We start from the raw sequence: 69,672 nt of genomic DNA on the forward strand, positions 1-69,672 counted from the left end.
AATAAATTTGTAGAATTAATGGTGAACTTTGGAGGTTCTTGAACTAGGAACTTGGAATCTTGAATAAATTTGTAGAATTAATGGTGAACTTTGGAGGTTCTTAAAGTTGGATGTAGGAGGTTAGGGTTTTATTTTTGAGGAAATTTGATGAAATATAACATATAATTCTTCTAATAGGCTTTAATATAGGGTTTTGACGGATTTTGGGTGAGGCGGAATGACCAAAACGCCCCTAAAAATCAAATAATTCTTGAATCTGTCCTTTGGTGGACTGTTTTGATAGTCTGAAGTAGATCAACCATAACGTTTTACTCCGATATCCAAATTGGATGAAACCAATTTCATTAGAAAGAGGACTCTCATATATTTCTGTTTATATATAGTATATCACCCAGATCATTGTGTACGAGGAGTAATGCTCATTTGAAGTTGACCCAAAAATTTGCTTTGATAAGCTAAAGTAGATCGACCATAACTTTTTGCTCCGATAGATAAATTTGATGAAACCAATTTCATTGGAAAGAGGACTCGCAGATCTTTTTGTTGATATATAGTATATCATCCAGATCATTGTGTATAAGGAGTTATGATCATTTAAATTTGGAGCAAAAATACGTTAGGCCTCAGTACTTTTTCCTGCATGTTTTACTGTTCACTACTATTCACGGTTCGATCGGAATGTTCATAACTCGTCGCTCAGGTGTCCGTTTTGGATGATCCACATATCTATGGAAATATTATTCGATACTCTACACAATGGTGGGTCATAATCTAAGACATTCCGCACTGAAAATTTATAATTCATTCTAGAAGATAGAACCCAACACGTTTACGCACAAAATTTCAACGAAAAATTTCCTAGGATATTACATTATCATAGTTTTGTTCATGAATAAGAATGCAAACACTCATAGCATAATTCCATACTTTAACATAATGAGCATTCTATCAACATATGCATGGCACAACAATAACATGGGAACCATTAAGCATGAGAGAGTAGTATGCATTTATCATGTAGGTCATACTTTAGCTGTTATGCATAAATTCTAGGCTCTTAGACCTTTTATCAACTACCTTGCAAGCACCAATTAGGGCATAGGCATAATTCCTCAATTAACACATCATAATCAACTCAATTCATGGATTTCCTCTCATATGCAAACATAGTTTCATAGATTCACATAAAGATTCCAACTTGGGAATCATACAACATCAACAACATGATTATAAACAACCCACATCATAAACATCATAATTTCATAATTAGAAAAAGGGTTCTTGAGCTTCCTGGATGAAAGGAATCCAAGAATCAATACTTAACATACCTTAGTTCATGAATCTACGAAGATTGATGGAGAGAATTTCTTGAACTTGAATCTTCTATGAAAAATCCTAATGTGTTCTTGAGAGGATTTTGAGAAGAATGGGTATATTTTGGTGTAAAAATGGGTTAAATCCGGTGTTTTTGAGTATATATATAAGGGTAGAAAAGGACCAATGTGCCCCTTGACCCTTAGGAAGATGAAACTGTGCGTAAATGACCCTCGCGTTATGACCCCTAGTCAGTTTAAGTATCCCTCGTGACGTGACCCCTAGTTAGGTTAAGTAGGCCCCGTGTCGTGGGGCTATCACGACCCCTTACTTTCTCACATGGCATAACTTTTGACTCGGTTATCGAAATTTAGCGAAATTGGTATCTTTGGAAAGCTATATCAAAGAGATTTCATTTGATATATAGTAGGCCCTCTAATTTCTTATATAAAAGGAGTTATGGCCGATTTATGCATCTAATGTGATTTTCCAGATTTTTTCAATTAAGTTTAAGCATGATATTGAGATTCTTGATCTTATTATTTTAATGGTATTGAAGTATTTTCATGAAGCATGTTAAGCATGATGTTTTTCTATGAATTTGAGTGCTTATACATGAACTCTAAATTGGAATTCATACCCATTACTACTATTTACAAGATTATGAGTTTTGAGATATTTTAAAGATAAATTTCATGTCTATTCTCATATTTTCATACCTATCGTAGAAATTTTCAGATTTTGAGTTAAATTATTATCGAGTTCATTGATAAGAATGATTATTATAATGTTTTGACATGAGTTTGAAGCATGGACTTTAAGTCCTAAGATTGAGTTTTGATATTTCAAGAAGCTTATATTTTTAGCAAGATTTGATCTTTTGATCCTAAGCTAAGATAAGGAATCCACATTATTCATATAGTTCATGATTTAAAGCAAAAAGAAGCATAATTGGTTTTAACTATAAGCCCTTATACTATTTTATGGTGGATTTACCAAAAGTTCTGAGAAATAAGTATGGGAGTAGTATTTAGCACCGAGTTGGGTATGATTTCAAGGTCTCATGCCCCATAACTATGTACCACCATAGGATTAAGATTATTCCCACTTCTATGTGGATGACTAAGATAGTGATCACTTAAGCTAAGGTTCTATTCCGATGTAAAGGGTAGAATAGCTCTTCCCAACATGGGTAAGATGTTGGACTCCATGAAGAATGATCACATGGTTTATGTCGGTTAGAAGAACCTCTCAAAAGATGTCCTCCACTCTTGAAATAGTTTAATTGTTTAAAGTTTTGAGATAAAGTATTTTCTATACGGAATGAGTCCAGATTTCATCTAGCTTACAAGATTTGAGAACACGAAGAGAATACAGATTTTAGAAATAAGTTTCATGACATAAGATTTATTATACATGCTTTACTATTCATGTTTTCTGAGTTTTAGATTTCAGATTACTCAAGCTATGTGATTCATTTACATTTATCATGCATGATTTTATAAATGATGATTATGAGATATTGTTTTACTCATTGCATTTCACCCCCATATACTCAGTACATACTCAAAGTATTGATCCACATATATGTCCATGTGATACATTGCCTCATAATGTAGGTACAAGATTTAGTAGGCATATTCAGACTCGGACAGTTGCAGATTCCAGACAGCAAGGTGATGAGTCCTCCTACTTCGGGGACTTCAGTAAAATTTATTTATGTTGTGTCTTTTCTTATTCATATGTATTGATTAACGATAGTTGGATTAGCTTCCCAACTATTTATAGTCAGTATAGTAGAGGCTTCACAGATGTCAGTTAGAGTCAGTATTGTAATTTCAGTCAATTTTTTTAGACTTTATTAGAATGTAAAAGTTGTATCTGTATTCTGTATTATAGATTTCAGCATTTCTCTATGTTTTCGCATAGTAAACTCAGTTATTTATTCATATTTAATCAGTTTCTTAATAGTATGCCATTATAAGGGTTATCTTGAGATCACTTATGGTCCTAAGCACCGTATGATGTCTCGGGATAGATTTTTGGGGCATTACACATGTTTAAGCCTCCAAATTGTGGATTTGGTATTTGAAATTGTGTTGCTCACATGTTATTTAGTATTATGTGCATATATTATGCCCTCCAAGTGTTTGGTGAATTGTTCATGTGAGTTGAATAGTGAAATCATATCCTGTTAGGATGTATACAAGTTTATGTTATGCAAGTGTTTACTAAAATATCCCAATGAATGAATGATGACCAAGTAGCTAGTTATCATATTTTAAGTTTGTGCCATGTCTTATAATTAATGCTATCGAGTCCTGAGGGTATTAATACCCGACAATTTAGTTGTTTACCTAGAGCCATGGTCAGTCTCAGAATAGCATCAGTCATGTCACAATCAATAGAATTCAGTCAGTTATAGAACTCAAGAAAACTTAGTAAACTCAGTATCAGTCCAGCCCAGTAAAATCAGATCAATTCAGTTATACAATTCAATTTAATCTAGTACAGTTTAGAATTTAGTTCAATGTCTATTCAGTTGAGAGTAGAATTTAGCATCAAGTGAACCCAAGGATAGGGACTCACCTGCCAGTAGAGGGTGTGATCCTTAGAAGCAGTCCTTGTGTTCTAGAACTATTTAGCTAGGTAGGTTAAGACATCAACCTTCTAGCTTAGGGTTGACGATGTATTTTAACCTACCAGTTGAGGGTACCACCATTCTCATTCAGAGCACCTGCCAAATTAAGGGTGACTCTTCAGCTTGTCTTTACCCGTGGCACGATACTGACACCCTTCCATATGGGGTTACAGGTTGGACACCAATCAGTTCAGAGAGGGGCATGTAGATTAGATGATTACCTCACACAGTCTCAGTTTCAGTTCTAGTCTCAGTATAGAACTCAATTCAGTTCTACAGATATCAAGATTATCAGACACAGTCACTCAACTCAATATGGAACTCAGCATAGTTCTACAGAATCAAGACTGTCAGATACAGCCACTTAGTTATCAGTAATACAGTATTAGTAGACTCATATATCAATTAATCAGTAGTCAGACTCAGTATCTAGTGTTATCATGATCTCAGTTACAGTTTATGTATCCATGCATGTACTCGCATTCATTCATACTCATGTCACTCAGTCAGTATTGTTCATGCATATGAACCCATGTATATCAGCCTACCTCACTTAGCATACCATTTTATTTAAAGTACTGACACATACTTTTCTTTTATGCTATGGTGTTTTACATCATAAGTTTAGACGCAAGGCTCCCGACCATACTTAGCAGTTTAGATTCTCAGCAGGCAGAGTAGTGGTGAGTCCTCATAGTTCAAGAAAATGATTATTACTTCATTATTTCAATAGTTGGAGTTAGTTGGGGACTTGTCCCATCAACTCCACTTTCAGACAGTAGAGGCTTTTAAGGCTAGAGTATTTTTAGACCGATATTCATTTTTAGTAATGATATATTGTATTCAGTATTTATTTATAGGTTTGAACCTTATGGCTAGTTTTTTCCTAGTTTTCGTAGATTTATAGTATTATTATTCAATTATTGTAGCAGGTACCAGTCATGGGTTAACTTGTGGTCCTTCAGGATTATGAGCATCGTGTAGCATCCGGGGTACAAACTCAGGGTGTTGCAGCGATGGAACCATAGATTTAATGGGTGATTTCATGGTTAAGTCAGCTATGAGAAAATCTTTCGACGCCTTTAGAAAAATACTTCGAGAATAAAAATTGGATGTTTATTTCAGGGAAAGCTACTTTGGGCAATATCTTAATTTGCTGGAGGACAACAATGCTCGTTTCCAAATATAAATGATATATGATCTTCTCAAGCGTAGATTTATGTATGAAAACAAAAATAAGATGGATGAGGTATGGATGAATTATTGTGGCATGTTTGTTTCTTTTGGTTAGAAGGATTTTTCCATAGTTATTGGACTAAATTGTTATTCTTCTTCTCCTTCTCAAGTTATACCTATTATAACCCAAAAAATCATACCGTAACTCAAAAAGGCAAATAAAAGTCAAGTGATCGTGAAGACTTGGTGTCCCTTATTGGTCCATGCTTCAAAAATAAAAATTTGATAAAAGCGTTGAAAGATAAAGACTTTCAAAGAAGCACAAGAAATCATTATGCTTGGTTTAGTTAGTATATAATATTGTTTGGGCGAGAGACATTAAAAATAACATACCACTTAATTTAATAAAGCTCTCCAAGGATCTTGAGGCATTTAACAACTATCCTTAGGGTTATCAAAGCTTCAAAATGGCTGTCGAATATTTTTTGACTCCATTAACACCAAAGATAGTCAACTTATATGCCTTTTCATGGGCTTTTATGGTAAATAGTTCTTTTATTATGATATAATTTATTTTTTATTCAATAATGCTTTTGATTTATTGGCATTATTTTATAGTATTGGGCGTTTGAAGTCATTCCTTATTTGAGACAACAAGTGAGCTATCGGGAAGAAGTTTCCTGTCCAAGAATCTTGAGATGGTTGTCGGCCAAAACTAATAAAAATTCAAAATTTCCTGATCTCTTCAATCCGTTGAAGGATGAAGTACGTATAATTCTAATTATTTTTTTTAATTACTGATTTTTTTGAATGATTTAATCATCATTCTAATATATGTACCGATTTATGTTAGATTGTGCATCCGTCGGTTGTTCCGACCAATCAAGAGTTGAAGATGTTATTTTTTCTTACTTTACGGTCTGTGCAAACTTTATCAGATCCTAAGGTCATTGACAGAATAAAAATAAAATTGTTTGGAGCAACAACCATCACAAGAAAAATAATTTTGGAGGGTGGGCTTGTTATTATTGATAGTGTTAGGGGTGATAGAGTTGGTGGTGGTAGTGGTACTGCTGTTGGGGATAATGATGCTCCTCTTACAGTTTTTAAAACAAACCATTATAAGTATGATCATACAGTTTATACAAATTTTTCCCCTCCTGGAGAATGTTCTACATGCAAATGTCAAGTTTGCAAGGCCAAACATATAGTGATTAATGTTATTAATGCATTAACTATTCTGCAAGAGAATTGACATCTAATAGAGGTGTCATTCTATCAAAGAGGATTTTATATCCATCTACTCTATTAGAGATTAAGTCTAATAGGAGAAGAAAATTAATTTTCAAGGCATTATCAAACATCCAAAAAAGCAAAATTACAACTCTTTTGTCTGTGTGTTGCACTATTGAGCAATATACAAGGGCCACAAAAGAGAAACATGAGCTGAAGAAGGTCAATATACATCATTTGTTCCAACTAACAAGAAAACACATATTTGTTTCAACAGATGAAACATCTGCTACAAATTATCAAACAAATATATACATTTGTTGCAACAATTCACTTACCAATTGCATTAGATACAATATCTGTTGCAACATATGTCTCATCTATTTTAGCAAATCAAATAGCTCTACGTACCATTTTTATTTGTACCAACAGATGACTTATCTGCTGCAACAAATGGTTATCTGTTGGGACATATTAAATCAAGACTTTTTACTATTTCAATTTTTCCAGACAAATGAGTCATATGTTGTAATAGATGGGTCATCCGTTGAAAATTAGCATACAGGTCTTCCTCATGTTTTAATTTATCCCAACAGATGATCCATCTATTATAACAGAAAGATAATTTATTTGGGATAATTTAAAACAGGAGGAAGACCTATTTGATTTGCTAAAACAGATGAGTTATCCTTTTCTATTTTTTTGTATCTCTGTGATTAGCATTGACAATTCTGGCTTTCTAGGTGGATATCACAGTAGAATCTACTGCTGAACAACATTGATAATATTCTCCTCTTTTCATGGAAATATGGAGAATCGAAAGCGCAGAAATCGTATGCAAGAGACATTAAAGATCCATAACGACCAAAGCTGAATATCATAGCACCGGATGAACAACTTGTCCATATTGAGTAGATCCTTATATCTTGAGTCAGTCAAAGTAATAACCTCACCTCTCCTTAGGAATTATTAGAATTAAAACTTAAATTGTTGATTTACTTATTGAGATCTGTACCCATAACAATTTTTTTTTACATCTCATTTATTTATTGGTTTATTTTATATAATTTCCGAAGGCTTTGATTTATTTTATTTTGTCTATGAATTTTATTTTATCCTTAGATTTGAACATATTAATTGAAATGGAATACTAGATTCAAATATTGCAACAGATAAGGTATCTATTGCAACAGACGACATTTCTATTGGTAAATATCAAACAAATTTAGACATATGCTGCAACATGTAGGTCATTTGTTGAAAATTATCAAACAAGTCTTCCCACTGTTGCAGCAAATAGACTTAAATAGAAACATTAGCATAATGCAACAGATGATTAACCTATTGCAACAGATAAACTATTTGTCATAATATATAGAAGTTAAAATATATAGACAGTCTATTGCATTATAAAAAATTCAACTTTCATTAGACAAAAAAAAAATACCACTACAGGTAAAGTGAAGTGACTTGAAATAAAAAATTGTTATGGTGTTTGTGTTTCTACATCTTCTTATTTATACATAGGCTCTAAGCGTCCATTTAGTAACCCATAAGCCCAGATCTCTTGCATGTTTGTCACAGCGTTGTCGTACAGAAAGGTCATTGGCTCGGCTATTTTTGTGTCGATAAGTCAATATTCGATGTGTGCAAGAACGCACGACTCAGACGCGGCAAAGGTTTCATTTTTTGGAAGGTCCATATCCTTGTTTCGACCTTCAAAATCCCATGTTTGCTTCATCAATAATTCTTCTAGAAAATGATCCACCAATTTACTCTGCCTTAATAAGTTGGGGAACAACTTCAACAGTGGCTGCATCAGTTAAGTTTTTGTCATAAACCTTGATATTTTCCTTCTCGAGTAGTATCTCAACAACAAGAAATTATATGATGTCCACGTTTATGACTGAAAGAATTCTCTTTATCTTGGTCCAGCTCTTGTCGTGTGGATATAGCCTCTCTCCTCTAATATACTTAATCATTTCTTCATTTCATTGGAACCCAGAAACTAACGAATTAAATCCCGAGACATTGGGAGTTTACGCTTACTTAATGAGCTCATCGTATCTATCCTTGAAATTTTTGTAGAAGTTGAGGTCCATTATTCTATCGGCAACATCATAAGCTTTTAGGTACGCTAATTGCCTTCCCCTCTGAGGCAGAGAATTTCTTCAACATACTGTGATAAAAGAAGATAATTTTTAAATAGTTTAGTAATTGTAAACAAGGAAAACATAGTGGAAAGATACAATGGATGGTCCATTTGTTGCAGAGGGTTATCTAAATCTATTCACAAATTACCCATCTAACGCAACTTATGCAACAGATGAGTAATATGTTGCAACAGAACCACCACCAGTTGCACCAGAATACCCAGTTGTTGTAATATATGACACACTTGTTACGTAGCTTCTTCTTCATGGAGTAAATTAGAAGGCTAGATTAGAAAAAGTAAACTTACCTTGTCCATGTACCACATATACATATCTGTCATATTCTTGCAGTCTTGGGCGGAAAAGTATGCATGGTGTAATCTTGTGTGCATTGATTGGCATTATTGGCCCATCGCAGATCACTCTTCTTTTTTACGCCATGTTCTGCGTATATGTCCACCTTCTTTAATGGCCCCTGAACTTCAACAAATTTTGGAGAGGGAGGAGTTGCACTTTTTTTTTGTTTTTAATTGGAGAGTATTTGTCTAATAGCTCTTTTCTTCTCCTAACGGCCACTGTAGGAATGTATGGCTCCCTCATCTTCTTGGATGGTATGACACCCCTCTTGAATTTTAGTTCCTTGACAAATTTAGTGATACAATCTACTTTTTCAAAGAGTTTATCCTATTTGTCCTTGCACTCTTCATATTTGTAATGAGAACATAAGGTAAAGAGGGGTGAAAGAGACCACTATAACGGTAGGAGGGACCGGTGTAAGAGTGAGAGGGACCTATGAAAGGGATGTTTTTAAACATATTTATTTTTTCTTGACCATCAAGATGCTCATCATCACAACTGGCATCAGTATCAGCATGGCTGCCACTAACATCAACAACTCCACCAGCAACACCTCCAGAAGCAGCACCCGGATCTATTGCAGCAGGTTGGTCATAAAGAGCCTCAACATTAGGTTGATCTTGCCTAACTGCTCTTCTTATGATTGTTGCTCCATTCAATTCCTTCTTTATTAACTCCACCGCTGGGTCTGTAATTGTATCAACAAGACCTAGAGTAATAAAAAAAAGTCATCCCCAACTCCTGCTTAGTAGGTATGATCCATGGATGTACAACCTATAAAAAAGAATGATACATTTAAACCATATAATAATTTGCAGTCAGTTGGTTACATGATAACACAGATAACTTATACAACAAATGATCTTCCTGTCACAACAGATGATTCATATGTGGCAAACAACTAAATATATGTTGCATCAGATTACCCATCTGTTGTATAATTTATAGTAGATGGGTAATATATTGAGTCAGGTTCATAGAATCAAAGAAATAGATGGGTAATCTATTGTAAAATATGAATCGTCTATTGCAACAAATTATCTATCTGTTGCACCAGTTACAGTAGATGGGTAATCTGTTGCAACAAATGACCCATCTATCACAACAGATGTCATATCTGTTTCAATATATTTGTTTGAGTCAAATTATTTTACTTGAAGAAAGACTTAATGCATCATCCAAGGGATTAAAGAGATTAGCCTCTTTAATTCTTGTGTTGATCTTTGTAGCCAACTACCTAAAGATCCTTGGATGAGAAACCTCATCCAGATAATCCTTAACCTAATTTTGAAGGGAAGGAATGACTTCAAATTCCCAAGCCTACAAAAATATAAATAGGAAGCAATCAAAAAAATTCATAATAATTATTCAATATAACTTAATGGAAGAGTAAACAAATAGTGAATAACTTTACCATAAAAGCCAAAGAAAGTTGTATAATGTGATCGTCTTTGGGGATATCTTTGACAATAGGTATTTGACAGTCAACTTGTAGCAATCATATCCCCAGGGATAATTGTTTAATTTCTCAAACTCCTCAACAAGCTTCAACAAACCATCTTTTATGACTTTGTTGACATCTTTTGCCAATATAAAAGAATGGACAAACCAAACTAAGAACAATTGCTCCTTGTACTTCTTTGATATGGTTTTATCCTTGAGATGCTTTAACAACATATTGCCTTTGTACCCACATCCATCAATGTCCAATAACCCATCTATTTTTTCCTTTTGTTTGTTGGTTTTGGTGGGTGGTCGCTTGGACAATGTCTTCCCTCTATTTGATGGTGGTAGTTTGGCTATCCTACTTACCTTGGACCTTGTATGGGGTGTTTCCGTAATGAGAGGTTCTTCTGAACGATCGCATCTTAAACCTGTAACAATGGAAAACTCTTTCAAGCAAAAAAACCGGCATGCCACAGTAGTTGATCCGAATTTCATTCATCTATTTTCTTCTCTCCTTCGAATCATCCCCCACGTACTTGATCCTGCACTTGAGAATACTATATACCATGCTCATTTAGAAAAGATCAGTGTGGTCCTTAGGCAGCTCAAGAAAGTATCCAAAGCAGCTCTTCTTAAAAAGTTTGTGTATGTTTTCATTCTTCATAGTATTCCTAAATTATCAAAAGGTTTCTCCAACTGGCATTTAAGTACAAGATCACTAGTTAGTTCTGCAGGGTCATCTATCAGCATCGCAACTTGAAACCTATCAATACTAATAGTTTTGACAGCCTCATGTTGGGATTTCGATATTAATTCACGCCCCATTAATGATAAATTATCATCATGTTGATCATCATCCTCTTTCTCACTTTCTTCTTTCTCCTCACTTTTATTTCCCTCATCACCATTTATAGACCCTTGTCCACCTTCCTCAATGTTATTTTCATATCTTTCATCAATGTCACTTTTCCCGACTAAGATTATTCTAAAAGCTCCTCCGAATCCATCTGTACTCTAGCCTTTTTTTGTTAGGTGGTCAAAAGTTGATCCACATTCACTTTTTTTTTCTCTTGGGAGACATGTTTTATCTACAAACAACAAAAAAAATAAAAGATAGATTACAATTAATGTATGCATAAATTTAAGAAATACATTACAAACACCACCAATATTGACACCACCAACATCCACCACAAACACTACCAATACTGACACCATCAACACCACCGCCACCAATACATCCATCATAAATACCACCAATACCACCATGACTACTACCACTACCACCACTAGTGCCACAAATACCACCACTAATACCAACACCACCTCCAATGCCACCTATACCAACACTACCATCAACAACCACCACCAATACCACAAACACCATCTAACAATAACACTGCAGTCAACGGAACACTGCGATAAAAACTAGGATTTTCTTGGGTTCTTCCTACGATTTTAGCATCAAAACTCAAAATTGTTAACCCATTCTTAAAGATAATATAACTAAAAGTCGACTTTTCATCATTAACTAAAAATCCCTAATTTTTAGAAAAAAATAAATGTAGAACTCTTTTCAAACTCTATTACCTATGAAGATAGAGAAAATGATGGATACAAGCAAGAATGAAGTTGAAAATAGCAATTATGTAGTCAAAAATGGAAAGAAAATCAATTTGTAGTGAGGGATTGAGAAATATGTTGAGTAGTCGTTGTCTGTATGAGAGAGAAAGAAAAAAATGAGAACTCGAGATTTGAAATAATAAAATATTTTTTTCCACAAATGGATGATTTGTATGAGTTGATTTGTATTTTGAAAAAGAATGACAAATTTTGGAAATATTAATTTGGTCCAACTAATTTGCTCATCCCTAGTTATAGCTAAATCAATTTAGGTATTTCAAATAATACACTAATATGAATTATTTCAACTCAGACTGGTTCATTGACAACTCGGATCAGGAGGAACGAAATACCTATATCACGCAATATATTTGACCCTATCAACTCATCCCTTGTTGTAGTTGAATCAATTTTGGTATTTCAAATAATAAGCTAATATGAACGTTTCAACTCAGATTGATCAATTGACGACTTAGGTTAGGAGGAATGCAATACCAACATCATGCAATATAGTAGACCCTATCAACTGATCCCTAGTTGTAGATAAATCAATTCAAGTATTTCAAATAATAAGCTAATATGAATCATTTTAACTCAGATTGATCGATTAATGACTTGGGTCAGGAAGAATGCAATACCAACATCAGGCAATATAGTTGACCCTATCAACTCATCCATAGTTATAGCTAAATCAATTTAGGTATTTTAAATAAGAATCTAATAAAAATTATTTCAACTCAGAATGATCGATTGACAGCTAGGGTCAGGAAGAGCGCAATACCAACATCATACAATATAGTTGACCCTATCAAATCATCCCTAGTTGTAGCTAAATTATTTAGGTATTTCAAATAATAAGCTAATATAAATTATTTCAACTCAGATTGATTGACTGATGACTCGGGTCAGGAGGAATACAATACCAATAATAGTGCCCAAGCACACACACACACACAAAAGTGTACGTGGTCTACCAAGTAGTAAAGTGGCCTTAAAGAAAGCCAAGCATCGATCCCACAGGGACTTGATTCAACAATGATATTATTCTAGTTAATAATTAAGATTCAATTGATACAAACATGACCAAATATAGGTTTGAATATTGTAAATTGCAAGTAAAGTAAAAAATGCGTAAAGTAAAGATCTTGAGACAATCAATAGGAGAAAAATCCAGGGTTAAAACACTTTGAACAATCATATTACATTATTGAACTTCATTCATTAACTTGCTTATCTTGGTTGTTGATTCGTAGCGTTAATTGCATGATCATGGTCTTCTGACCTCTAACTGTTTACCCAATTTGAACATTACAACTACATTGTTGAGTGGGGATGTAATAATTCAATTAAGATTTTTAAGCTATCATCTTACGTATTAACCAAGTAAGGCTTCTAAGTACATCCTTGTCCTAGTGTAATGCCCCAAAAAGGGGTTCGAACACGTCACATGGTCCTCCGAACTACAAGTAGTCCCGAGCTGACCCTGTAAGCTTGTTACTCATTTTGAAACTCAAAATAAAGGAAATCTAAGCATGCAAAACCCTGAAATACTGAATCTAGCACTTGAACTGGACTGAACTTAAATGAACATGATTTCTAAAAGTATTGAACTAGGAATATGAACAACCAACATTGTAAGTATGAAATGTATCTAATAGTCGGACAAGCCTCTAACACTACTAACTAGAGAGTCACTGGTACAGACCCCAGCTAGCTCAAACTGACTGAAAGCAACTGAATAAGCTAGTCTATAGATCTAGAAATATGAATAACTGGATCCCCAAACTATGAGGACTCACCACCTGTCAGAATGTAGATAGGAATGTCGTGGTCAACCACGTGTTAGAACTGAGCACCTGAACCTACATTATTAAAAAATGCAGCACAAAGACATATATGTGTATTAGTACTTTTGGAATATACTAAGCATATGGGGGTGAATGCATTTGTAAGACAGTATCTGAAAGTACATGTAACTTGTAAATTATGCATGATGAGCGTAAATGAATCATATTGGCTTGAATAATGTAAAAGCTGCAAAATATAAATATATTGTAATAAAGGATAAAGGCAGTCTTTGTGAGCCATTACACTTAGTTCTAAAAGTTGTGCTATTACTCTTTCTGTTTGTAGGATAAATAGGACTAAAGTTAAGTATACTATCAAATCATACAAGCTAAGTGTAGAAAGGACTCACCTTTATCATATGAAAACTAAAAGCTAAAATCCTATAACTGAGGTCTTAAGCAAGACAATATCTGAGTAAGTTTGTGAGCCTTTACACTTAGTTTCTAAAAGTGGTTCTGTTATTCTGCTTTAAGACTTAGGGATGTTCTTCTAATCGACATACACCATATGAGCTATCATGGTGTCCAACATCTAGTTTACCTAAGAGGAACCTCACATTGAGGAGAGGTGTCATACTCTTGCCAAGAAGTATAATCTAAGTTGAGTGATCATAATCTGTATCTGCATCTATATAAATGGGAATAATCTAAATCTGTACCTACATTGACTCGTAGTTCTGGGGCATGTTCACTAGGACACATACTCAACTTGATGCTAAATACTACTCCCTTTAATCTGTATGCTCATTCTGTAGGAAATCCACCGTAAAATAGCACAAGGGTTTATAATGAAAACTAGTTATGCTTCAATCTATTTTAAACTGTAATCAAAACTAATCTGTGTAGATTTCATATCTTAGTTGAGGATCAAAAGACTTCATGGTCGGTAGAAGTTAGAACTCCAAAATCCTCTCTTATTCCCTCAATCACTCATTAAAAAATTAGAAAGTATTTTCTCTGTTTCTAAATAAATGCTTTTTTTTTGCTTAATTTTGCTATAAATAAGTGTTTGTTTAAGTTTTTAAGAATAGATTGATCATGTTCTTTCAAATTTACCCGTATTTACATAAATATAATCATTGTCAACTTGAAAAGAGATAAATTTAATAATTAAAGATAAATTGATTAAATTACCTTTCATTTTCTAAAAATAGTAATTTATTAAAGAATGTGCTCAACCTAAAAAGAGCACTTATTTAGGAATAGAGAAAGTATGTTCTAAAAAATATGTGTAGTGTTTATACGTAGTAGGTGGGCTTGGATGAGAAGGAGAAGGGGCGGTTTTGGGAGGCTTTGGGCGAGGTGGTGAGAGGCGTGCCTAGTACTGAGAAGATTGTTGTAGTAGGAGATTTCAATGGGAACATCAGGGTGTTATCGAAAGGCTATGACGATATGCATGGTTGTTTCGGTTTTGGGGAGAGGAATGAAGAGGGAGCAACTCTGTTGGATTTTGCGAGTGCCTTTGTGATGGTGGTGGTGAATTTGAGTTTTATGAAGAAGGAGGATCACTTGATTACCTTTCAAAATGCGGCAGCTATGTTGCAAATTGACTTTTTACTACTTAGGAAGGGGGATAGGGCACTGTGTAAGGATAGCAAGGTTATTTCGAGTGAGAATCTTTCAACCCAACATAGGCTTCTGGTGATGGATTTGGGCATAAAGAAGGATAAGAAGAGAAAAGGCAGAGAAGGTCGGCCCAAAATAAAGTGGGGTGGTTTGATGTTGGTGAATGCACTGGAGATAAGAGAGAAGGTAGTGAGAATGAGGGTGTTGGAGTGTAGGGAGAAGTAGATGGTATGTGAGATAGGGCTACTAGATGCATCAAGGAGACTGCTAGAGAGGTGTTGGGTGTCTCAAAGGGTTGGGCTGGAAAACATCGGGAGGACTGGTGGTGGAATGAAGAAGTTAAGAAAAAATAAAGACTAAGAAGAGGGCGTATGCTAAGTTGGTTGAGAGTAAGGATGAAGAAGAGAAATGGGTAAATAGAAAGGAGTCTAAATTAGGTAGAAAGAAGGCTAAGTTAGTAGTTACAACTACTAAGACGACAATATTTGAGAGCTTGTATGCGAGGTTATAGGAGAAAGATGAAAAAAGGTTATATAGGCTTACTAAGGCTAGAGAGAGGAAGTTTCATGACCTCAATCAAGGGAGTGGATTAAGGAGGGGATGGTAGAGTGCTGGTGAAGGATGTTCACATTTAGAGAAGATGACAGTCGTATTTTCATTGAATCTTGAATGATAAAGGTGACAGATACATTATGTTAGAGAGCTAGAGCACTCAGAGGATCGAGTGTAATGACTTCAATTACTATAGACGTTTTAAGGTGGAGAAGGTCATAGAGGTTATTCACAGAATGTGAAGGGATACGGTGACGGAGCATAACGAGATTTCATTGGATTTTTGGAAATTTACTGGCAGGGCTAGTTTAAGTTGGTTGACTGAATTATTTAACAATATTTTCAAGACTGCAAAAATTTTTTAGGCTTGGATATGGAGTACTATGATTCCTTTATATAAGAACAAGGGTGACATCCAGAGTTGCAACAACTATAGGGGTATTAAGTTATTAAGTCACACAATGAATATTTAGAAAGAGTGTTCGAGCGGAGGTTGAGGAGGATAGTGTCTATTTCAGAGAATCAGTTTGAATTTATGCCCGATCGCTTGATGACAGAGGCAATTTACCCGGTACAGATGCTAGTGAAGCAGTATAGGAAAATGAATAAGGACTTATATATAGTGTTAATCGACCTGGAGAAGACATACGACAAAGTTCCTAGAGAGGTTCTTTGGAGATGCTTGGAGGTGAGTGGGGTCCCGTTGGCATACATCAGATCGATTAAGGAAATGTATGATGGAGCAAAGACTCAATTGAGGATGGCAGAAAGAGATTCAGAGAATTTTCCTATCTTGACAGAGTTGCATCAAGGATCGACTTTTATCTTTTTTTGTTTGCGTTGGTAATGGATATGTTGATGCGGCGTATTCAAAGAAAGATGTCTTGGTGTATGATTTTTGCGGATAATGTAGTTTTGTTGATGAGACATGGGAGGGGGTGAATGATAAATTGGAGGTTTGAAGCCAAACCCTTGAGTCTAAAGGGTCAGGTTTAGTAGGGGCAAGACAGAGTATATGGAATGCAAGCTTAATGACTTGAGGTAGGAGAACGAAGTGGTAGTAAGGTTAGATTCCTAGGTTGTTTGTAAAAGGGATAGTTTTAAGTATCTTGGGTCCATGATTTAGGGAAATGGAGAAATTGATGAGGATGTCTGCCATCGTATTGGGCAGGATGGTTGAAGTGGAGGCTTGCTTCGGGAGTGTTGTGTGATAAGAAGGTGTCGCCTAAGCTTAAAAGTGCAAATTCTACAGAGTGGTTGTATGTCCGGTCATGCTGTATGGAGCAGAGTGTTAACCAGTCAAGAACTCCCACATTCAAAAATTAAAGGTGGCGAAAATGAAGATGTTGTGTTGGATGTGTGGGCTTACTAGGGATGATAACATTTGGAATGAGACTATCCGGAGAAGGTGGGAGTGGCTTCTGTGGAGGACAAGATGCGAGAAGTTCTGTTGAGATAGTTTGGGCATGTGATGAGGAGGGGCACAGATGTCCCAGTTCGTAGATATGAGAGGCTAGCTTTCGATGGTTTTAGGAGGGGTAGGGGTAGGACAAAAAAATACTAGAGAGAGGTGATTAGATGTGACATAGAGCAGTTACAGCTTACTAAGGACATGACCCTATATAGGAAGGTATGGAGGACGCGAATTAGGTTAGGAGGCTAGTGCGTGTAGGTGGGTCGTAGTCAATAGTTAGGAGAGCTGTGGGGTTGCCGGGCTAGTAGGCTTAGAGCTATGTCCATAGGTTGGAGCTCCTAGTAGGAGGGTATGAGGGTGGGGGACCTTTGGTTCGTTAGTGTAGGGTATTACTTTGTGGGTGGCTTATTATGTTATTCCATTTTGTTTCATGTTTTATTACGAATTTGTTGCTATTCTTTGTCGTGAGCCAGGGGTCTATCGGAAACAGTCTTTCTATTTCTTGGGAGGTAGTTGTATGAACTGCGTATATTTTATCCTTCTAAACCCCACTTTATGGGAATACACTGGGTTTCTTGTTGTTGTATGATCTAAAAAAAAAGTTTCCATTTTTAAAGGAGTAAAAGGAGAATAAGCAATCTATTTGTATTAGAGTGAGTGGCTACTATGTACACTTAATAAACTAGCCACACATTTATTTTTGTTGTTTTGTGTGGTGAGTATAAGCTATTTAATGCTTAATAGATTATAATTATTTTTCTGATTTCGTTAACCAAATTTGATTTTAATTCACCCAGAAGTTGGGTTATCTTCTCCCCTTTCATATTTTTTATAGAAAGGAGAGAAACGGAAAAAAAAAATGAATAATCGAACTTCTTCTCTTGTTATTTTGTTTTTCTTGTTAATCTTTATTTGTTTATATGATATAACGGCAAAAGCAGATGATGCCGATACCAAGGTATATTTTGAATATTCTTGAATTCAACATTCTTTTATTTTGTTGATTTATTATTACTTTTAAAAAAGATAGTCCGATGACTAAAGCTTTCACTATACGTAAGGTCGGAAAAAGAATCAAACCACCAGAGTTCATTATCTGTAGCTTTGCCTCATCATATTATCTCTCAATATTTATTAAAGCAAGCTAAAATAAATGAAAAAAGTAATCATTTTTTCTTAATTTTCTAAAATAATAAATATATTTAAATAATCATTTTTAATAAGCGCAATAAGTAAAGTGGAAAAAGAGGAATTAGTATTTTTTGTGATGTGAATGAGTGATTTAAAAGTTAGCTTTCTTTTGATTTATAGAATATCCATTCGTTTGTTTAACGATTATAGCGAATATTAATATAATCTCTCTCATTGAAATTCTTTTTCCTTTTTCGATTATATATATTCTTTTATGATCTGTAGCTTTACGTCGTCTATTTGGGACACAAACCTCACAATGATCACGAACTTATCACCGATTCACATCATGAACTTTTAGCTCAAGTGATTGGGAGGTATGTATATTCTTTATATAATAATTAATGTAATTTAATTAATGAAATTCAGTAGATTACTATATTAACTAATACTTATTAGAGAAATATTTACTTCTAATTACCCTATAAATGTGTGTGCGCGCGTGTGTGTTCGTGTGCGTGTGCGGGGTGTGCATGTGTAATATTTGGCTACATAAATGTTAAACTCGTCATGCAGCAAGGAAGAAGCTAAAAAACGGATGGTGTATAGTTATAAACATGGTTTTTCTGGGTTCGCTGCTAAGCTCACCGATTTTGAAGCCAAACACTTTGAAGGTATTTGAATTCTCTGTTATCACACATGTTTTTCTTAAAACATTAGTAGAGAAAATTATTGAAAATACAAAAGAAAATAAAGTAATTTTATTAATAATTAAAGATTTTATGCATTATACTATTAGTTTATATACGTGTTATAATTGTATTTCAGAATTATCTGGTGTGGTTCGAGTTATACAAAATTGTCCTTACAAGACTCATATGTCAAGGAGTTGGAATTTTTTGGGTCTTTCTAAACATGATTCCAATGGCCTTATGAATAAAACAAATCAAGGTGATGGAATAATTATTGGCATAATAGATACAGGTTAAGTATCTTCCATTTTCTTTTCACTTTGTCTTTTTTTTTTTCCTTAAACCAAGAAATTTATCTACAACTAATGATCAATCTTGTTAAAAAAGGATTTAAATAATATGGTAAACATATTTTAAATTATCAATGTACTTTATAATCCTATTATGACCAGTGAATTAATAATATTTCTCCAGGCTACTATCATATAGGAAATTATTCTCAAAGCATTCAGATAATATTTTATATATATTGTTAGTGTATAAAAGTAAAACTTTATTTTGTAGGTATTGCATGGGGGATAATTCAAAAGCTTTTAACGATAAAGGCCTAGGTCCAATTCCATCTCGATGGAAAGGTAACTGTAAATCCGAAAGTAATTTTAGAGCCACAAAATATTGTAATCGAAAAATTATTGGAGCTCGTTGGTACATAAAAGGAATGATGGAAGTCAATGGACTAAATCAGACAATGGTTGATAAATTATATAAATTATCACCACTAGATGACATAGGGCATGGTACTCATGTTGCCTATACTGCTGCTGGTTCTTATGTTAACAATGTGAAGTATTATGGTCTTAATATGGGGACAGTACATGGAGGAGCACCACTTGCACGATTAGCAATTTATAAGGTATCATTAATGTAGAATTATTTTTTATAATTATCTTTCTTAATATAAAAGTTTAAGATGTAAGAGAATCAAAAATTATTTTATTTACTTATTTATAATAGGTTGGTTGGGAAACAGAAGGAACAATAATTAGTAATATCGATGTTCTTGCTGCCATTGATGATGCAATAAAAGACGGAGTTGATATATTATCAGCATCTATTGGTGCTGATGGCTTTATTAGATTTGATGACTTTAATGAGGACAACATTTTGGGGCTAGGATCTTTTCTTGCAGTATCCCATGGCATTCCTTTTATTGCAAGTGCGATGAATAACGGACCTAAACCTTACACAGTCGAGGCTACTTCTCCATGGTTGATAAGTGTTGCTAGTAGCAATTCCGATAGAGAAATTGTTACTCCTTTAACACTTGGCAACAACAAGACAATACTAGTAACTTCTTTTGTTTTTCCTAAAACTTTATTTCAAGGAACAATATGTCAATATTTCATCTAGCAAATTCACATAATGCAGGTCGTTTTAAAAAAAAAACTTTGAGGTCCATAAAAAAACAAGTAACCAAAATTTTGAATGTCGTATTCAACTTTTTTGAAAAAATCAATCTCCGACTGTCACAAAATCAGTTTGTGACCGTTAAATTAATAGTTTTAAGAATTATATTTTTAGTCCCTTAAATTCATAAGTTTGTTTGTTTAGTAATTGCACTTTCGTCCAGTTTTTATTACAATTAAGTCCCTCAATTCTGTTAGGAGAGAGATTATGCCTCTTAGTCTTGTTTAGAGAATCTCATTTCCTAAATAGTTGTTGCATTGCTCATTTGAAAAATCATCAGAAATCAGAAATTAATCTCTTTCTTCTCTCTTCTCACAACTCTCTCTCTTAACTATGGTAACGAGAGATTCCTCTTGTTACAATGGCCTCAGAGCCACCACCGCTGCCCCCACTTACCGACCTATCGCCACCATTGGAATTTCAGACTTTACGAGATGACATCAGAGCTATTCGTAATCAACTCGGAGTGTTCTTGGACGACAGGAGTAAGCGTTTAGAATCATTGGAAATAAACCAAAATACTTCCAGGAATAACTCAATGAGGTTCGCGAAACCAATAAATGTCTAGAATTCATTATCTCTAACATGAGCATACCAGGGTTGCCACCTTCTCCCGCTCCGTCACCAGTCGATACTATCCCAACTAGCACACCAACATGAGCTTCTTCAAGTCGAGCTGCTGTTGAAATCAGTCAAGCAGCCCACAGTAAGTTCCCTTTGATTTTTCAGTCACTTGTCTCTCCGTCGACTTACCCTGTTGGTCATGGGTTTACTTTTCCTCCAGCTTCCCTGTTTTCTAGCCTTTCAATTTTCCAAAATCCTTCTTACTCCTCGTCCCTAATCTTACCGACCCTTATTGTGCACACCGACACTGGTACAAATTCTAGAACTGTTAAACATAAAATCAACTTTCTCAAATTTGATGGAGTTAATCCAAGAAGTTGGTTGCGCAAATGTGAAATTTTTCTTGAACTGTACCACATACCTGACCAAGAGAAATTGGGATTTTCTTCGATGCATATTGGTGACCAAACAGATGTGTGGTTTGATAGTTTCATGGTTCACCATAGGGGAAGGGTGACTTGGTCAAGGTTTTATACTTAGATCTGCAGGAGGTTTTGCACTCTCAGACCCCAGGACATTGTAAATGAGTTTATAAACTCATCCAGGTGGGAACAGTAGCACAATATCACCTTAAGTTCGTGGAACTTTTTAGCTATATGATGGTAATCAACCATCTACTGAATGAAGCTCACTATGTAGCAAGCTATATCAGTAGTTTAAAAACTGAACTCAAACCTTTCATTAAGCTGGCCAATCCCACATCTGCAGTAGATGTATTTGAAGATGCTTCCTTGTATGAAGAATCCTTAAGGCTTTGATTCCATTTGTTCCTTTGAAACTATTCCAAAACTACACCACTAGGCCACCAATACCACAAATTACATACCCAAGAAATTCCCAGCCTCACTCAACCAAACAAGTCTTAACCCCTCACAAACAAACAACCCTTGAGAATAACCTATCTGTATAAAACACCTGCCAAAGCTCTTATCAAACTAAATACCTTACCTCTAAATCTTAAGGCCTTAAGGGAGCAAGGTCTATGCTACAGATGCAAATAGAGGTACTATCATGGACATCAATGTAAGCAAAGGATCTTGCATGCTTTAGAAAGTGATAAAGTATAAGTAGAGGGTGAACAACATGAGAAATTTATGGATGTAGCTGAAACCTTAGATGAGCTAGTAGAAGAGCAGGCTGAGATATCCTTAAATACTTTGATGTGATTGAATACTCCTCATGGTACGATCTCAACCATCAAATAATTGATTATGTTTGCAAAGTACCCATGACTGTCATGATTGACAACGATTCAATACATTCTTTTGTGGATCCCCACATTGTAAATCTACTTAAACTACCGGTACAAAGATAGTGGTTGCAAATGGATAGATAATGGGTTGTCGCTTTGAAAGTCCTTCATTTCACTAGAATATGCAGAAAGAGCATTTAGATTTCACACTTAGGTTACTGATGGTTGAAGGGTGTGACTTGATTTTAGGTATGGATTGGATAGACATGGTGGCACCGATTATCCTACACACGAGACCTCTTAGTCTAAGCTTTTTAATTGATGGTAGGATAATCACTCTTTATGGTGTGACAGATGATATTGAGGTGAAACCAGTTGATACAGAAGCACTTAAAAGAATGTTGCAATATGGAACTTGTAAGGTAATAGCTGAGCTAACCATGGTAAAATTTTGAATGTACTCCTAACACTAAAGAAGCTCACCCTGCAATCAACCGACTATTGACCTCTCATCAAAAAGTATTTAAAGAACCATAAGAAATACCACCAAAAAGAGAATGTGATCATGTCATAAAATTGGTACTTGGAGCATAAACATTCAACCTTAGACCCTATAGATATTCTTTCGATCAAAAGCATGCTGTAAAGTAAATTATTCAAGACATGCTTAAAGTTGAAGCTGCGATGTAGAGTCAATCCTCTTTTGCTTTACCAACTTTGTTGGTCAAGAAGAAAGACCCCACTTGGAGATTGTGTGTTGATTAGAAGAGATTGAACAATTTAACAGTTAAAAACAAATATCCAATCCCAATGATTGATGACTTATTGGAAAAACTATTTAGAGAAACTGTATTCTTAAAAGTTAACTTGAGAGCCGGATATCATCAGGTGAGAATGAAGGTTGGAGCAGAGCTCAAGATAGCTTTCAGAATTCACCATGGATTATGAGAGTTTAAAGTCGTCCTTTGGGCTGACTAATGCACTAGCAACATTTCAGTCACTCATGAATAATGTATTTAAAGACCAAATGAGGAAATTCATACTAGTATTTTGGATGATATACTAGTATATAGTAAGACTATGGGTGAGCATGTTAAGCACTTGGAGACTGTCCTAAAGTTACTAAAGAAAAACTAGTTGTTTGCAAAACAAAGTAAATGCGAATTTGTCCAGTCTCAAGTGGTATATTTAGGGTGTGTTATATCCAGGGGTGGAGTCAGTACTGATCATTCAAAGATTAAGGCAATAATGGAATAGTCTATTCCAAGAAACTTGAAGGAATTAAGAGGTTTTCTTGGCCTGACTGACTATTACAAAAATTTGTCAAAGGATATGCTATTTTAAGCAAACCTTTGACAAACTTGCTAAAAAAAAAGTGAATTCATGGAGAATTGAAGCAACTACATCCTTCAAGCAGCTTCAAGGAGAAATGGATAAGGCACCAGTATTAGTATTGCCTAATTTTACCAAAACCTTTGTACTTGAGGTAGATGAAAGTAATTATGGGATTGGAGCTATTCTGATGCAGGATAAAAGGCCTAAAACCTACATGAGTTAATCCTTAAGTGTAAAAATCAAGGGTTATCCACCTATGAAAAGGAACTTATAGCTCTGCTCCAAGTTGTGGATAAATGGCGACACTAGTTACACTCTAATCACTTCATCATCAAGACAAATCACTTTAGTTTGAAATTTCTGTTAGATCAGAAAATCACCATATCATTACAACACAAAGGCCTCACCAAGGTAATGGGGTTAAGTTTTGAAATCCACTATAAGAAAGGGATAGAGAATACAATGGCAGATGGACTATCGAGAAAGGTGGAACACAAATGTTTAGTTATTTCACAGGTACAACCTAAATGGATAGAAGAAATCATAGATAGATATGAACGAGATTTTGAAGAGCTGCAGGCTATAACTAATTTGAGCACTAATCAGGTGACAAACACAAAAATCACTCTCCAATAGGGAATACTAAGGTACAAAGGAAAGGGTTGTATTGGTAATAAATGATCTTTTATAAAACAACTGGTCTTAACCATCCATTATTTAGGATTAGGAGTCCATTCAGGCATTTGGGCTACCTACCAAAAAGTGAAAGCCCTTTTTAACTGGCTAACCATAATTGAGACTACTAAGGAGGTTTTGTAGGAGTTTGATATTTTCCAAAGAAACCAGGAGGACCAAGTAGCAGATTTGGGGTTATTGCAACCTTTACCTATACCTAATAGAACTTGGGAATACATATCTATGGACTTTACTGAGGCTTTACCAAGATCAGAAGGACAAGATACTATATTAGTAGTGATTGACAAGGATAGCAAATATGAGCATTTTATTTCCTTGCCACACCCATTTACTACTTCTAATGTGGCAAGAGTGTTTATGGATAACATTTACAAGCTGCACGGACTACCTAAAAGCATAGCATCTGACAGGGACAAGATATTCTTAAGCAAATTTTGAAAAGATTTGTTCAAATATTTGCTGGTACAATTATTGCACAATTCTGCATATCATCCATAAACTTATGGGCAAACCGAGAAGTTAAACAAATGTCTTGATTAAACTATTTGAGATGCATGACTAGGCATAGACCAAAAGAATGGAACAGGTGGTTAGTTTTGGCTGAATTTTGGTACAACAGTAATTATCACACAACCTGGAAACCCTTTCAAGGTGTTATATGGTTATGACCCTCCACAACTCACTTTTGAATTGTTAGCACAACCTAAAGTGGAAGCTATTAATCAAGTACTGAGAGAAAGACAGATCATGGCTAAAGTGCTGAAGGAAAATCTAGAGAAAGCTCAAAACAAGATGAAATTTAATACAGATAAGAAGAGGACTGAAAAAGAATTCAAGGTGGGAGATTGGGTGTTTCTAAAACTATAACCCTACAAACAAACTTCAATAGTTGTAAGGAATAGCCTCAAGTTAGCATCCAAATACTATGGACCCTATCAAGTGGTAAAGATGGTTGGATCGGTTTCTTACAAACTTGAACTATCACCAAATGCCAAAATAGATCCAGTGCTTCATATTTCTCAGCTTAAATGGAAAATTGGTGTTAAGGTAATTTCGTCTATTGATCCTTTTGTTCCAATGAAGGGAAACTTTTAGTACATCTTCCAGCTAGACTAGAAAGGAGTATAGTGAAAAGAGGGAATCATGTTGTGACTCAGGTCTTAGTTCAGTGGGTCAACTTGTTGCCAGAAGAAGCCACCTGAGAAGATTATCAGTTCATCAAATCTCAATTTCAATATTTTGTTGATTCATGAAAGCAAGAGCATTTTTTAAAGAGGGTGGAATGTCACAAAATCAGTTTGTGACCATTTAATTAATAGTTTTAAGAATTCTGTTTTAACCCTGTAAGTTCATAAGTCTGCTTGTTTAGTAGTTCCACTTCAGTCTAGTTCTTATTACAATTGAGTCCCTAATTCTGTTAAAAGAGAGGACACACGTCTTAGTCTTGTTTAGAGAATCTCATTTCCTAAATATCTGTTGTATTGCTCATTTGGAAAATCATCAGAAATTAATCTCTTTCCTTCGCTCTTCTCTCAACTCTCTCTCTCTTAATTCTGATAACAAGAGATTCCTCTTGTTACACTGACATTCGATTTTACTAAAAATACTAGTACATTTTATTTTTTTTTACATTTTTGGAGTTATTGTAGGCTGTGGGACTTAATAAAGGGTAGCAACAATCTTTTGCTCCATTGGTCACTTTTGCAAATATAACGAGGTAAGTGAAATATATATTGCATCATCCAATTAATACACTTTACAAGTTATTAATATTGTCCACATTTTTAATTGGTTAAAAGTACCCATTCTTTTTTTTTTTTGAAAAGAAATGAGGTGTTTCATTAAGCTTTGAAGAGAAAATGAATGATTTTGATAACTAGCTGAAATTGTTTTACAAAGGCTAAAAAGATTTACTTATCTTCAAAAATATTTTTTCGAAAAATATTTTTGAGAAAAATAAAGTTTAAAATAATCCTTAAAACTTGGTTAAACACTAATTATTGTTAAAAGATGCTTTTAAAATTTAATATTAAAATATAAATTGCTTCTCAACAAAATCACAATAATAACAATAACAACGACATACCTAGTGTAATCTCATAAAATAAGACCTGTGGAGGATTTGCGCATCCTTTGTCATTAAACCAAGTTTTTTGCTTATGTCAAGGGGGTTCAATTTAATATATATGCACATAGAAAATAAAAAACTATATATATATATATATATATATATATATATATATAGTTCGAACAACCCCCTAGAGTCCACGTAGCCCCACTCTTGTGTACGCAGAGCTAACCTCTCTAGAGGTAGCGTGATTGAAGCTTCTCGGCAAAAGCATTTTTTAAGTATTTATCCATACATGTTAATACTTCATTTTTCAATTGCAGAGTCGAAGACATTAAATTTATTGCTAGTGGACTAAAAGGAAAAGTTCTAATGCTTTTCTTTAAAAGCAATATAGATGCAAGTCGTTCTTTGAAGGATCTAAAGGGTACAGGAGTTTTAGCTTGTATTTGTGCTACACTACCTGTTGTTCAAATTGATGAAACTCCTATACCATTTTTAACCGTTGATTTCGAGCAAGGAAATCAAATTTTTGATTATTTTCAACAATGTATATCTAAGTAAGTATATATTTCTCTTGCTCCGATCCTTCTTGTTTTTAGTCTTTTCCTATTTTTTAATATTTTAGAATGTATTTTGTACGAAGAAATAATTTTATTTTATTTTTTTTAGAAAAATAACTTTTATATATCATGTCAAGATACTTTAGTATTGTTTTTGTTATATTATAAATCACTGAAAGTTGACTCATCATTTGTAACAGCAATCAAGATCCTATTATTAAATATGGACAAGCAGAAATTCTTGAGGGTAAGGAGACATATATAAAAGTGCCTCAATTCTCCTCAAGGGGCCCTAATTCCTTTGCCCCAGAAATTTTAAAGGTAAATATAAAATGATTTAGTAATTTATATCTTCTTTTAATTTGATAATTTCTCTCGATGAATTATTTTAAAATATTTTTTAAAATAATTAATAAGTTTTACTCAAATATTTTTTAGCCCGATATTGCAGCTCCTGGTGCTAATATACTTGCAGCATATCCTCCTTCTCGGAGGAGACAATGGCTTCAAACTCCTGTCAGGAACATCCATGGAAGCCCCTCATATCACGGGAATCGTTGCACTTCTTAAAGTTGCACATCCTGATTGGTCTTCAGCTGCTATTAAGTCTGCACTTATGACAACAGGTAATATCTTATGAATTTAAATTATATATATTGATAACACTTTTAAAACTAAGGTGGATCACAAAAATGATGGCCATGAATGGTGGAGGTTATCTTCATAATGGAGGAGAATAATAGAGACAAATAATGGAAGTGTAGTGGACATCCACACTTATTAGTTTTATAACAATAACACAATTTAACTTAATTATCATAAATACTAAATTACCGTATCAAATTCTATATGAAAAGCTCTCATTGCTGTAAATTAATTTAACATAAAAGAGAACACTACTGTCAATATACATAAATTATACTTATATGATTTAACCTTCCAAGTTTCACTGAGAAAATGACTAACTTACGTTTATTATTTTTATTCTATCAACATATTTTAACCTATTATGACAAATTGTTTACATTATTATTAGTAATTACATTCTTTTATACGTCACTTTAATGAATCCCAACGTGCAGAAAGGTTTATATATCTACTAAATGAAATTAATAACATTATATTGTATAACTTATTTTTACTTTGACTTTTGATACCATATTTCTACAAACAAAGTTACTGTACACTGTGTATTCTGGGCACAAGCAGTTTAATTAAGTAACTTTTTACTCTTTTGGAAACATCAAAATTTACAAAAGATATAATAATTTTTTGTTAACTTTGTAGCATGGAACGAGGACACATATGCAACTGAAATATATACAGAAGGAACTGGAGGAAAACTTGCTGATCCATTTGATATTGGAAGTGGCATATGCAATCCAAATGGAGCAGTAGATCCTGGTTTAATCTATGATATGGATACAAATGATTATTCAATTATGTTTGCAGATTGGGATACAGTAATGATGAAGTTTACAATGCAACTACGTATCATTCCGACACGAAAAAATCTGCTTCTTCAGGAGGAATTGCGTGTCTCAAAGAAGTACATTCTAGGTTGGATATGAATCTCCCTTCAATATCGATTCCAAATCTCAAGGATTCAGTTACTCTCAAGAGAACTGTTACGAATGTTGGAAATGTTTACTCTGTATACAAATTGGTGGTTAAACCTCCAAGAAATACTGCTATTAAAGTAACTCCAGATGTGTTGAAGTTTAATGCCAAGATAAAGAAGATTTCCTTTGAGGTAAAGATCACATCTACTTACCAACAAAGTAGTAAATTTACCTTTGGGAGTTTGGCATGGAGTGATGGCAAGCATTTTGTTAGAATTCCTATTGTTGTGAGAAAGCAAATAGATGAGTAAAGGAAAAGTACTAACTTATTAGCTTTAGATGTATGAGGTGGAATGATGGTACACATCTTGGTACAAGGGAAAAGGACTATTGGTATTATTTACAAGGGTGGATTTAGGGGGTGTTCACCCAAACTCTCTCGACAAAAAATTATATGTATATATAATTCACCTTGAGGTTCCTAGATCAAACCAAGTATTATCTTTGTATTTTTCCAACCTCCTAGGTGAAAATTTTGATTATTTATGTATGAGTATAATTTTTTCATATGAAAGCAAGTGGATGTCCAAACAACTTGAAAAAATTTCAACTCCCCCCCCTTTCTTCCTCTCAAGTTTTTTTTTTATGTAAAAATAGTGAAAGAATTAAGCAAGATTGACTTTAAAATATACTTCCTATGAAATATCAAAGAATATTATTTAATTTTTTTTTGGGAGTTTATGACTCACTATTGTTCTATGTGGCCTTCAAGTCGAATAGTTTGAAGAATATTTCATGTGGGTAGAGAAGACTTAAAATATTCACAGTATCCACAAGCTTACATATATAATGATAAAATTCTCACCCAAACTATGATCTGTTAATCGGGTCAATAGAAATATTGGATGTATACCGTGAAACCTCGCTATAGTGGCAGGGTTAGTTTGAAAATTTTCATGATTATTGCATGGAGTTTGTTATATATGTACAGTGTATACTGATATTTGACATTTAGATTTCATTTAATTTTTATAAAGAAAAGTATGGAAAAATTAGTTTAATGATTGTGTATCAAGAATAAAGTATGTATTTGATTGATAATTAGTCGAGTTGTCTTGGACATAAAACACCTATTAAAAGATTGAACCATATCAAGAATCAAATATATTTGCCGAGATGATTATATGCAAGGGAATAGGGATCACTCTAACAAGAAGCAGTTGCTAAGATGCTTGAACCATATCAAGAATCAAATATATTTGCCGAGATGATTATATGCAAGGGAATAGGGATCACACTGACAAGAGGCAGTTGCTAGGATGATGAGCACCCCTCACTTTCAACCTTACTTTCAATTTCTATAGTCCGCACACAACTTCAAGTATTGAAAAGCAAAAATAATTAAACAAGAGTCCACCTAGTATTTCTGAAATAGACAAGTTCTAAATATCTATGACTGAAAGATTGAATCTTAATCAGGGTCAGTAAACTTTTATATACCGAATATCAAATTATGGAAATCTATATCTTACTGCTAATTCCAGATGGACACAGAAATTAAATTAGTGCATATTGGTTGATAGACATCTAGGTGTACTTATTTAATTAATAGATAGCAGTAGCAGCGGTAGTCGTGCAAGTTGAGCAAGTGTTTGTGTTTAATTCTACGGCTAAGGTCGAAAACACATTTAATTTATCGGGAGAGTTTTCTAAAAGTCGACTTTGAGGATTTATTTTGATATTTAGACAAAAGTGTTGAAACATTGAGAAAATGGACAATTTAATGGGTCCAAAAACAAATGTTAACCCTAGCACTTAAATTTAAAAATGTGCACTTTAGTCTCACTCCCATTTCAGTTCCTATTTTTTAGAAACTACATTTTAGTCCATGTCTAAAAATATAAATATTGGATATTTAATTTTTTTTAAAAAGGCTCAAGCTTCTCAACCAAGATCCACTACCAACCACTATTTTGCCGATTTTCCGGTCATTTTTCATTGATTTTTTCAGCATCCATTGGAAAGTGACATTACCTCCATTGTTTTAAGTCATTTTCTCATATTTTTAGCCCCACATTTTCATTAAAAAAAACTTGAAAATCAGTTCCACATTTTGAAATTGATTCTAGGCTCAATAACAACATTCCAACATTCCTTCATTCCTTAGGTTATTTCTAAGTTGTAATCCGTTGGATTATTTCGGCGGTCGTCAAAAAAGGCGAGATCAAGTACTATATGGAAAACAGCTAAGAAGAAGACAACTATAGTCTATTAAGTCTAGGCTCATAAACCACTGTTTGGGTATATTAAATACTATCATTGAGGTATATCATGTTTATTATAGAATACGTGGTTGTTGTTGGTGTATTTTTTGGTGAATGGGAGGAGACTCCTAAATGTTGGGTTTGAAAAACTGCGTCTAAGGAGACAGTGTCCATTGCCCTTCGTCGCAATATTTCATACGCCAATTAAGTTAAAAGCGTAATAGAGAGCAGTGAATTAAGTTGTGATCCAAGCGATGTGGTCATTAGTTACTTGATGAACAGGGGGAGGGGGGAAACTATCCAACGTTCATAAGGAATGATAGACACATGGAATTATACATGCTTTGCAATGATTCTAATAATTCCAAGCCTATATTGCAGGTTAAAGTTGTTGAAAGGTCCGGGAAAGAAGCTTCCACATTAGCCCCACCCCCGACAGTGGATGATAGGTCAATGGGATACGATTGCATGGATGATCATGAATAGGATAATTCTGAAGATTTTGAAGAAGAGGAGTATGGAAGAGGTGGGGAGGGGCAGTCTGGACCACGAGCAAGCCACTTTTTCTTGGATGACATTGATCTTTGTGCAGGACAAACATTCAAGGACAAGAAAACGTTGAAGTTTTTCTTGAAGAAGGCGTCAGTGAAAATGTCTTTCAATTACACAACAGAGAAGAGTTGTAAGAAATACTTCAAGGTGAGGTGTCTAGATCCTACTTGTCAGTGGATGGTGCGCGCATGTGCGAACAGAGCATCGAGTTGATTTCAAATCCACAAGTATGTGGGAGAACATAGTTGTGGCATTGAACATGTCACGGGAAAGCACTCGAATGTCACCGCGGACGTCATTGCCTCACTTTGTTTGAATTTTTTCATCAACAACTAAGTTATAGGCCCGAAAGAGATTGAGAGAATCGTATTTAGGGAGCTACATTGCAGGTCGGGCTATTAGAAATGTTGGATGGCAGGCGTTATTGCGAAGAACATAGGTCGAGGAATACTCGAGCACGAATATGCAGTGCTGCCTGCTTTTTCATATATCTTTAACGACCTCAATCCTGGGCCTATAAATTTCCTTATGGTTAAGGAGTCGGGCAAGTTTATGTACTACTTTCTAGCGTTTGGGGTTTCCATCCGTGGATATGCACACATGAAAAGGTCATTGTCGTTGATGGCACGCATTTGTTCGAAAAGTATGAGGCTGTGATGTTGTCCTCTGTTACACAAGATAGGCAGAATCATATCTATCCCTTAGCGTATTGTGTGGTGAATAAGGAGAATGATGCATCGTGGGGCTTCTTCTTCGAGAAGCTTAAGTCTGTTGTCATCGACGAACCAAAATTATGTGTTACTCTGACATACTTGTAAGCATAGCCAACGGCCTCACAAAGCTTTATCTACTTGCGTATCATGGTGTTTGTATGAGGCATCTCGGTGAAAATATTCAAAAGAATCACCATTGTGCAGATTATCACCATTTGTACTACCATACGACCAAGATATACACGTTGAAAGAATTTAGTAACTGTTTCAACGTCGTTAAAGAAAGAAAAATTCCCCGATGTAGCATCTTGCCTTGAGCATGACGTTGGATTTGAAAGTGGAGCCGGGCTCACTTTCCAGGATATAGATTCAATGTTATGACCACAAACATCATCGAGTCGCTTAATACAATGTTGCTCGATGAAAGAGAGTATCCAGTGACGGTCATCTTTAATTTAATTGCACATAGGTTTGGTGAAATATTCAGGAAGAGATATGCGGAGGTGAACAATTCAAGAACTTCATTCGTTCCCGAAGTCGAGAAGATCTTGAGGAAAAACATGACCAAGGGCTACAAATTATATGTGAGCAACATAAATAGAAGCACCAATGAATTCACCATGCTTGGTTGTGGTCCTTTCGTTAAAGTTAATTTATCGAAAATGTCAAGTTCTTGCAGGAAGTACAACTTGATAAAATTGTCATGCGCTCATGCAATGGTATGTAACACCCCGAATCTGGTACCCGAAATGCTACACGGTGCTCATGACCCCGAAGGACCACAAGCTAACCCATGACTGATATCTATACCTGAACACTACATAAAATACCGTAAAAATGCGGAAATAGTAGGTTGAAACATGCCATAAGGTTCAAAACTGATAAAAATCTGATAAAAACATATCTAAATAATGTGGTACGTCAAAACCAAAACTGAAACAATGTTTGAAAACATCTAGTCTAAAAATATTGTAGTCTGAAAGCCTCTAAGTGTCTGAATAAGGAGTTGATGGGACAAGTCCCCAACTAACTCCAACTACTGAAATAAACTAAGTACGGAAATAATAAAATAATGCTTATGTCCTCGAAGGATGAGGACTCACTGCTGACTCTAAATGCTGAGTACTGGAATGATGCTGATACTCTGGAGCTCGTTCTTCTGAACCTATGGTATAAAACACCATAGCGCAAATGCATTAGTACGATTGAATATACTGGTATTCATGTGAGGTAGGTTGAATGCAAATGGGTTCACATGCATGAATACATAATAATTGTAACTGAGTTCGTGATAACATGATTACTGAGTATGAGTACTGATAACATGAGATACTGATAACTGTATCACTAAACTAACTGGTACTGAGCGACTGTATCTGACAGTATAGATTCTGATGGAACAAGCTGAGTTTCTGTACTATTCTGAGTTGACTGTATCTGACAGTCCTGAATTCTTTAACTGAAACTATGGGAAGTAGTTATCTAACTGACATTTTCCTAATAAGCTATTATAGCTGTTTTGGGGTCCAATTTGTAACCCCAATTGAAAAGGTGTCAATATCGCACCACTAGTAAGGACAGGCTGCGGGTAACCCTCATCTGACGGTGTCCCCAAAAAAGAATGGTGGGGCCCTCATCTAACAGTGCTTATTCACCTCATCAACCCTAATCTGACAGTGTTGATATCTTAACCCATGTTGCCTACATAGTTCTGGAATGCAAGGATTGCTTCCAGAAATCACACCCTCATCTGACAGTGTGTGTTCCCATCCTAGGGTTCACTTGGAGCTAATTCCTACTCCCATCTGAACAGACACTAAACATGATTAACTGAACTGGACTACACTGCATTCATGGAGTTTCATTAACTGACGGAATACTATAGAGATTGCTGAATTACTGAGCTTTCCTGAGTCACATGACTGACTGAGTTCTATGGATCATGGCTTGACTGAGGATATCGTGAAAACATGACACTGGCTCTAGGAATACAACTAAATTATTGGGTACAAGTACCACCAGGACTCGATAGCATAAGAGTAATTCATGGCATGAATGATAAACCATAACAATAGCTACACATATACCCATAATCCATTGACTAAAACATTTCATCAAACACTTGACATACATAACTTATACATGAATGGGGATTTCTTATTATCATACTAGTATGGCACTCTTCCTTCATATAGGCATTTAATCAAACATATGGGGAGCATGCTTTGGTTATACAATCATCAACACATCTAATAATCATGGACACATCAATCAACTTGTAAATTAAAGGATTTGTCATGAACATCACGTAATTCATCACATATTAGAATCAATTCTTGTAATTAATAGTCTATAACATGGAATGAAACCAAACAATAACATGAACATCACTTTTCAATTCAATCAAATCATGAACATTCATAAATATACAAATTTTGGATTTTGAAAAGAGATTCTTGAGCTTCATGGGTGAAAGAGACCCATGAATCAACACATGACATACCTGAGTTAATGAATTTGGAAGGATTGATTGAGAGTTCTTGTGATTTGGCTCTTGAATTTGAGAGTTAGGGTTTCTTGGCTTGAGAGAGACCAACTCAATTTGGGAAAAATAGAGTGAATAATGATATCCTTAGGTCATGTAGGGTTAAATTTTGTGTTTCAGGCTGAACTAAAATCGTGGGAAAAGACCCATTTAACCCTGGACGCGTCTTTTGATTTTTGTGAAAATTTCCCGACTTGGACCCCTGGCGCGACGCAGCGCTATCGCGGAGCTTCACTGAAATTTGACAATTAGGATTTGGGATCCCTCCACAATGTGTTGAAATCGTGGAGTCTTACCGGAAATTGACAAATGTTATTTTGGCTTATGGCATAACACGCCACTGACTGAGATGACGGTGTTTTACGACTGAAACTTTAGATCGCCATAACTTCTTACTCGGTTATTGGATTTTGGCGAATTTGGCATCGATGAAAAGCTTATTCAATTTCCCACATGATAAAAAGTGAAAATATTAAAAATAACATATATGTAAAAGTGGATTCATCTTTAAAATAAGTCTTTGACACTTTTGGGATGAATTTAAGCTAGGTAGAAGTATGGGGTATTACAATATCTCCCCCTTGGGAACATTTGTCCTCGAATGAGACAGATTGAGATGGGAGAAACAATAAGCTGAAGTACATACTGGACATAAACAACTAAAATATGACTACATGACTGGGATTTTAGAGATTCATACTGAGCATGCATATCTGATGCATGATTTCATGACTAAACTGACTTATGAATACATGAATGAGATTTCTGATAACTGAGTTTCTCATGAGGAGAATGCATGTCTGATACATGAACACGTGACTAATCTGATGCATGAATATATGGTTGAATATGCAATGGTAATTGATACCAAGTTTATAACTGAAACCTGAACATGAAACTGAAAGGCTTAAGAAAAGCTACTACCTTGGGCTGAGTCTGAATTAGCGGAGAATAGGTGAGGATACTTGGTACGCATGTCTGCTTCTACTTCCCAAGTATCTCCCTCAACGGACTGATTCCACCAAAGGACTTTGACTAGAGGGACTCCCTTGTTCCTCAGTCTGCGAGTCTGATAGTCAAGAATTTCAACCAAAATCTCTTTGAAAGAAAGGTTGTTCTACATATCTATGCTCTGAATAGGGGCTACAACTACTGGGTCACCTTTTCACTTCTTAAGTAAAGAGACATGGAAGACTGGATGAACTGAGGCTATATCTAAAGGCAATTTTAGCTCATAACCTACCTTGCCGAAGCGACTGAGAATTTTGAAGGGACCGACATATTGGGGACTGAGCTTTCCCTTCTTGCCGAATCTCTTCACTCCCTTCATGGGAGAGATCTTTAGATAAACATAGTCACCAATCTCGAACTCGAGATTCTTTCTACGCACATCTGCATAAGACTTCTGTCGGCTCTGAGCATCTCAAAGTCTTTCTCTGATCATCTGAACTTTTTCAAAGGCATCTAATACTAAGTCAGGCCTTATAACTGAGGCCTCACTAACTTCTAACTAACCAACTAAAGATCTATGCCTCCTACCATAGAGAGCTTTGAATGGAGCCATCTTAATACTATAATGATAGTTGTTGTTGTATACAAACTCAATCAAAGGAAAGTGGTTATCCCAACTACCCTTGAAATCAATTGTACATGCTCGTAACATATCTTCTAAAGTCTAAATGGTTCTTTCTGATTGACCATCTGTCTGAGGATGGAAGGCTGTACTGAGATAAATTTAGGTACCAAGACCCTTTTGGAATGCTTTCCAGAAATGGAAGGTGAACTGGGTACCTCTGTCTGAGATAATAGATAATGGAACACCGTGCAATCTAACCAACTCTCTGATGTAGAGTTTGGCATAATCCTCAGAAGAATAAGAGGTATGGACTGGAAGAAAATGAGATGATTTAGTCATTCTATCTACAATGACCCAAACCAATTCATGCTGATGATGAGTATGAGGTAAACCCATCACAAAGTCCATGTTCACTTTTTCCCACTTCCAAGTAAGAATAGTGAACTCCTACATGGACCCACTAGGCTTCTGATGCTCTATCTTAATCTGCTGACATATAGAGCACTTAGCGACAAACTTTGCGACATCTCTCTTCACCGCACTCTACCAATAGATCTCCCGCAAGTCGTGATATATCTTAGTGGCCTCTAGATGAATAGAGTAGCGTGCACCATGCGTTTCTGCAAGAATTTTTTGCCTCAAGTCATCTACACCTGGCACGCACAGGCGATCCTAATAGCGGAATACACCATCTCCCCCTTGAGAGAAAACCTCAACTTTCTGATCCTTGACTGACTCTTTCAACTTGACAAGGCTGGGATCTCTATCTTGTTTTTCTTTTACCTCAAAAACTAGAGATGATTCTGAACTACTCTAAACCCATATATCACCCTCCTCTGAATTGATTAGTCTTGCAAGCTGATGGACTTCTTAAGCTAACTTCTTCTTACTGTTCTCAACATAAGTAACACTGCCCATAGACAGTCTACTAAGAGCATCGGCTACTACGTTGGCCTTGCCCGAATGATAAAGGACACTCATGTCATAATCTTTCAAGAGCTCTAACCACCTTCTCTGACAAAAATTGACATCTTTGTAAGAAAAGACATACTAAAGGCTCTTATGATCTATGAACACATCTACATGAACACCATATATATAATGCCTCCAAATCTTTAAGGCAAATACTACGAATGCTAACTCAAGATCATGAGTAGGATAATTCTTCTCATGGGTTTTAAGCTATCTGGAGGCGTAGGTTATGACCTTACCATGTTGCATGAGGAAATAACCCAAACCCACTATAGATTCATCATAATACACTGCGAAACCATCTGAACCGTCTGGAAGAACCAAAATTGGAGCTAAGGTGAGTCGAGTCTTCAACTCCTAAAAACTCTTCTCACAAGGATCTAACCACTGAAACTTGACTTTCTTCTGAGTTAATTTGGACATAGGGGATGCAATAATAGAAAATCCCTCAACAAACCATCTGTAATAGCTTGCCAAACCTAAGAAACTCCTGATATATAATGGAGAGACAAGTCTGGGACAGTTTCTTACTGCTTCGATCTTTTGAGGATCAACTCTAATACTATCACCAAAAATGATATGACCAAGGAATGCTACTGACCTTAGCCAAAATTTGCACTTACTGAATTTGGTGAAAAACTGATGATCCCTGAGAGTCTGAAGTACGATTCTGAGATGGTCTGCATGATCATACTCACTGCAGGAATAGACAAGAATATCATCAATGAAGACTATGACGAACATGTCAGTAATGCTTGAACACACGGTTCATCAAGTTTATGAAAGCTGCAGAGGCATTGGTAAGACCAAAGGATATGACTAATTATTCGAAGTGACCATACCGAGTACGGTAGGCTATTTTTGGGATATTAAATTCTCTGACTCTGAGCTGATGATAGCCCGATCTGAGGTCTATCTTAGATAAATATCTGGCACCTTGAAGTTGGTCAAATAATTCATCGATTCTGGGAAGTGGATACTTGTTCTTGATCATGACTTTATTAAGCTGGCAGTAATCAATGCAAATTCTAAGAGAACCATCTTTCTTGCGCACGAATAAGATCGGTGCGCCCCATGGGGACACACTTGGTCTGATGAATCCCTTATCTAAGAGATATTTCAACTGTTCTTTTAGTTCTTTGAATTCTGCTGGTGCCATTCTGTATGGCGAAATAGATATAGGCTGAATATCTGGAAGAAGGTCAATGTTGAAGTCTATTTCCCTTTTGGGAGAAATTCCTGGAAGATCTTTGGGAAAAAATCCAAATATTCACTCACTACTGGACTGATTCAAGACTGAGAGTCTAGGAACTAAAATCCTTAGCATGAACAAGATGATAGACACATCCCTTAGATATCATTTTTCGTGCCCGAAGGTAAGAAACAAACTAGTTTCTAAAAGCTGAAGTATTACCCCTCCACTCTAGGATAGGTTCATTCGGAAATTAAAATTGAACAACCCTATTTCTGCAGCCGACTGTGGCATAGCAGGAATGAAGCCAATCCATGCAGAGAATGACATCAAAATCAGTCATCTCTAATTTGACTAAGTCTGCTGAGGTGACTTTCTGAAATATCATAATCGGACAGTTCCTCTATACCCGTCGGGCTATGATAGTTTTAATCACTGGGTAGAGATTGAGAAGGGCTCTGCTAGAATTTTAGGACTGATTTTGAAATCAACTGCTATATAAGGAGTAACAAAAGACAAGGAAACACCTGGATCTAGCAAAGCATAAATATGCACATGAAATATCAGTAACATACCAGTAACTACATCAGGAAAATTTTCCTGATCTTTCCTGGAATGGAGAGCATAAAGTTGATTTGGGTGTTGCTCACTAGTAGTACTGGAGGTGGCACCCTGCTGATTTGGACAATCGGATTGGGCTGAGGAATGGTTATACTGACCCTGATAGCCTGACTAGGAACAATCTCTGACTCTATGGCCTAGCTTACCATATCCGAAATAGACATCGCTACCAGCTCTGCAAGCACCCTTATGATTCTTACCATAAGTATGACAAAGGGGATTAGTTCGGGCATTCCTGATACTACCCTGATACTTAGAGCCTGGTGCTCTATCTCTATTACCATCCCTGAACTTAGGAGCTGGATCACTAGCTGAAGAAGGAGTTGTAACTGATGGCTTAGGATGGAATTGAGAATGATTTCCTCCTTCTGATTTGGGATGAGCAAAGTTAAAACTACCCGTCCTTGCTCTCTTATTTTGCTTCTCCCTCATTTTAATCTTTTGCTTTTCTATCTGCTGAGCATGGGTCATAAGCCTGGCTATGTTTATGTCACTATTCAACATTGCAGACCTGCATTCATTAACCATACTATCATTTACCCTTGAAACAAACTTATTTATCTTGGCCCTGCTATCTGCAATTACATGAGGGGCATATCTGTCTAATTGAGTAAACTTAAGAGAATACTCTTTCACCGGTATTTTGCCCTGCCTGAGGTTGATAAATTTTAACACCTTAGCCTCTCTCAGCTCTTGGGGAGAGAATCTATCTAAGAATGTAGTGACAAACTCCTCCCACTCAATAGGTCCTACATCAACTGGCCTCTCTGACTTCTACTGTTTATGCCAAGTGTATGCAACATCCTGCAACTAATATACAGCTAGCACAGTACTCTCACTCAAAGTAATTCCCATGATATCCATAACCTTCTAAACCTGATCAATGAATTCCTGATGGTCTTTGTCTGACTTAGACCTGAAAAGGGATGAAGGATTCATTCGGGTGAAGTCCCAAATCCTGGCTGCAGCTAAATTGACCATTGGATTGGACGGAACGACAGCTGGTTGTTCATTCTAAGCAGCAACTGAGTTAGCAAGAGTGGTGAATGTAGCTCAAAACTCTACATGAGAAACATGTTCGCCCAAAGAATCTTCGTGCTGAGGGGCTGACTGATTTCCGTTTCTTCTTTTGGGAGGCATGTTTTGTAGAAAAAAGGGAGAAATAGATTAGACTAAGAGTTGAATTTGAGCTCATGCTCACAGTCATGACATGAATACTGAAATAAAGGAAATTGATCCTAAAACATCTCATAGTTTCCTGTACATAAATATGGCGCACAACACACGCATGCATAAGACTATACTAGATGTGACTTTCAGACTTCCTAAGACTCTGTTGAAGCTTAGGCTCTGATACCAAGCTTATAATTCCCCGAATTTGGTACCCGAAATGCTACACGATGCTCATGACCCCGAAGGACTACAAGCTAACCTATGACTGATATCTGTACCTGAACAGTGCATAAAATACTATATAAATATAAAAATAGAAGTTAAAATATGCCATAAGGTTAAAAACTGATAAACATCTGATAAAACCATATCTGAATAATCTGGTATGTTAATACCAAAACTTAAACAATGTCTTGAAATATCTTGTCTAAAAATACTGTTGTCTGAAAGACTCAAAACTGTCTGAATAAGGAGTTGATGGGACAAATCCCCAATAACTCAAACTACTGAAATAAACTAAGTACAGAAATGATAAAATAATGATCATGTCCTCGAAGGATAAGGACTCACTGCTGACTCTAACTGTTAGGTACTGAAATGCTACTAATGCTCTGAAGCTCATGCTTCTGAACCTATGGTATAAAATACCATAACACAAATGCATCAGTACGATTGAATGTACTGGTATGCATGTAAGGTAGGGTGAATTCAAAAGGGTTCACATGCATGAACTACACTAACTGACTAGATAACATGAACGTGAGAATACATGCATAAATACATAATAATTGTAGCTGAGTTCATGATAATAATCTGAGTACTGATAACATGAGATACTGATAACTGTATCACTAAAATAATTGGTACTGAGCAACTAAAACTAAAAGTCTAGATTCTGATGGAACTAGCAGAGTTTCATACTATTCTGAGTTGACTGTATCTGACAGTCCTGAATTCTTCAACTGAAACTGTGGGAAGTAGTCATCTAATCGACATTCCTCTAATAATCTATTATAGTTGTGTTGGGTCCAATCTGTAACCCCAATTGAAAAGGTGTCAATACCGCGCCATTGGTAAGGACAAGCTGTGGGTAACCCTCATCTGACATGTCCCCAAAGAGAATGGTGGGGCCCTCATCTGACAGTGCTTATCCACCTCATCAACCCTCATCTGACAGTGTTGATGTCTCAACCCATGCTGGATACATAGTTTAGGAACTCAAGGATTGCTTCTAGGAATCACACCCTTATCTGACAGTGTATGTTCCCATCCCTGGGTTTACTCGGTGCTAATTCCTACTCCCATCTGAATAGACACTGAACATGATTAACTAAACTAGACTACACTAAATTCATGGAGTTCCATTACCTGACGGAATACTATTGAGATTACGGAATTACTGACCCTTCCTGAGTCACATGACTAACTGAGTTCTATGGACCATGACTTGACTAAGGATATCGTGAAAACATGACACTGGCTCTAGGCACACAACTAAATTTTTGGGTACAAGTACCCCCAGGACTCTATAGCATAATATTAATTCATGAAATGAATGATAAAGCACAACAATGGCTACACATATATCCATAATCCATTGACTAAGACATTTCATCAAACACTTGACATATATAACTTGTACAAGAATGGGGATTTCATATTATCATACTAGTATGGCACTCTTCCTTCATATAGGCATTTAATCAAACATATGGGGAGCATTCTTTGGTTATACAATCATCAGCACATCTAATAATCATGGACATATCAATCAACTTGTAAATAGAAGGGTTTATCATGAACATCGCGTAATTCATCACATATTAGAATCGATTCTTGTAATTAATAGTCTATAACAAGAGACTAAACAATAACATGAACATCACTTTTCAATTCAATCAAATCATGAACATTCATAAATATACAAATCTTGGATTTTTAAAAGAGATTCTTATGTTTCATGGGTGAAAGAGACCCATGAATCAACACATGAAATACCTGAGTTAATGAATTTGGAAGGATTGATGGAGAGATCTTATGATTGACCCTTGAATTTGAGAGTTAGGGTTTCTTGACTTTAGAGAGAGAATTTTTGTGAAAATTTCCTAACCTGGACCCCTGGCGTGATGCAGCGCTATCGTGGAGCTTCACTGAAATTTGACAATTCGGATTTGGGAGCCCTCCGCAATGCGGTGAAATCACGAAGTCTTGCTAGAAATTGACAAATATCATTTTGGCTTATGGTGCGACCCGCTATTGACTGAGATGACGATGTTTTACGACTGAAACTTTAAATCGTCATAACTTCTTACCCGATTGTCGGATTTAGGTGAATTTGGTATCGATGGAAAGATTATTCAATTTTCCACATGATAAAAAGTGAAAATATTGAAAATATCATATGTATAAAAGTGGATTCATCTTTAAAACAAGTCTTTGACATTTTTAGTACGAATTTAAGCTAGGTAGAAGTACGGGGTATTACATGGTAGCATTGCATTTACATCACCGAGATGATTATGGTACTAGAATTTACAACTAATCTTTGCCCATATATTCAAGAGAATCATACCTCCTTTCATACTTGGAACCTATTTGTGGAGTACCTCTAGAGTCAGAATGAAGCGTGACGCAGGAGTATCTAAAAATGCCAATTTTTTCACCTGATTTTGATCTCAAACTAGTTAGAAGGAAAGTGAAATGTGTAAAGGGTGTGTTAGAGTCCTCAAGGCCAAAGAAAAGAAACAAGTGCTCCAAGTGCAAAAGATTGGGACATAAGATAACAACATGTAGCTTTAACATAGGAAAATAAGATTGGCATTGTAGTTTTTTTTTTGTTTTGTCAAATGCACTAAGACAATTTGTTAAATGTATTCTGTTTTCAAAGGTAGTCAAAATTGACTTCTTTTGTTGTGCATTAGCAATCTCAGTTCATTTATTATATGCTATGTACTAAATAGAGTATACACTATAGCCATCAATTAGCCTCGTAATATATAATAAATCAATATTTGGTCTACAGAATAAATATTCAATATGTAGTGTATAATAAACCTTTCAAGTTATCTATCGAACAAACACTTTTCTTTGTACAATGAACATTTCAATGTAACAATGATGCCTCGAAAAAGGCACCATTTTGAAAAGAGCCTCTCAATTTATTTAATAAATATTATGTACTAAATAGATTATACAGATTACTCATCAACTAGATTCATAATATATAATAAATCTATGTGTGGTCTACAGAGTAAAGATTAAAATATTTAGTAAATAATGTACCTTTCTAGTGGTCTATAAACGAAACCCTTTTTTCGTACATTGAATATTTCGATGTAATAATGACTCTTCAAAAAAGGCATCATTTTGAAATGACTCGACTGCCGTGACTTTCATTACGTATTCCCACATGCATTTTCACCTTCCCTATGGTCTATTTAAAGAGGCCAATCATTGATTGTAAACCAACTTTTACTACATCACTAAGTAAGAAGAGAAGTAGAGAAAAAATGGCAAGGAGAAGGTACCCTCTTCGTCCCATACGCAGGATGATGAAAACCCGCAATCTTGATTTGCTCTGACTGAGGAGCGAATTGGATTTTCTTTTCCAAGGTTTTGCTGCTGATCAATAGAGGTTATACATGGAGCTCCGGCAGATGACCTATTTTCTTCGAGCCATAGCCGAGAGGCTCCACTTGGACCCCTATGACCTCATCACCTGATGAGTGGTGATTTTACCACTCATTTGCACTAAATATTTGTGCACACTATCATGTTTTATATAAGTAAATAATACAAAATCATGATTTGATGCACTAATTCCACATTTTGTAGATATAGAGTTGGTGGGATGAAAAGATATGGATTGAAGCTAAAAAAGGATCAAATGGAAACAAAGAAGTACAGCTGAAGACTTGGAGTAGTCATCAGCCTCACTAACCATCGTGGGCCACAGGCCGCAATCTCGATCAGTTAAGATGGTCAGGAGAACGCGATCGCAGAGCACAACTGTGGTCGCATTGGTCACGATCGTGGACAAACACACGCGATCACGACTAATAAACGAGAATGTTACCCAGGGTAGTTTTGTGAATTCACATGGACGAATCTCAAACCTTATATAGGAAAAAAAATCCTTTCTTCTTTGGGTATTGATTACCTCATAGATATTTTTGAATTCAAAACAAGAACCCTAGTTGGGCAAGTTTGTAACTAATTTTGGAGGCTTGAATTCTTGGTATTTTATGAAGAATGGATGCCTTAGATAATCCTTATTGTATATTTTTATCTACTTTCTTCATGAGTAGCTAAGTAATTTAGTCTTGGGATTATGTTGAACTAAAGTGTAATTGTATGTGGGTATTGTTATGTTTGCATGATTTTTAGTTGTTGAGTATGAATTCCACCATTGCTTGAGCTTTTAATAGTTGAAATTTGTGTGTGAAAACCCCAAATCTCCAAATGGTTTGATGGGTAAAACCCCCAAACTCTAGAAAACCTTCATCATCCTTGAAAGGGGGATGAATGTGAAGTTATGGAATCCCGTAGCATCCTTGAAAGAGGGCTATAGGGGGACAAGACAACGGTGGACAATTAAGCCTTTGGTTTACTACCTCTTACAATCTTAGAAATAAGTGTGATTGGAGTATAAGTTATGTCAAGGGTATCTTTCTAGAAATAGGGATGTCCGATTGAGGTTTTGGGTTATTATGAATGACAACTCATTAGGTTCTCTAAATAACCAATGGGTGAAATTTTTGTAGTTTTGATGAAAGACTAACCACAAAGATCTTCGACCTAGCCTATCCTTTACTAAATAACTAAGTTCCATGTTAGACCATCATTAACCTACACACTTTTTACCTTTAGGTAGGCCTAATCCCAATATTATTCTCTAAACATTGTTTTTAAATCAAAAGTGCTAAACTAGTGTATTTTTGGACTAAAAAAATTTGTTACAAGAAAACTCCAAACCAGCCCCCCCCCCCCAACTTTACTTTAAATGTTGTTTTTGTTTGCACTTCGGGTACCTTTTTAGTAATCAAAGAACCTATAGGACTTGAAATTTGCATTTCGATCCTTGTGGATTCGATCCCAACGCTAGTTGGGTTATTGACAACGATCGCCTCACCCCTCAAACATGGGAGTGAGTTGAGAGTTATCAAAATGGAGTCGTTGCTGGGGAGTAGAATATAGATTTCTCTTGTGTGGTGTGATTCTTACTTGGGTATACTCGGGGTGGTGTAATTTACTTTATTTGTTGTTTTTGGATTTTTGTAGGTGATCAAAGTATTAATGGAATAATGAGCGACAATGCTAACAACATGGGCCCCTTTGATGATGAGGGCCAACTAAATGAAGCGGGCCAAACGAGTGCAATCCATATCCCACCAACCGATGGGAACAAAGTCTTCCATATGACTAGAATCTTGATACATATGTTGCTAACGAAAGGGTTGTATAGGGGTCAAGCTTATGAGGACCCAAATGTCCATTTGAAGAATTTTGTGAAAGTGTGTGCGCCATTCAACATAACACACATTAATCAAGAGTCCATCCATCGTTGCCTCTTCCCATTCTCACTAATGGGTGAGGCGGTGTTATGGCTCTTCTCACTTCCACTCGTCTCAATCACTTCTTGGGATGAGCTTACTATAGTGTTTCTTGATCGATGCTTCCAACTATCTAAAATGCTTCAAAAGCGTGACGAGATCGTGAATTTTTGGCAATTGAATAGGGAGCCGTTGTTTGAAGCTTGGGAAAGGTTTGATGGAAAATTAGCCCAGTGCCAAAATCACAAGGTCCCAGAGAAGATGTTTTTGAAATCTTCTATCAGGCCCTTGATCCACATAATAAAATGGTGGTGGATAATGTGGCGAGAGTCTCCATAGTGAAGATGCATCACCATGCGGCCTTTTTATTAATAGGAGAAGTGTCAAAGAAAAATCGAGGTTGGCATACCCGAGATACCAAATTTCCCAAATACATTCGTGGTTGACAAAAGAAGTAAAGAAAGAGTGATAAAAAAGATAGAGAAAAGCATGGCAAAGATGATGACCTAACTTGAGCTCTTGACCAAGCATGTTATGGGTGCACCAGTGAAAATGGTTAATGTTGTAGCATCAAAAGCATATGATGAAGATGAAGAAGTTAATAAGTTTGATGAGGAGATCCAGTATTTGACGAACTACTCAAGGAGTTCCCGCCCCGCCTATCAAAGGCAAGGTGGGAATCAAGGTTGGATGGACTGGGAGTGTGATAGAGATTGGAGGGATAAGGAGCGTGATTATGACTGTTATTTGCCTCCATGATCAGGGTAAAAACAAAGATTCAAACTCCATTGACCTCGACAAGTTCAAAATCGAGGATGTCCTAGAAAAAATCTTGAATAGATTTAAAGGAACAGAAAAAATGATTCGTCAGTTAAAAGGTAACTTCTCTCAACTCTCTCAACCCATGGTGTCTCACTCCGCTTCTATCAAGCAATTCCAGACCCAAATTAGGCAAATCACCACTCAAATTAATGCTAGATCTAGAGGTGGACTCCCGAGTGACACGATTGCTAACCCAAATAATGATGCTCAAGTCCTATAAATCGTCACTAGGAGTGTGAAGACACTTGATGAGCCCTTTAAAAGAGACTTGCATGATAAAATGCCCAAGGCTAAAGCAAAGGAGGTGTTACCTCAAAATCAAGAAGAAGATGATGAGAAAGAGATCGAGGAAAGTGAGAAAAAAGTGGTTGAGGTTGAAAAACCATAAAGTGAAGCAAGGCCCACAATCTAAGTGTCTCCCTCTTTCTCCCAACTATTGCATAAAAAGTGGAGTGTGACAAGTTGAGGAAATTTATGGCAAAGCTTAGCAACCATTCGATAAACATCCTATTGCTTGAGGTGATCCAAGAGATCTAGGGATATGCTAAGCAAATGAAAAAGTTGATGACTAAAAAGAATCTCGTCGACAGTAATACATTGAGTTCACTCATGGGTGTAGTGCTATAATGGATAGCAAGGTTTCGGAAAAGAAAGATTACCCCAAAGCGTTCACCATCCCTTGTACCATCGGGATGCATGAGTTTTCAAAAGCTCTATGCGACATTTGTGTGAGCATTAACTTAATGCCTTTTGTCATCTATAAGAATCTTGGATTGGATGCCCCTACACCGATCATTATACGGCTCTTAATAGCAGACCGGTCTATCAAAAGGTCGGTGGGAATTTTATTTGATGTCTTTATTAAAGTGGACAAGTTTATACTTTCGACGGATATTTTGGTCTTGGAATGTGAGATGGACCAAGAGGTACCCATCATCCTTGGTCATCCATTTTTAGCCACTTGAAGATCCATTGTTGATTTAGAGATGTGGGAAATGAAATTTAGAATGCAAGAGGATGAGGTCTCTTTTAAAGTGTGGAAGACAAAGAAGCAATCCACGAAACTTCAAGTTGTATCCATGGTGGATGTTGAGGTTGAGAAGGTGAGTGAAGATGGGCTTGAGGAACCACCTTGAGAATGGAAGACGAAAGATGTCGTGCCACGACGATAACTAAGGAACTATGTGGGAGGCAACCCACAAATACCACGAAAGTGGCTCGTATCCTTTTGTTATTATTTGTAGCATAGATATTAGTTTTTACATTTGAATAAATCATGCATTTGTGGCACTATGTAGTGCAGTGGATGACCTTACAAAGGGGTAAGTGTGAAAATTTTTGCATAGAAAAATGAACAGGGGAAAATCTGTCAATTTAAGAAGGAAGTTGCATAGGAGAAAACAGTGGAGCGAAAATGCCCTCTACCGCGATTGCAACCCCTTAGGCACAATCGTGGTCACCCGCGGGTCCACGGTTATAGGAAACTGATTGCAATCCCAGTTACTTCAGCTATATGACCACTGATTTCTCCCTATTTCCCTCACACTCTCTTTCAAGCTTTACTCTCTAATTGGACCAAATTCCAGTCAAGTTTGTGATTTCTCCAACAGCATCCTTGCACCCCTCTTGCATCACAAATCTAGTAGGTTCCATGAATCCATGCTTTAATTTTTTAAAATAGGCCATAGAAATGCATGATATAGAGAGGGCCTAACTCTTTTATTTTCATGTATCTATATTTTCATATTTGGTATTTGTGTGGTGTTAAACTAGTAGAGTTTGGTGTGCACACAAATGGAAAAGTCTTGAGTACCCAAAAATGTGTGTAAAATGGGTACAAATGAAGTATACACACCAAATATTTGATATATTTCCCAAATGAATATTCAATGATGGTTTTGCATTCGAAAGGGTATAATCGAGCATCTAATAGCATTTCTCAACGACCTTAAAGTGAATCCGTATTGTAGATCATACTAGTGGCCTAAAAATTTGGAAATTTCGAACATGGAAAGATGGTGAGGAACTGGTCTCAGTTACTACGATCGCGGCAATACAAATGCGGCTATGGCTAGTGATTGCGGTAACCGAGGAGTTTTTTTGCCATACCCAAAATTCCTGCACTCCAAACTTTTAGCCAAACACCACAAAGTACCCATCCAATGATCTTTGGTAGACAATATGACATTGTTTGTGCATAAAATATCATTGATTACCATAATGTGTGCCTAGTTCTTTCAGGACAATCTCATGGACAAGTATATTACATTCGATTCATGGCACCCGAGTGCCACAATCTCTACTATAGTGATCTTTTGAGGACAAAGTTTCTCCCAGAAAGAGGAATTTTCTTGAACAATGTTCCAAAAAAGCTTTCGGAATTTCATGACAAGCTTGAGACCACATGGTGGCGATGTTTTGCCCCGGATCCATGCAATGCAAATGAGCAATGGGTCCATGAATTCTATGCCAACATTAGCGAAGCTTCTTTATCGGATCCATCCAACATGACTGTTAAGATCCAAGGAAAAATAGTGTGCTTTGAGGAAAGAAAAATCAATGATATTTACAGGCTCCCACATGCAGATATGAGGGAATTCAAGGCAAAAAGGTGTAAGGTGGGAAATTGGTTAATGGAAAGATTGTGTCACAAAAAGACAGTCTCTTGGGCGAAAACTAAAAGCAACATCTCCATGAATGACTTACCTTTGAGGCTCAAATTTGTTTGTACATTATTTGTAGCCGAGTCTCCCCTTGCACGCACATGACAGCAGTCCCAGATCTGTACGCTAGGATGGTTGTCTTGTCACGCCTCAAATCCTATTGGGGCGGACTGGCACCCGTAACCGAGGAGGCCAGGGAGAACTAGCTCATAACCTTATACTTCCCATGCATACCTCTATGACAACCCAAAATTCGGACAACATTATGTCGCATATAAAAGGAAATAATCACCTGTATAAGCTCGAGCACACATATATATGTATATACAATACTTGACCGTTGGAGCCATCACGTCTATTAACAAAACACCACCTTGACTGTACATTAGGTCTACAAATCCTCTAGACAATACACAGAGTTTAACTAAGGTCGGGACACACCCCGCCATATAACTAGCTTCTATACAATACCAAAAGTGACTGGATATGACACGAAAAGCCCCGAAGCAAACTGAAGCTCACCAAAAGCAGCTAGATATCCTGGCTCCTACTTGTACAGTGTATGAGTTTAGATAATCACATATGATATAGGAGCTCAATAGAAATCAGAAATAAGTGAATAAATTGTAATAGGAGTGGACCACACTTACTAGAACGTGTGACAACCTGTACATTGTATTTATTCAATCACTTTACCTTCGTTCTTATCATCTTAGTAATCATTACTGTACTGTACTGTGACCATTAGGCTGCCTCCAGTACATATCAACTGGGATCGACCTATGATAGGCTTACGCCCCTGGGATACCATGTAATCTCTTCACTTTGATGATTTCTCCAACTTACTTTCACCGATGCTATCTCTTTATTTCTCATCTTCTTAACCTGGCGATCTAGAATAGCAATAGGCACTTCCTCATAGGTAATATCTTCCGCAACTTGCACATCCTCAGTAGAAGTGATATGTGATGGATCTTTGATGTACTTTCAAAGCATTGACACATGAAATACCGGATGTACTGATGAGAGCTCTTGGGGTAGCTCTAATTCATATGAACTTGTCCAAACCTTCGAGTGATCTTATATGGGCCTATATAACATGGACTCAACTTCCCTTTCTTGCCAAATCTCATTACCCCTTTTATTGGTGATACCTTCAAAACTACCCAATCACCTATAGAAAACTCTAGCCCTCTTCTTCTACTATCCGCATATGACTTGTGTCGACTTTGGCCTATTTTCAGTCGTTGCTAAATTACTTTAACCTTCTCTATGTCTTGATAAACAAGATCCGGTCCGAACAAAAGAGTTTCACCCACTTCGAACCATCCTATTGGTGATCTACACTTCCTTCCATATAAAGCTTCATATGGTGCCATTTTGATACTTGAATGATAGCTATTATTGTAGGCAAACTCAATAAGAGGTAAATGATCATCCCAGTTGCCCTTAAAATCTATTACACAAGCTCGTAGCATATCTTTAAGTGTTTGGATGGTACGTTCTGCTTGTCCATCTGTTTGAGGATGAAAAGTTGTACTCAACTTCATTTGTGTTCCCAAATACCTCTAAAAAGACTTCCAAAAGTTTGCGGTGAATTGGGTTTCCCGATCTGATATAATAGAGATTGGCACTCCATGTAATCAGACTATCTCTTTAATGTACAGCTTCGCATACTCTTCAACTGTGTAAGTGGTCCTAACTGGTAGGAAATGTGCGAATTTGGTAAGCCTATCAACAATCACCCATATACAATCAAACTTCCGGGATGTACGAGGCAAATCAATAATGAAATCCATGTTGATCATGTCCCACTTCTAGCTTGGAAGATCAATGCATTGCATATAACCTCCGGGTTTTTGGTGCTCAACTTTAACTCTTTGACAATTTGGACATTCAGCTACAAATTCTGCAATGCTCTTCTTCATGTCATTCTACCAATACATATCTTTCAAATCCTGATACATTTTGGTTGATCTGGATGAATGGAATACCTGAACAATGTGCCTCTGTCATAATCTTCTTTCTTAGCCCGTCTATATCCGGCACACACAATTGGTTTTGGAACTGAAGTACTCCTTCTTGCGTAAGCTCAAATGCCTTGGTCGCACCACTCTGAACGTTCTCCTTAAGCTGTAATAAAATAGGATCTACATATTGCTTCTCTTTCACTTCAGCTACTAATGAAGATTCCGCAGCATTATGTACGATAAGCTCTTTATCCGGAGTTTCAAGAAGGCGAACTCCCAAACTAGCTAACTGGTGAAGATCCTTAATCATCCCTTGCCTTTCTATAGGCGCCATCATAGCCTTACGACTTAACGCATTAGCTACCATATTTGCTTTCCCTGGATGGTACAAGATATCAACATCGTAGTCCTTTAATAGTTCAATCCATCTCCGCTGCCTTAAATTTAGATCCTTCTGATTAAAAATATATTGCAAGCTCTTATGGTCAGTACATATATCAACATGAACCCCATATAAGTAGTGGCGCCATATCTTTAAAGCAAAAATAACTGTTGCCAGCTCAAGATCGTGTGTAGGATAATTTTTCTCATATGGCCGCAATTGTCTAGAAGCATATGCTATTACCTTACCATGCTGCATCAATACACATCCTAAACCAATTCTGGAAGCATCATAATACACTGTATACCCTTCGGTGCCTTCTGGAAGTACCAACACGGGTGTAGAAATTAACTTGTTCTTTAAATCTTGAAAACTCTTGTCACAGGCATCATTCCATTGGAATTTGGATACTTTATGGGTTAGCTTGGTTAAGGGTGCTGAAATGGAAGAAAAACCTTTAATAAACCTTCTATAATAACCGGCCAACCTGAGAAAACTACGAATCTCCGTAGGCGTTGTGGGCCTTGGCCAGTTCTTCATAGCTTCTATCTTTTGAGTATCAACCTTTATCCCTTCACTAGATACAATATGTCCCAAAAATGCCACCGACTTTAACCAAAACTCACATTTAGAGAACTTTGCATAAAGCTTACAATCACGAAGATTCTGCAATGCCTGTCATAAGTGATTGGCATGGTCCTCTTCTGATCTAGAATAAACTAGAATATCATCTATAAAAACTATCACAAATACATCCAGGAATGGCTTAAACACCCTATTCATCAAATCCATAAAAGCTGCGGGTGCATTTGTTAGCCCAAATGACATAACTAGAAACTCATAATGACCATACCGTGTTCAAAAAAATGTCTTGGGTATATCCTTCTATTTGACCCTCACTTGTGGTAACCTGACCTCAAATCAATCTTAGAAAAGCACTTGGCGCCCTGTAACTGATCAAATAACTCATCAATTCTTGGGAGAGGATATTTATTCTTAATATTCACCTTATTCAATTGTCGATAATCAATACACATCCTCAGCGAGCCATCCTTTTTACACACAAATAACACTGGTGCTCCCCAAGGGGACATACTAGGTAGGCCTTATAAATCCCTTTTTTAGCAAATCTTTCAATTGCTCTTTCAATTCTCATAATTCTGTTAGGGCCATTCTATACGAATGAATGGAGATTGGTTGGGTGCCTGGTAATACATCAATACCAAACTCTACTTCTCGTTCAGGAGGCAAACCTGGAAGATCTTCAGGAAATACATCAGAAAATTCATTTACCATCAGAACAGTATAAAGAGTTGGTGGCTCCGCTTCTGTATCCCTTACTCTAACTAAATGATATATGTATCCCTTGGAAATCATTCTTCTTGCCTTAAAATAATAAATAAATCTACCTCTTGGCGCGCCAATTTCACCTTTCCATTCAAGGACTGATTCATTTAGAAAATAGAAATATACCCTTTTTCATGCAGGAATCAATTGTGGCATAACAAGACGCCAACCAGTCCATACCCATTATAACATCAAAATCTACCATCTCTAACTCCACAATATCAGCCATCGTATCATGACCACAAAAAGTTACTATGCAGTTTTGATAAACCCTTCTAGCTATAATAGATTCCCCAACCGGTGTGGACACTTCAAATGGCTTAACTAATAGTTTGGGTATTCTTTCGAAATTTCCAGCAACCAATGGAGTAACATAAGATAATGTAGAAACGGGATCAATTAAGGCATTTACATCGAATGAAAAGACAGACAATGTACCCGTAACCACATCTGGGGAAGCCTCTAAATTTTGTCGATCCGCTAGAGCATACGTATGATTATGAGCCCCGCTAGAACTCGTGGCTCCTCCGTCTCCTCTAACACGACCCATTGGTTGTGTACCCCTTCCTGAATAAGGCATCGATATTGATGATGCAACAAATGACCCCATAGGTCGTGCCATACCCCTTATACCCCTTCGTGGGCATTCTCTCATTATATGCCCCGACATACCGAACCAAAGGAAAACATTGGTCCCCAGCCGACATGCGCCTAAATAATACCTTCCATATTTATTGCATGGCTCTCGAGGAGGTCTCGATTGGCTCATATTCCCTTGCCCTTGGTACCCCACTGTCCACGAACTCTGACTCTCACTTCTGTGGCCAAATTGATTTCCTCTGGACCCTTGGAACTGTGATGGGGAACTAGCTGCAGAATAAGAGGATAATGGCCTAGGTGTTCTAGCAGAAAACTGTGGTCTAAACCCTCCTTTGGATGCCATGAACTGCCCTGTAGATCTGGCCCTTTTGGAATATCCTCTTTCTAATTCCTGTGTTCTTCTCCTCTGCCTCTGATCTTTCATTTTCTGTGCAAAAGTTTGGATCCTCGCTATGTCCATATCTTTGTTCAAAGCGGCAATAGTATAATCTTTAACCAGATATGGATCTATCCTATCCACATATTGATGAACTCTGTCATCCATAGTAGCTATAACATTAGGAGCATATCTCGACAAGGAATTAAATCGAAGATTGTACTCCCTTATGCTCATATTCCCCTGACGAAGATTTAAAAACTGATCTGCACGGGCTGACGAATCTCGAATGAAAGATAATGATCAAGAAAATGCCTCTTTGAACTCTTTCCAAGTAGCTGGGGGTACAACAATACCCCTAGATCATTTCCAGTCCTCGTACTAATATATAGCCTCCCCTTTAAATCTATACGCTGCTAACTCCACTATCTCTCTACCCGTTACATGCATAACATCTAAGGCCCTTTGAATTTGATCAATAAAGTCCTGTGGGTCCTCGTTAAGATCTGATCCAGTAAAAGTGGGAGGATCCATCTTAAGAAAATCCTGTGTTCGAAGGCTAGCCGCCCTATCTGTACCACTAGGACTCGTGGTAGGAATGGCTTGCCCTTGAGCTTGCCCAGCAACTATACGAGTCAAAAGTTGCACTGCATTTCTAAGATCTTTATCAACAGCATTAATAGGTGGATCTGGGGATATAGTTCTCCTCCCCCTTATTTCTTCCGGAGTGGAGGAAGTTTCTGATGCATGCTCAGCTGGAGCCTCACTTTGATTAGCTGGTATAGTGGGTGACTTACTAGTACCCTCTCCGGCAGCCACATCTACTTGCTTACCGGTATTCTATCTTCTGGTAACCGGCATCATTACTATAATAAGAGAAACAAACGAATTCAGTAGTCAACTATGACTTCATATACAATATAGGCTCTATCGCACGATCTAATACATTAAGAAAAGAAACAATTCCTAAATGTCCATAGCCTCCTATTTATAGATGTGGTGCACGACACACCGATAAACAAAACTCTACGTAGACACGACTTTGTAGACTCACTAGGACGAACTTCTCTGATACCACTTTTGTCACGCCTCAAATCCTATTGGGGCGGATAGGCACCCTTAATCGAGGAGGCCCGGGAGAACCAGCTCATAACCTTATGCTTCCCATGCATACCTCTATGACAACCCGAAATTCGGACAGCATCATGTCACATATAAAAGGAAATAATCACCTGTATAAGCTCGAACACACATATATATGTATATACAATACTTGGCCGTTGGAGCCATCACGTCTATTAACAAAACATCACCTTGACTGTACATTAGGTCTACAAAGCCTCTAGACAATACACAGAGTTTAACTAAGGTCGGTACACACCCCGCCATATAACTAACTTCTATACAATACCAAAAGTGACTGGATATGACACGAAAATCCTCAAAGCAAACTGGAGCTCACCAAAAGCAGCTGGATATCCTGGCTCCTACTTGTGCGGTGTATGAGCTGAGGTACCTGTTCTTGCAGCATGAAATGCAGGTCCCCCATGGGGGACGTCAGTACGAAATATGTACTGAGTATGTAAAGCTGTAGATAATCACATATGATATAGGAGCTCAATAGAAATCAGAAATAAGTGAATAAATCGTAATAGGAGTGGACCACACTTACTAGAACTTGTGACAACCTGTACATTGTATTTATTCAATCACTTTACCTTCGTTCTTATCATCTTTATAATCATTACTGTACTGTACTGTGACCATTAGGCTACCTCCAGTACATATCAACTGGGATCGACCCATGATAGGCTTATGCCCCTGGGATACCACCCATAAGCACATAAATAGGGATCGACCCATGATAGGCTTATGCCCCTGGGATACCACCCGATAAGAGATAACTTCCATCACTTAGTTTAATTAATCTTTGAGATTGTCATTTCGGTCGCCACCGCATTTTTGATACTTTGAAACAATGATACATCAATAAGAGACATATAAATAGACCATCAATGCAATAACAATGAATTAAGAACTCATTGGCACATCAATGAAGTGTTTTGGAGTCATCAATGCCATAACAATGAAGTAGGAACTTATTGGTATATCAATGAAACGTTTTGGAGTCATTAATAGCACATGAATCTTGTTTGAGTAACCGGATACCTTCTGACATTCATTAGTGCAATAAACATGTAAGGTTTGGAAAACAAGTAAGTATTGGAATGTCTTGACATCTTATAAGGTGGAAACAAGTTCATTGGTAACGTAGGACATCATACAAAACCATTATGGATCACATGTTACTGAATAACTTTGGCAACTTTCTTAATAGAACAATTGTTCACTTTCATGCCAAAGATATGGTATAGAGTATGCTTTACATACCTGACTATCAACCTTCAATACTAGTCCCAAATGAACTTCCCGTCTTTTCGGATTACTTATCTACAATGAACATATATAGCAATCTAGTATTAGCGACCAAACGTCACAATTCAATTATTTGAATTCACCAAACTAGTGGTTAAGTAGTAAGCCTTAATTATACCATAAAGGGTGTCACTTTAACCCTCTTATACTCCAATTACATTCACATGCCATGCATATTCATACAACATCCTCCAATATCAAGTTTGGATTCATTTATCCTTCCAACCAATCCATTAAACCAAATTAAGCCATAGATATAAATAACCATCAATTCAATAGTATATCACCATATCTACCTTCCATAACTCAATTACCCTATCCACCTTCCACAATTCAATACAACCAAACTATGCAAAATAGTCCATAACCCTATTTTCATCACCTTTCAATAACAACCAATACATATAATCCTCTATCACACATATACATATGGAAAAGAACAAAGGCAAACAATATTCATACCTTAGAATTCACCTTTTTATTATGCAATCCTGTTTGCACAAATAATAGGTGTCGTTCAAAGCTCTCGAGATGACAAACGCAGTTATCGGATTACTTTGGAATTTCTACGTTGAATCAAAAGTAATTTAAAGGTCAAATTTGGCTAGGGTTTGTTCTTTCTCAATGATTGATGATGAAAATGAGTTTTTGAACTCATATACATGTATATATACACATATTCCCGTCCATAATATAATAGGAAATGACCAAAATGCCTTTAAAATTTAAATAATATCAAATCTGTCCTTTGGTGGAATATTTTGATAAGCTAAAGTAGATCGACCACAAATCTTTTCTCCAATATCGGATTTGGGTGAAATTGGTATCGTTGGAAGGATAATTCAAAGTTATTTCATTTCATATAAACTAGGCCACCCAGTTCGTCCTGTACAAGGAGTTATGGTCGTTTGAATTTGACCCTAAAAATCTATTTTGATAGGCTGAAGTAAAACGAGTATAACTCCTTACTCAGACGTTGGATTTGGATGAAACCAATTGCATTGGAAATAAGACTCAAAGATATTTCTTTTCATAGGTCGCAGCTCTCCCAGTTCATTATATTAAGGGAGTTATGATCATTTGAAGTTTACCCAAAATTCGGCTGGCCTCAGTAGTTTGTGTGCAGGAAATTTTCCTGCACATTTACTATTCCCAAATATTCCGGCCACCATTTTATAGTTTTGAACGTGCTAGATTATATTTGAAACCTATCCGTTTTTGTAAATATTTATATCGTTGGAAAGATTATTCAATAACCTTCGCATGGAACCATCGACGGGCAAATTCCGGTATAAATAAAATAAAAAAAATTAATTCCATATAAATAAGATCAATACACGTACTTGAATATGCCAATACATGTACTTGAATACGGGGTGTTACATGTTTGCATTCTAGACGGCATTTCTTTAGATTATGGTCAACTAGTAGTCAATGAAATGGACCACTTTAAGAACCAAGGTGGTACGCATATATTCTTTCCCTCTATGATTAGTAAGCTTTACATGAGAGCGGAGGTTGAAGAGTATGCTGGAGATACTTGGGTGTGTCCTGGCCCCCAATCTACCCTTTGAGTATTTGAGGGGAGCGCGCACCTGGCAAGGGCAAGAAGAGAAAGATTGACTTGAGGAAGTCTACATGTACTGAGCCTAGTTTTATAGGCCATCCAGCACCGATCCTCTTGAGGATATTGAATTTGATATAGCAGCCATCAGAGAGTTTGTATCTAGTTTAACCCAGGGACCGGAAAAGTCTTCTACCTCTCATCATTCATATATGTCGTGTTCCGATTATGAGAAGTATAAAGATGACCAAAAGAGACAAGAAGCTACCATTGCTAAGCTTGAAAAAGCCTACTCTTCCTTGGCAGAGTCACATCGAGACCTCCAGAGCACATACAAAAAGATGGTCATAAGGGAGAAGAAGAAGGATGAGTTCTTTACCAAGATGTGGAAGGGGGTGAAGGTTCTACGGAAGGTCCGAAAACCCCGGGATCAACTTCCTTCCTATTGGGTGAAGAGGGATAATGAGGACCCAGCCGAGTGGTCTGACCTTTAGGAGAATGATGGTGATGCAGAGTCTGAGAGTGATAGCAGCCCTTGATGCAGTTTCAGGGAGCACCTTTATCTCTTTTATCCTTGATTTTTATGCAGTGGGGACATTGCTACCTTTTAAGTTAGGGGTTTCTCCGTATTCATTTGGTTTGGGCTTGTATTATTGATATTTTTGCATATTTTTCTGCTCTTTTGGATGATTCTTATTTTTATTTGAGCTGTAATATTCTGGCACTCTGATGGTTCCCACATTTGCATGGATTAGTTACTTCATTCCTAGATTTTTACTTTATTTTATTTCTAATTTACGAGATTTTCCCTATGATAGACTGAGTGACGATATTCTTAAGGGAAAAGCATCGTGATTGGATTTTTTAGCCATGGATACAGGGGAAGTCGAGTACCCGTGGCATCAAGGTCAATGCAAGGGAAGTTTGAGTACCTGTGGCATCGATGATTTGGGATCACATTCATACCCATTAGCAAAGTCTGAGTAGCCATATGGGTGGTTCACCCATATTAGAGCAACAATGTGAGACAATAACTTGGGTTGTTGCCATGATTAGCAAATTATGTGTGGTGCCGATGCAAAACAAACACCCCCATCCGTCCAAATTTTTTGCAAATTATGAGGGCATGGACGTGAGCAACCTTGTAACAAAATTTTTCCTCTTTTTATGACTCCAAAAATTGACTTTGGAAAGTTAGTTGGTACTCTATTTTTGTCTCGAGTGGGAGGGATAATTGAACCCCCTCGACGAGATTCGCATGCCATGTGTGGAAGCTTATTTGTCTATATCTCATGTGTACTTATACCTTCTAGAACTTACCCTATTAGTCTTTCAAGGCTAAATTTTGATTGTATTTGGTTGGTAAAATGATCCTAGGCCATCTTTGTGACATTGGAAGCCCACTTTAGCTTAAAAAGCCTACCAATACATAGAAGTTATCCCTAGTCACCAACATTGAGCGTTTGGACTCTTCTTTGGCACACACATTGCAAGTTGTGACCCTTCAATTATTCCTCTTTTGAACCCTCTCCTTCTTGAACTTAATAATACAAATTGAGGCTAAAAGCCTAAGTTGGGGGTGGTAGAAATTGAAAGAGTTATCATTGGGCCACGAAGTCATAAGAAAGTGCCTACGAGTTTTAGCAAATAAAGAAAAATAATTACAAGAAATAAAGGATCCAACAAAGTAAAGAAAGGCATGAATTATGCACAAAAACAAAGTAGGTAGACCAAGGAAGGAAAAGTAGGCACAATAGTGAAAGAAAAGAAGTGGCCCAATAGCAAAAAAGGTGAAAAAGGGGTGATGTAGAAAGTTCAAGGAGGGTTTAGCCTTGTTGTCCTAAATTGATATCCTACCCTACCCTAAACCTACATTACAAGCTCAAAAAGTCCTTCGTGATTCCCCACCGAATATGATCATTGTAGTGGTAATTGAAAATAAGTGCAAGCCTATGGCATGGTACTTATGAGCATTGAGAGTTCTTGGAAGAGAGAGTGTTTTCACTTAAATTCCTCGTTTCTTAGGTGATAACTTGGTGTATGAAATTTTCTTTCTCTTGAGGAGGCATGTGAACTAGTTAAGGTGGGCGATTTTTTCACCTTCCAAAAAATGAGACAAATGAAGTATAATGCGGTAAAGGTTGAAAAGTAAGTCATTTCTAGAGTGTTAGTAGTTGTCACATGGTTTCTCCTTAAAGTCTATTGCGTCTTCCAATATTTCATTTTACATTAAAGGTGTAGTTAAATCATTTTGCCTATGTATGAATAGTTTTTGTGGTGGCAATCAAGTTGAAGTCATCATGATCATTGAGTACTAGGTTGTGAACATACGTGTGAAAATTGTCTCATGGTATAGGGTGGTATTGCTTGAGGACAAGCAAGGTTTTAAGTTGGGGTTATTGATGAGTGGTGATTTTACCACACATTTTCACTAAACATTTGTGCATACTACCATATTTTGTATAAGTAAATGAGACAAAATCGTGATTTGATGCACTAATGTCCATATTTTGTAAGTATAGAGTTGGTGAGATATAAAGATGTGGATTAAAGCTAAAAAGGGATCACATGAAAACAAAGCAGTACAATTGAAGACCTGGAGTAGTCGTCAGCCTCAGTTACCGTGATCAGGGCCGCAGGCCGCAGTCGCGGTCAGTCAAGATGGTCAGGAAAACGTGATCGCAGAGAACAACTGCGTTCGCATTGGTCGTGATCGCGGACAACCTCACGTGATCGCATCTAAGCGAGAATGTTGCCCAGGACTATTTTGTAAATTCATATGAACGAATCTCAAATCTTATATAGGTAAAAACTCTTTCTTCTTTGGGTATTGCTTACCTCATAGATATTTTTGAATTCGAAACAAGAATCTTAATTGGACAAGTTTGTAACTAATTTTGGAGGCTTAAATTCTTAGTATTTTGTGATGAATGGATGCCTTAGATAATCCTTATGGTATATCTTTCTCTATTTTTTCATGAGTAGCTAAGTAATTTAGTCTTGGAATTATGTTGAACTAAAGTGTAATTGTGTGTGGGCATTATTGTGTTTGCATGATTTTTAGTTGTTGAGTATAGATTCCGCCATTACTTGAGCTTAATAGTTGGAATTTGTGGGTGAAAACCTCAAATCTCCAAATGGGTTTGATCGGTGAAAACCCCAAACTCTAGAAAACCTTCATCATCCTTGAAATAGGGATGAAGGTGAAGTTATGGGAACCCATAGCATCCTTGAAAGAGGGCTATAGGGGGATAAGACAATGGTGGACAATTAAGCCTTTCGTTAACTACCTCTTACAATCTTAGAAGTGTGATTGGAGTGTAAGCCATGTCAAGGGCATTTTGCTAGAAATAGGGATGGACGATTGAGGTTTTGGGTGACTATGAATAACACACTCTTTAGGTGCTCGAAAAAGCCAACGGGTGAAATCCTTGTGGTTTTGTTGAAAGGCTAACCACAAAGATCTTCGACCAAACCTATCCTTTACTAAACAACTAAATTTCATGTTAGACCATCATTAACCTACACACTCTTTACCTTTAGGTAGGCATTATCCCAAGATTATTCTCAAAACATTGTGTTTAAATCCAAAGTTCTATAGCTAGTGTGTTGTTGGACTAAAGAAAATTGTTACAAGAAAACTCCAACCCCCCCCCCCCCCTTTTACTTTAAATATTATTTTTTGTTTGCACTTCGGGTACCTTTTTAGTAATTAGAGCACTCAACATGGGAGTAAATTGAGCATTATCATCATCCCCCCTACTTTCCCCCTAGTCTAGTGTAGTTTAGGAGAATGTAGCTCATTGCGGAAGCTTTCATGGTGGCTCCATTTTTAAATGAAAGCTTTCGTTTTTTTTCTTTTATGTTGGGATTTTGTCCCAACATTAGTATATGTAAATGCAATAAACTTTATAATGAAATGCAATAAACTTTATCTTCAGTATTCTGTTTAATTTATCTACAACCAAATTCTTGTTTATTTTATCTTCCATTTATGTATAATGAACTTTATGTCTTTGTTGATGATTCATCAGTACAGTATGTTTGAACATTTCTAAAGACTGTTTCATTAAACGTAAGAAAGAAAATATCGAAGATATAATCGACCACACGAAATATAAATTATATACAGATGTCTTTGTTGATGATTCAGTGTATAGACTTATTATCGATTTAATAGAATGCCTATTATTGACCTACGTAAGGGTCTATGCTCAACTTACTGAATATATGGACAGTCTAAAAACTAACAAAAAAAGAGAAATTAAAGTAAATAAAATTAAAGTATGTCAATTAAAACCACTCAAACATTGTAAAGTAATTTAGATACATCAATTGTGACACCCGATCACTTTTGAACATGATCAAGTGTTATCTAAGGCACGCTATAGTCGTAGATCATTGATATGTAATTAAAAAGAAGAGAAATAAATAAAATAAAATAAATATAAATCATTCAAACACTAAAGAACAACTACATATCATGACATGAGATTAGACGTGTGTAATGAGCATAAGAAAGATTAATGGTTGTTACTTGTGGGTGTTCATGGAACAAAAAAGAAAATAATCCATATTTTTCGACACACAAAAAAGAAAAACTAAGTTGAGTTTTACCTAGAATCTCCCTTAGCATAAAAAGGGAAGAACTCATTAATTACTACTTAGTTTTACATGTAATTACGTGTCTCAAAAAAAAAAAAAAACTAGAAAAATAAAAGCTATTCCTGCGATTCTTTTTCACAATATGAAGTAAAAGCTGTTCATGTGATTCTCGTCCACAATGTACATTAGACATAACAAAAAGATTGTGATACTCATTCAACAACTGGATGGGTAGTGCTCATGCATGCCTGTGTCAACTATATTAGTGAGATTCAAAATCTAATTGAAGAGCATGTATTAGTTATCAACCAATGTTTCAAAGAAGCTAATCAATTAGCAGTGTCGGACCCAAGATTTAAGGATAGTGGGTGCTCACAAAATTTAAAAATTTTAAGAAAAAATCACCTCAATGAGGTTTGAATTCGAGGCATCCGTTCTAGTGGAGAACCTTAAAATCAACCTAAATGTCCTTGCAACCAATCAACTTTTTATTTTAGTGGGTGCTTTTATATATTATACCTATTTTTATATATTTTCTATGTAATTTTACCTATTCCGCACCGAGTTTAGTGGATGCCGGAGCACCACACAAATGAATGTAGGTCCGCCCCTGTCAATTAGCGGATAAGTGACCCTCCATAAGCTTGTAAATAAGTAGACGTTTGGCACAGATATTATTCACAATATTCCAAAATATGTTTTCACTTTATTTAGGAATACTTGTTTGGCCATGAATTCAAAAACGTATTCCGAATACGCTTTCACAATTTTTGATTTTTTGAAAAACACCTCAAGGTGTTTTCATTCTTTTTTTTTTTTTTTTTGGACTCAACTTTTCCTATCAATTTATTAAAAAATACATCTAAAGTCTAAAATATTTTTAAAAACACTACAGCCAAACACAATTTCAAATCTATTTTCAACTTTTAAAATATCAAATAACGTAAATACATTTTTGATGTTCATGGTCAAACGGGTTAGGTACTTAGCCCATCTACAGAGATCTCTGAATCATGTACCAAATTTGGTATGACATTTTCTTTGTAACTTTTTGCACATCAATAATTAATCGAGATAATTTTTTAAAAAAAATAGCACGGGCGTGTACCTGATACTAGTTGTCATTTGGAATAATTGAATTTTTGTCATGTTTATTAACTTGATTAGGACATTTAATTATATGAAAATAATAGGAACAATTTTTTGTGAATTTGCCATTGAGAGCATTCATACTCTAGTTTTAGCTCATTAGAATTTAATTAGACTATCTTATTAAAACTAAATAATTAATATGCCTAGTTAGAAGCATTCACATAGGTTGTTTATTTTTTTTGATTTCCCAAGGTATTCCCACAGTCGGCAGTCATGAGATTAATTCTTCGTTCCATTGTCAGCGCACTAAGCGGAAGAGAACTAGTCACAGACTTTTCTCCATTCAACAGAGGTGGGGATCGAACCCCCAACCGCTTGCATAAGGGGTGAGGTGCTGAACCACCACACCAATCTTTGTGGTTCACATAGGTTGTTTTTCTTGTTATGCCATATTGTATGTGAAGAATAACACAAGCAAATAACCTACATTGTCACCTCACCCATAAGAAATAGTACATTATAGTAGTATTAAAGCATAAGTTCATTATTGCAGAGCATATGTTTTTCTGGAATCTTATTTATTCTAATTGTAAATAGTTGTCACATGTATTATTTTATTCCATGAAATTTTCCACTATATAAAGTTAGTGCTTTACGTTTCTAAATTCTTATGATTGGTGGTTTAAGTAACCATATACAAATAGTGGCCCCACTAGTGCATCACAAATGCCCACTTGTTATTGGACACAAGGTTATCAAAATTCTCCTCTTCTTCTCTATTTACGTGAGATAGTTGAAATTTGAGAGTCAATTAATTTTTTTTATTGATTAAAAATTTTATACAATCTTTTAAACATTTTAAGTTTTAAGTATTGCGATTTATAGTAATTTTTATGCAGTTTTTAAATATATAAATTTTATTTTAAAAAATTTATAATTTCTATATCTAAATTTACGATTAAAATTTAAAAGTTTGAATCTTAAAATTTTAAACGTGACATAAAAATTGGAACAGAGAGTACTATAAATGGTAGACATTCTTTCCAAATTAAATATGACAAGCCCAAAGGACACAAACTTGTTTCCAAATATATTGAAAATAGAGTTTGCTACAACAATGAGCATGGACTTGTTAATAACAACTTTAGCCATTCTTGCTTTCTTTGAATCCCAATTAGCTTATGCCTATGATCTCCACCCTCTACAAGACATATGTGTTGCAGTTAAAGACCCTAACACTTCTGGTAAATCATCCATTTAGTCAATGATTTTCTTTTTTCACGTTTTAAAAAATATGTGTCCGTTTTAATTTGTTTGTCTTACTTTCATTTTAGTCCCTTTTTTAAAAAAAAAAAATATGTCATTTGTTGTTTTGACAACTCTTCTAACTTTCATATAATATATTTAGAACCACAAGATTAAAGGATATTTTGATACTTCGATATATCCTTTTAAGACCACGAGATTCTAAACTTTCTTTACTTTCTTAAACTTCGTGTCAAGTTATATGATCACTACTGTTGCTAACAGCGATTGCTTCGTTGGAAAGAGATATGCTAAGTGAATGCCTTAAATGCATGTATGCTTTATTGCGGATAGTTCGTGATGTTCATATTGATCAATCTAGCATTGGTAGTGGCGGAGCCATAGCCGACGAAGGGTGGTCAGATGAACAACCTTCGTCGGAATTTATTTTTTCGAGTATATAGGTTAAATATACATATTTATGGTTATATACATGTTATTGCATACCCTTGACAATCTAGAGAAGCATAGTCCAGTGGTCAAGAGTATACATTTTCGCATCAACAACCTGGGTTCGAACCTTGGCAGGTGCATCAATGCTCCGCCACTGAGCATTGGATAGACCTCATACAATAAATGTCCTACCTCTATTATATCTTTTGTTTCATTTTTTCAGAAACAATCACAAACATTTCTTTGATAATGAAACCACCACCAGAAATTCAATGTATATTCCTGAATAATCTCACTTTTCAATATTCTGACCTTTATTTTATTTCACTACAGTTTTCATGAATGGGAAATTTTGCAAAGATCCAAACCTCGCAAAAGTAGATGATTTCTTTGCTTCAGGTCTTAATATAAGTGGAAATGCAGTGCCTAAATTTGGTATTTTTGCAAAACTTTTGGATGTAAACACAATTCCTGGACTCAACACTCTGGGCATTTCTATAGCTCGTGGTGACTTCGAACCAAAGTGACTTATCCCACCCCACACACACTCGCGAGCTAGTGAGCTCATAACTATTTTGGAGGGAACTATTTACGCGGGATTTCTTGTTCCTGATACAAACTTTTTTAAGAGTCGTCTCTTCGGCGATGTGTTTGTGATCCCACAAGGGCTTATACACTTCCAATATAATGTGGGAGACAAAAAAGCCGCTATACTTGCTACTTTCAGTCAAAATCCTGGACTCGTCGTGGTTCCTAGTTCAATCTTTGCTTCTGCCAAAGGTTTCCAGCTTGATAAGAAAGTGATTGAAGAACTTCGAAAGAAATTCTTATAGAAATGACAATATATTCTCCTAGGACAATATATATGTCGTTGCAATAATGTTTTCCTATTTTTATCACTGATGGTGTATTTGCTATTCCAATCATTCTGTTATTGTGTTCACTTTTCCAATATTTTTCTCCTATTTTAAAAAATGTTTGTTGGATGTTTCCAACCTATTCTCTTCTTCCATCATGTAAGGTCTTCTTTATGTCCTGTGATATTTGGTAGAATTTGCTAAATTTAATCCAAAGTGCATAAGAAAGATACTCATTTCCATTATATTATTATGCAATGAAAACTAACATTTTCTCCAATAATGGAATTTATGATGTTATAAGGTAAAGTTCAACCACTTTACCTAACAAAAGAAGGTTTTATGACTAACTTTAGTAGGGGCATGATACGAGAATGACCACGGAGATGGACATATGTGAGATATATTGAACTCGAGCCTTGAAGCGTGCAAGTCAAGTGCAAAGGAGGGCCTAAATAGTCTCCAAAACAGTCCACAAACTACACTCCAAGGACACCTAAAGTGAAGCCTTTGACTAAGGGATCTTTTGGACATTTCACACAATTTTTGTAACCTACTATAAATAGAATATATTAGGTCATTTACTACTTAGACTTCGATGATATTTGTAAGTTGTATAACACTTTGAAAGACAAGTCCTCTCTTCTCTTTAAGAGGCAACCCGAAATTAGAGTGATACTAGTGTGAAATCACTAGTGCTGCATTCATGGCTTGAGACGTTGGTGTTCAGAGGAAGTAAAGTCCCTCTTGTGTCAACGTAGGAGTCAGGTTAACCGTTGCATGTTGTGTTAAGGGTCCAAGAGTATCACATGTTCTTTGGTTCTTAAGATTATACCAACCAAGGTCTAACTATCTATCCTTTGTTCATTTTATTCTTATAATCGTTTGTACTAGTTTGTTCTCGTTTCTAGGGAATCCATGAGTTGTTGTTACAATATTGTTGTGTTCTTCTTCTTGTTTTGTAACTTAGTTTGGTTGTTTTGTGTCTTTCCTTGCTTTTCTTGTATCATTTGGTATCAAAGTTTGTGGTTGATTTTGTTCCAACAGAATCAATATTGGGCTTGCTAAAAAAATCAAAAAAAAAAAAAAAAAAGAGAGAGAAGTGTTCTTGTTGTTGACTTGGCCAAGAGTTTTGTGACTAGATCTAGTATATTTTTGCTTGTCTAGTGTATTTCTAGTGTTGGTTTCTTTCTCACCAACACTAAAAGTGTCTAGATCTAAAGTTGGGCTTATAATATTGAATAATGTTGTGGTGACTTGAAGTTGGCCGTGTGTTGAAGATTGGTGGACGATTGGTAGTGTTGTTGTTGTGTTCTTGAGAAGTTGTTATGTTCTTGAAGATTGTTATTGTGTTCATCTTGTTCTTCACCTAGTCTTATAATTTAAACTACAAAAAGTGCAAACTTGATTCAAATAGGTGAAGATAAAGTTGTAAAGTTTGTTGGTGAGAAGATTTGAACCATCACTTCCAAGACTTGACATCAACTTTTTCAACTACTATCCTTAAATCAAGGTGTTTGGTGGAACACTACAAAAAAAGGGGTATAATTGTGGGGGTTTATTTACGGGGATTACTCTAACCCCTGCAAAACTATATTAAATGCGAGGGTTAAAAATCCACCGCTAAAAATTTTATAATTTGCAGGGGTTTTAACCCCCGCTATACATCAAAATAATACCACCAAAAAATATATAATTTGTGGGGGTTAAGTTTTAACCTCCATTATACATCAAAATAATACCGCCAAAAAATATATAATTTGCGGGGGTTTTAATCCCCGCTATCCATTCCCAAAAAATACCGCTAAAAAATATCGTGATATTTCCTCCCCTTTTTTTCCCAAAAGCATTTGTCTCTCTCTTACTTTCCCCAAAACATTTCTCTTATGCTATCATCTATAGAAACATCTCTCTTTACAAGCCGTACTTCTCAAATACACTGTTTTTGGACTTCCGCTAATGCTAAGAAATCATCAAGGCTTCTAATACAGGTAAAGTTTCCATTGTATATGATTTACAGCTGTAGTAAAAAACAGTAGTCATCATCTCCATAGCTTAATATCTTTACTCTATGCTCAAACAAACCCTCCGCAAATGTCTTCCCAATAGTCGATCCAAGAATTATCAATAGCCCAACTTGTTTCTGCCTCGGTTGGCTTTCTAGTGTTTATGTGGGGTATGCTTTAGTTGATTTGTATGCGAAATCCTCGTGTATCAAGAATGCAGCTATGATGTTCAATGAAATGCTTGTTATAAATACTGTGTGCATGAATGCACTTCTTTCAGGTTATTCTGAAGCTAAGATGTAGATGGAGGGACTGGCACTGGTGAGGAAGATGCCATGTTTAAATCTAGGTGATGATAATTTTACTTTTTTGGCTGCTTTGCGTGCTTGCGTTGGGCTCTCTGCATTTGAGTTTGGTAAGCAGGTCGATGGATGTGTGTCACATCCCTTTTTTCGCTCGAGAAGCCGAAGTCAAAGATTTTTCCAATTAAAGTGACGATATTGAATAGGGATTAATTTATTAACAGAGTTATGGTGTTTCAAGTCACCTTTTTGAATCCCTAATCAAAAGGAAATGACTCTTATTTTTGGTCTGCGAAAACAGAAGACCGGGTAAGGAATTCTATTGACGGTAGGAAAGGTGTGAGGCACCCCTCGAGTCCCGTGATTCTAGCACGGTCTCTTTTATTGACTTATCTTGTCTTAAATTATTTTAATAAATTATGTTAAGGGCTAGGTTCGCTCATTTTTAATATCTGAAATTTGTCTATGATCTTATATTAAATAAATCAATGAAAATTAATTTTGAAAAAATATTTGCCAAGGTGCATTATTGCATCCTTAAATTTTTAAATGTTTCGAAAAGATGTGTGTGCCGCATTCTCAATTGAGACATAATTTAAAACGTGTCTAAAAATTACCTAGCGTTAAAGGCGTTAGTTTGTATACTTAAAATGCTATTCAACCTTAATAATAGACCAAATTAATATTCATTTAAAGCAATTAATTAATTAACAACTAATTATTAAGTTTTATTAATAATAATAAATAAAAATAATAAAAAATAAAAATAAAATTAAATACACAAATCTATCCATATTATACTAAATATTATCTTCAAAATTTAATCTTTTTTTTTTTTAATTTTTAATAACTCAAATTATATTTTTATTAGATAAATTAAACACAAAAAACCCAGTAATCTAATTTAAAAAATAAATTAACGAAGAAAATAAGCAACCCAAAACAAAAGATACATAAATCTGAGTGAAATACAATTGTTTTAAAAATTAATAAGTTCAAGTTAATGCCATATTTTAATCAAGAGTTGATAAGTGGCAAAGACATTACCATATAAGGGCATTAAGATTAGTTCCAGTGAAGGGAAAAAAAAAATTCCTAAAACTATCTGGAATTAATATTTTAATAGTCACATTACATAAA

At 36.0% G+C, this 69,672-nt stretch overlaps 1 protein-coding gene and 1 pseudogene across 10 annotated transcripts; both read left to right on the forward strand.

Annotated features, from left to right (window-relative positions):
• Positions 1-18,074: 18,074 nt before the first annotated feature.
• Positions 18,075-29,246, forward strand: LOC107865746 (subtilisin-like protease SBT3.3). Of its 10 annotated transcripts, XM_047409101.1 has the most exons (11): positions 18,084-18,280; positions 18,739-18,830; positions 19,030-19,127; positions 19,282-19,437; positions 19,710-20,058; positions 20,160-20,492; positions 26,109-26,176; positions 26,851-27,087; positions 27,291-27,411; positions 27,542-27,716; positions 28,378-29,246. In XM_047409101.1, exons 8-11 carry the CDS (start codon positions 26,900-26,902, stop codon positions 28,659-28,661), a joined length of 768 nt encoding a protein of 255 aa, XP_047265057.1. In that variant the 5' UTR covers positions 18,084-18,280; positions 18,739-18,830; positions 19,030-19,127; positions 19,282-19,437; positions 19,710-20,058; positions 20,160-20,492; positions 26,109-26,176; positions 26,851-26,899; the 3' UTR covers positions 28,662-29,246. The 10 variants fall into 10 exon arrangements, 8 of the variants coding, with proteins under 8 accessions (XP_047265056.1, XP_047265054.1, XP_047265057.1 ...); XR_007053424.1 differs by lacking the exon at positions 20,160-20,492 and having other exon boundaries at positions 18,075-18,280; positions 27,529-27,716; XM_047409100.1 differs by lacking the exon at positions 20,160-20,492 and having other exon boundaries at positions 18,075-18,280.
• Positions 29,247-64,740: 35,494 nt separating this feature from the next.
• On the forward strand, positions 64,741-68,100 carry LOC107866617 (annotated as a pseudogene).
• The last annotated feature ends 1,572 nt before the right edge of the window (positions 68,101-69,672 follow it).

The sequence above is a fragment of the Capsicum annuum genome, chromosome 3, assembly GCF_002878395.1.
Source record: "Capsicum annuum cultivar UCD-10X-F1 chromosome 3, UCD10Xv1.1, whole genome shotgun sequence".
NCBI lineage: Eukaryota > Viridiplantae > Streptophyta > Magnoliopsida > Solanales > Solanaceae > Capsicum > Capsicum annuum.

What these genes read in the sequence shown, in the direction of transcription:
- LOC107865746 (XM_047409100.1), top strand. Translation starts at nt 26,900, where the DNA reads ATGCTTTTCTTTAAAAGCAATATAGATGCAAGTCGTTCTTTGAAGGAT. An exon ending in TTTCAACAATGTATATCTAA is followed by an intron (nt 27,088 to 27,290) that starts GTAAGTATATAT and finishes CATTTGTAACAG; the next exon opens with CAATCAAGATCCTATTATTA. An exon ending in TTGCCCCAGAAATTTTAAAG is followed by an intron (nt 27,412 to 27,541) that starts GTAAATATAAAA and finishes CCGATATTGCAG; the next exon opens with CTCCTGGTGCTAATATACTT.